This window comes from Eucyclogobius newberryi, unplaced genomic scaffold (genome assembly GCF_026437365.1).
Source record: "Eucyclogobius newberryi isolate DKJ021-1_F unplaced genomic scaffold, fEucNew1.0.hap1 SCAF_3, whole genome shotgun sequence".
Classification (NCBI taxonomy): domain Eukaryota; kingdom Metazoa; phylum Chordata; class Actinopteri; order Gobiiformes; family Gobiidae; genus Eucyclogobius; species Eucyclogobius newberryi.
In genome coordinates, this window is record NW_027315945.1 from 26,119,951 (window position 1) to 26,191,395 (window position 71,445).

Genomic DNA, 71,445 nt, shown 5'->3' on the forward strand with positions numbered 1-71,445 from the left:
TGGATCTTGATCCGAGAGCCGAGGAGGAAAAGGTGGTGTTCCAAAAGGTGGATTGGCCCAGTCCAGGTCCTCCTCATCACTCACACCGCAGTGAAAGTCGCAGAACGGGGCACCTGGGTTCACGCATCTCACTGCCGAGCCATCTTCAGCACACCTGCGGAGATCAACGACAACGCGGGTGTCGGTCCACTCGTGGGTCGGACACAAGGGGCAACCACAGAGGACGTCGTGGGACCTTTTTGCAACGATCTCAAGTTCGAGAAAGTCGGGGTCCGAGCAGGTCGTAAACCTCGAAAGGCACCAGAGCCCACTGATCGAGTGCTCCGAGCACGGGGCACGTTGCCAAAACCCGGCGCGGTTTAAAGCTCCACGTTCTTCTGCATCGTCTGGTAATATCTACACAAATACTGCCTTCATCGTCTTCATGATTCCTGAGGCTCACCCGGCTCCTCCTGGGGGGAGGAGTCCCCCGGAGCGTCAGAGCTCTAAATGGTATCTGACCGACAGAAAGGTCGAGCTCAACATCAGGTTGCTGAACTATAGAATAATGATTTATGCACTGGGTCTGTCAATAGTTCTGGCGTTGGGAATAATATGGTTTATCACTCTGCCTAGCTGGATGTGGCCCCACAGAGAAAACAGAGTAGACCGTAACACTCGTACACTGCACTATGACGACACATCCAAGATCGAGTCTCTCACAGACACTTATAACCATTCCACCGTCTATACACTAAACTATTGGTATCGATACTAAATATGTAGCCGACAGTCACAAGCGGAGAGATTGTTATGTATGTACACACATGCCCATGGCAACCAACTCCCCACACGTGCTCCCTCTCCCTGTGCCTAATTTATCCAACATGTTACCTGGCACTCTAATTTCTAGAGATAATGTTAAACTTCTGAGTAGGATAGTTTGGTCTGCGTGGAGAACGGTAATTCCTCTTCTTCCACGCAAGATTAAGTTCCGACCTCAGATTCACATCAGACCTCCTAAAAATGTAAAACTAGGGCCGCTTTTTGGACCAGTCCACATTCGACCTGGCTCTAAATTTACATGCTTTGCACAGACTATTGCATCCACCTTATCTATCGGTCCAGGATCTGAACTTAAACCACTCCATGTAGGGCAAATCCTTGATTTATATTGTTCCACAGTGTATGTCCCGTGCACTTATCTGGTGAACAACACCCACTTGAGCACCCACCTGAATAATTCTCAGGCGGGCCCCAAAACCACATGTGCACCTTACTACACTGTTCCAGACATTTTAGGGACCGTTCCAAAAGAGGAGTACATGTTTCTTTGTGGATATTACATGTATGAATGTCTTCCGGCGGGATGGGTTGGCCGATGCGCAGCTGTGATTCCTTCAGATCATTCATACATAATATCCAGCATACCACATCACACACCCAGGACACAAAGGGATCTGGCATCTCATGACGCTGTTTGGGGGTCTGACGTGCCAGATGACCATAAAATTTGGACTACGGGGGAAAAGGTCCTATTTGCATTGTTCCCAAGTGTGGGAGTGGGTAAATTGATGTTGCGTATGGAGACTCTTAGCTATAGATTTACTGCTTTTATAAACACAACATTAGCTACTTTCGAGGCAGAGAGAGAGGAGATGCATGCACTTCGCGCAGTAGCACTTCAAAATCGTATTGTGCTGGATCAGATAACGGCCTCCAGTGGGGGGGTGTGCACTTTACTAAAAGGGAGCTGCTGTACCTACATTCCTGCTAATGATGAGGATGGGGGTGCGATCCAACAGGGTCTCGCAAATTTGACCAAACTCCGTAATCTCATGGAATCTGAAACTGTCACTGCCACTCACCCTTTTTCTGTGTTAGGATGGGCTCTTACTTCCTGGCGTGACGTGCTCATAAATTTTGGCATTATTGTAGGGGTAATCTTGATTCTGTTTTCTTGTGTTCTCCCATGTTTGTTCAAAGCGATTGGTAAAATGGTTTCTGCTCAATGTGTGTCTGTTCAGGTTCCAGGGCCAGATAGAGACGCGTCTAAGCAAGACACAGGCTACATTAGCGATTCAGATGATGATTCAATCATCAAGGGAATGAGACCTTAAGCCAGTAACGGCATAAACAAGAGCAGAGGCAAATAAAACTTTAACAGTTTTATTTCTTTTAAACTGTTTTTAAAATCACAGATTCAAAGGGAAATTGTAATGACTTAAATTAAGACAAGAGATAGACTGAAATCTTTATTTTGATGAAATTAATCAAGCATTTTTTTTTTCTTCCAGAAGTCGGCATCAGCCTGTCCGTCCTGAGCCCCATTCACAGGGGAATTCCTCCAGGTTTCTACTTTTATCCCAAAGTTGTTTTGTGGTTTTCTCCTACTCAGGTTTTCTACTTTTATCCCAAAGAGGTTTGGTAGTTTTTTCCTGGCCGGTGGAGGGGGTCTCGGGACGGGGGAGCTGGGGTTGACTTTATTAATATTTTTTATTAATAATTTTATCTATTTTTTATTATTATTATTATTTTGATTATTATTTTGATTATTATTTTATTTCTAATTTCAAGGGTTACATTTTATTAATTAGTGTTTTTAATCATTAAATTGGTCATTTTTATTAATATTTTTTTTTGATAATTTATCTAATTATTGTTATTATTCATTTTTTGTTGTGTTATTAATTATTAATTAATATTTTCTCTGATTGGTAATTGATTGATGATATGATATTAAACAGGGGTTTAAGATAATCAAAAGAGTGGTATTGTAATGGCAGAAAATGGGTCATGTCATGTCATTCTAATGTTGTTTTAGGCCATGACATGTCACGGAATTAATATCTTTGTTGTTCTCCTGTGTGCAGATGGGATAAGAATATGAGGTCCTGATTATACTGAATATCTACTGTCCGGCGCCTCTTAATCATCAATTAATTTATCTTAATGCGTCAGGACCGGATTCAGTGTGGAAATGGTCTTTGATTAAACCTCTGAAGAGATGGCTGGAACCGTCACAGACGTGATAATCTGGTCTATCTCTTTTTGAGCTGATTTGGGTTGTGATTATGTTATGTTTGTTACCACCTATAAAAGGTGTACTTTGTAAATTGTAAAGTTAGGTAGGGACAGAACGAACTTGTCTTAGGGAGAGAGAGGGTGTTTATCCACTGTGCACGTGAATAAACTTCCACCTTTTGAGAGAGACCGAGAGACTCTGTTTCTGCTTCAAGTTATTGCCTGGTTACTCTTTACTTGATCATTGTTTACAGGAAATTGCCGTAACAGTCCGCACGGGAGAGTGCGCATGCGCACTTCCGCCTGAGTTCTCAAATCGCCAAATAATCGTCTATTGCATCTTAAAGCTCTTTGCTGGACACATCCCCCTTCGGCGTTGGACATTTGTTACTGCGCAGTCTGGGCCAGACTGGACCGTGTAGACTTGCATATGCTCAGCTCAGACAGAAACGTCTATTTGGGAAACTGGATAATTCCCCATGTGGGGACTTGTGGCTGATTATTTAATTTCATGTCAATAGATGTGGAAAGTTATGGCAAATCTGTATTATGTCTCACACACAAAATGTATTTTATTGTGAAAGGGTGAAGGAAGTAGTAGAGGGGTGAGGGTATTTAACCTAATTCTTGTTGCACAGGTGTGGTTGATTGATGGAAGTAAATAAAGAAGAGAATAACACGTACATTTTGTCTGCTTATTCAGTACTTAAAAAAAAAAAAGTGGCGGTGCCAGTTCAATCCAAAATGGCTGAATTCCTGTGCGTCATACAACGATGCTGCCTGTTTGTGCATTACTCGTCACAGGGAGTTCTATCGCGAGTTCCAAATTTCATGATGTGCCTAGGCCAAAGTTGATGTGTCTCATTTCCTTGCTTTTTTGCTATAGCTATAGCTGTTGAGTCAGGTCACGTCGGACAATCTTGCGAGCTGAATATTCTAAAAATAATTGCCTCTATAACCCCCTTTGGAACTTTTTGTAGATATTCAGGAAGTCAAAAATGCGATAACTGAACAAAAAAAAAGAAAAAAAAAAGAAACCGACGAACAAAAATGGGGACATATTATGTAAAATTGACTTTTTATTTATTAGACAGGAAATGTAGCATGAAATGGGGGATGAGAGAGTAAATCGTCGGAGTCGGGATTCGAAGACACTACGTCCGGCTGCATTTGGAGCCTGGCATATGTGTGCTGTGCCTTAACCACTCTACCACCGGACAGCGCGCCGTATATGATTTCACTTGCCTGTTCAGCCAGTCAGTTGGTAATGTAGTATGTCAAAACATGTTTGGACTGGCTGCTTGGGCAATTATTACAACGTATTATAAGCACTTTTTCCTCTTGTTTAACTTGAAGGACTGAATTTCCTGAATTTCCACTCTCATGTCAAAACTTGGGTCATTTCTTAGAGATAAGAAAGTGGATTTTGAATAGCTTATTTAGTATTTGAGAAGAACAGATCTTACCCAAAACATATAAAAGCATATAAAACAACAAATCCTTCTGTCTAATTAGTCAAATTCTCATACAGTACAAGACTGAAAAGTTTGGAGTGTGTCTGATGGTTTGGTCCAAACCAAGTGTCATTATTTAAGGTGTAAAATGATGTACAATCAATGGCTAAATATTTTGATGCAGATTGGACAATGTATCTGGAGAGCGCAAAAAAAAAAAGGATTTGCCTGTAGTGTGTCGCCTCAAACCAGGGCCTGGTCTGAAGTTGATAAAAGTTCCCATCAGAGAAAACTGCCGATGTATAGACCTGTAGACCCATCTCCAACATGCAGCTGTGTATTCTGATCATCGGACTTGTGCTTTTTCCACAAGGTAGAGCATTTATAATTGTGCAGTTATGTATTGTATAAATTGCTTAATCCATAAACTTGTACAAATACCAGGGCATAAAAAGAATAGAATTAGTCAGAAGTAAAAATGTCTCCTATGACTTGGTTTAGTCCTAGTGTAAGACTCGTTCTTGTGTGTACTTGAGGGTGTGAAAGAATTGCCAGGAGAAGGACAGCTCCTCAGGAAAGCTTTTACTTCGGCTCCGATCTTCATCCTGCTCTTTTAACAAAACCATCTCAACCCACGTGACCTCCTCACAGCAATATTATTACGCCCCACAAATAGTTCAATCATATACAAAAATATAAATCGTGTTGCACTAGTTTAGAACTGAATCCTGATTATAATTATTTTTGTTCAGTCCTGGTATTATTCTAGATTAGTGTTAAGAAAATTACATTGTTTACCATTTCAGAACAGGATTAAAAATTGTTTTGGTTGAGTTTAGTCCTGGCTTTATTTTGGCTTCATCCTGGTTTGAAAACGGTGTATTCCTGAATCGTGAAAGTCTTGATTTAGTTCTGATATTATACATAATTAATCAAATTTATTTTATGTTGACTCATTTATAACTGGATCTAAATTGTGTAATTTTTTATTTTTTTTTAACCTCCTGTTTGTTTCTCAGTTGCATTGAGGATTTCTCCTCGTGTTTTGAAATACAATGTCCGGCTGAAAAGAATCAATGTGGAAACATAAGACTGATCACATATTATGGTGAGGGAGTTTATTGTTTAAGTTTGTTGTTAACTAAAAACGGAACGTGTGATATTCAAACTTGTTTTACAGAAAATTCAATGATTTCGGATTTGAAAACTAAATCCTGTGCAGCTACTCAGGACTGTCTCCAAGGCTCTCTAAATGTTGGGGTGACAAAATTTATTTTTACCAGCGAGTGCTGCAGTTCAGATCTCTGCAACAAGAAAAATGCTCCAGGTAAATGCTCTTAATGTTTAAATGAGTTGAATTTTATTAATCAGCAAAGGTGTATATATTACTCAAATCCCATGGTAAAATCCCATTGTATGCAATTAAATGTTCAATGTATTTATTTTTTAAATGTCATTATCTTTGATTGTGGAATAAAGATCCTCCCAAAACTAAGCCCAATGGAAAGAAATGTTACAGCTGTGATGGAAATGAAGACTGCAGAGGAACTGTGAACTGTGAAGGGGACGAGAACCAGTGCATCAAAGCATCAGGTAAAAGCTCAGTCCTTGGGTTTCAGATTGGTGAGAAATTAGGACCTTTGACATTTTATATATCACAATTTTGAATGGGAAACATTTCTCAAAATGTTGCATACAGAGAAGCTGCAACGCATGATTATTCATCAAAGTCAGTCATTTTCAGTACAAGTTACTTACTGTACTGGACATTTATTATATTTATTGATGAATCAGGAGAACTTCATGTTTTTCAATCTAGTCTCTAATCTTATTAAAATAACAAAAAGTCTTTAAAAAGTTATTTTTATTATTATAATAATAATATTTATTATTACTATTATTATAAGTAGTAATCAATAATTAGGCAAAAAAAATATTTAATTATTATTAATACAGATTGAAATATGTTTCATTCAATTATATTTCTAGTAACAGCAGGTGGGATAACACAAACCCTGAAGGGCTGTGCAACCAGGAACATTTGTTCAGCCACTTGGAGCATCCCCGGCGTCAACAGCAAAATCAACTGCTGCGAGGGAAACTACTGCAATGGTGTTAATGGTGTAAGAGCTAGCCTCTTGGTACTAGCCACAATGCTAATGTCACACTTTTTTCTCTCCAAATAATCAATTCAACATTGTGTTGTGATATGTTTTGTCATTTTGTTCACTGCAGCTATAGCACCTTCATGGTTAGATTGTATAAATGTTATAATTATGTTCTTAAAAGAAAGCAACTATCTTATAATGCAGCAAATAAATGATACTGTTCATATAAACTTCAATGTAGGCTATTTCACAAGAGCTGAATAAAGTTTCTTTCTGCGAAACAAAGAGTTGCCTGCGGTTATTATGGCTGCTGTATAATGAGGCCTTTTCACCCAAGAATCCTGCAATAAATAACATTATGACCAAACATTTTTCTACTATAGAGTATCAACACATAATACTTACAGAGTGGAAACTGTTTCTCAGTTGATCTCTCTCAGGGCATGAGCACCTCTGCAGACACTGGTTCAAAAATATAATTATATATATATACCTTAGTAATGCTGGGTTGGACCAGGCAAAAGGTTGCCTTCAGAACTGTGGCATAGATTCAACAAGGTACTGGAAACATTCCTCAGAGAGTTTGGTCCATATTGACATGACGCATCAGCAGTTGCTGCAGATTTGTCGGCTGCACATCCATGATGCAAATCTCCCATTCCACCACATCCCAAAGGTGCGCCTCTATTGGACTGAGATCTGGTGACTGTGGAGGCCATTTGAGTGATTGTCATGTTCAAGAAACCAGTCTGAGATGATTCACGCTTTATAACATATAAAGTTATCCTGCTGGAAGTAGCCATCAGAAGATGGGTCACTGTGGTCATAAAGGGATGGACATGTCAGCAACAATACTCAGATAGGCTGTGGCATTGACACAATGCTCAATTGGTACTAAGGGGCCCAAAGTGTGCCAAGAAAATATCCCCCACACCATTGCACTACCACCACCAGCCTGAACCGTTGATACAAGGCAGGATGGATCCATGCTTTCATGTAGTTTACGCCAAATTCTGACCCATCCGAATGTCACAGCAGAAATCGAGACTCATCAGACCAGGCAACCTTTTTCCAATCTTCTATTGTCCAATTTTGGTGATCCTGTGTGAATTGTAGCCTCAGTTTCCTGTTCTTAGCTGACAGGAGTGGCCCCCGGTGTGGTCTTCTGCTGCTGTAGCTCGTCCGCCTCAAAGTAGGACGTGTTGTGCGTTCAGAGATGGTCCTCTGCAAACCTCGGTTGTAACGAGTGGTTATTTGAGTTACTGTTGTCTTTCTATCAGCTCGAACCAGTCCGGCCATTCTCCTCTGACCTCTGGCATCAACAAGGCATTTGCGCCCACAGAACTGCCGCTCACTGGATATTTTCTCTTTTTCAGACCATTCTCTGTAAACCCTAGAGATGGTTGTGCGTGAAAATCCCAGTAGATCAGCAGTTTCTGAAATACACAGACCAGCCCATTTGGCACCAACAACCATGCCACGTTCAAAGTCACTTAATTCACCATCATATATATATATATATATTATATATATATTATATATATATATATATATATATATATATATATATATATATATATATATATATATAAATAAATATATATATATATAAATATTCACTGAAATAATACAACACGTCATGGAGTTAAAGCTGACTTTTTGATGTCCTTACATTGCCAGTTATCTTAAAATAAATGTGACTCTGTAAACACTGTTATTTTTCACCTACTTATTTGATTTCCTGTTTTGCCATGCTGCACGACCGTCTCCTCTTCTGCAATACATTTTTATTTTTCCATTGTACACTTTGGATGTTATTTTTAAAGAAGATTTAAGGTCTGTACCTGGACAATCTTTGCCAAAATGACCTCCTATATGGAATAAAAACCACATTGCAACAACTATAGAATGTAATACAAACACTATATAGGTTGTTTGTTGTACCGTTTTTCAGGCCTTGGAGGTCTCTCACCGGTTACTTTGTTCCTAGAATAAAAAATAACAATTATATTGTTATTATAAAATCCAACAATTGAGCTATACTGTATGGTTTGGGAAATTACACTGTACCTGTTGTTTAGTCTGTCAAACAGTGACCTCCTGTGTACAACAAATTCAACAATTAGATAAATTGAACATTCTTTAAAAAATAAATAAATATATAATTTGTTTTAATATATATATATATATATATACATACATACATACATACATACGTATTTAAAAGTGACAGTCGTTTACTCACAGGGGCAGAGACTACATTTGAGGTTTTATTACCCATTTCATAATAAAGTGTGCTGTGTTTAAACAGCAAAGCACACGCTTGTTTTCTACATGAATGTCATGGATTTACTTCCATGGAATTTGTGCTGAGATTTAGCAAACATGTCAGTTATGTTCTAACTTCTAAGAGCAAAATAATATGTCTGTTTGCCGTAACCCGACCGAGCCGTCAAAATTATAGTCGACTGAAAAAAAAATTATCAGCATTTTGTCAAAATTATGCCAAATTCTTTTATTTTTCTTATATTTCGCAGACTCACCGACCGTTTTTTCAAAAAAGCGCTGTGTTGAATAATTTTGTATTCCTGGAACTCGCTAAAAATATTACGAAGCCGAAAAAGAAATGAAAATGAAACTTAACACGAGCGGAGAACGTTCAAGTCATTGTCTGTTGAAGCCTGACCCCTGGCGGTCACTGCGTGTCACTGGCAGAATAGAAAAAAACGGGATTTGACAGTGGCTGAAATATGCAGAATTTGTCATATATGATGACCAAGACGTCGACGATTTTACGACATGAAAATGGCCAAAAAACTAAATAATTTGTCCTGTACAAAAATAGTTTATTGGGTGGACTTATTCATTTTTTTGTTTTGTACATTTACGGTAGCATCTCTTTTGATAAATGATAATAGGCAAATTATCATTAAATTCATAGGCAAATTATCATTAAATTCTATATACAAATTTGGATTTTTTTATGCTTTAAAGTAAAATAAATAAATAATTTACCTACCTACCTACCCACTTGAAAAATGGTGGGTCGGGTTACAGCAAACAGACAATTTATTTGGGGCAGCCTAAGGTTTAAACTTATGCAAAAGAAAACGACTTTTGGTTCTAGCTTTAAAAAATAATGTGAAAAGAGGAACTTTTGTGTTACAGAGCAAAATGTAAATCTGTCAATAACATATTCCAGCTTTTCTCTGTTAAATGTACATAATATATCAATGTTCTAATGAGTATCTTTCTCATCTTCTCCAGAGTGCTGACCAGTGAGTTTGCTCTCTGACCAGAGCTCTACAGATCACTACAGATCACTTCAGGTCACTGCAGGTCACTACAGGTCACTACAGGTCACTGCAGGTCACTACAGGTCACTGCAGGTCACTGCCGGTCACTACAGGTCACTACAGGTCACTGCAGACCTAATCACTGCAGACACAGAGTCATCTCAAGTAAACTCCTGACGACTCCAAAGCAAAAGGTATTTTAATAATAACTTGTGCCTCGACTAAAAGTAAACAGTGAGTAGAATCAGTACTTTGAATTTATAAAATGTCTGTTTTGTTATGACCAAAAAAACTAAATGATAATTGTTCTTCAAAAGAGACACTGCTGTGTCACATGTGTCTGTAAAGCAGCTTCAGGACAAACATATGAAGTGTGTGTTATATGACTTTTATAATCTAAAGCTGTGACATGTTCTGTTTCTCTCTCAGTCAATCGATGGAGCTGAACGGAGGAGTTTACAGAAGTTGTCCTTTTCACCAGAAGACTGCGTAGCCATGGAAACGTCTTGTTAAATACTGAGATATTCAGTATTTAACGCAATAATGGCACATTCATGTGCATATAACTGATGTAAAAGGAGTGTTTAATACTACTAATAATGGTAAAATAATTTGCTTTACGCTAGCTGTTTTTATTTTATCTGTATCTCTATTTTTCCCCTCCATTTCTCATTAAGAAATGAGAGGTTCTGTCTATAGGAGATTTTGTTTATAAGAGTTCTTCTATTAAGATCGATCTATTAAGAGTGTTTTTTAAACTTCCAATAAGTTATCTGTCCTTTTCCTCTGTATATACTGTGTTGCAACCACGAAATTTCCCCATGTGTGGACAATAAAGGAATATCTTATCTTATCCAGTATGTTCTTTTTGACTTATACAGGTTGTTTTATCTTTGTTCATTGTTTTATGTTGCACTGAATCACCAAAGCAAGTTCCACTGTTTGTGAATTCTGTTCTTTGACAATAGCAATAAACCTTTTCTGATTCTAATAATAATGATCTGAGATGGTCTGGAGAGACGGGAGATGGCGGAGGAGAGTGGATCGGGGATGGAAGACGTTCTGGACGGCGTGGAGGAGCAGCCTTTTCTGCCTGCACGTGCCCGGAAACGTAAAAAGTCCCTTAGCTCGTCCGAGGGTTCTGGGAATGAGCAGCAGGATGAGGCTGAAGCTATTGATGTCCGGGGTGAGAGCAGAGACTGTAAGGTGATCATAAAGCTTGCACAGGATAGTGCATCCTTTAAGGAGTGGAATTCAGTGGCATTGTCAAAGAGCCTAACTGTAGCTGTGGGAGTGATCAAGAGTGCGAGTGTCCTTAGAGATGGCTCGCTGCTGGTCGTGTGCAAGGACGCGGCTCAGCAACGGAAGGCGATTGGAACTAAACGTCTGGGTGGAAAGGACATTCTTGTGTCTAATGCTGAAAGAAACACGGTCAGAGGAGTTATCATAGGTGTCCCTACGGCGACGTCTGTGGATGAAGTTAAGGAGAATTTGACGGGAGTTACTGTGGTGGACGCTAGGCGTTTGAAGGTGACCCGGTTTGGGGTAAGATGTGACAGCTTGTCGGTAATGGTAACACTTGAAGGGAGGTGCCTGCCTAGTAAGGTGTTCATTGGGTACATGTGCTATAGCGTCAGGCCATATGTTCCGCCGCCCCTGCGTTGCTTTAAGTGCCAGCGCTTTGGGCATATTGCAGCGGTCTGTAGAGGGAGGCAAAGGTGTGGTAAATGTGCAGGAGATCATGAGTATGGGAAGTGTGACGTGGGTGCAAAACTGAAGTGCTGTAACTGTGGGGAAGAACATAGCTCTGCCTACGGGGGATGCAGGTTTAGCAAAAGAGCTGCTGAGGTGCAGAAAATAAAGGTCTCTCAAGGTATATCCTATGCAGATGCAGTCAAGAAAGTTTCAAGTAACGAGTTTAGAGTAAATACAGAGAGAGGAGCCAGCGCTGCTCCCAGCCAGGGCGAAATGAGAGAGGCCAGCGTGGCTCCCAAGAAGTGTGAAGGTTTCAAGAGTGGAGGTCCCATGTGTGCAGGTTCCAGAATTAATGAGAATACCCTGGTTGTGGATAGAGAGGATTTTGTACTCTTTATGGTGGATGTTGTAAACTGTGCTGCTCAGACTCAAAGCAGAACTGAAAGGATCAGGATCATTGCTAAAGCTGCAGGGAGATTCCTTGGAACAAAGGAGCTTGATTGGGCAGATATAGAAAACAGGCTAAAGGCGCTAAATGGGAGTCGGAGTGATGGGGGTCTGCTTGTGGGGAGTCAGAGTGATCAGAGTGACGAGATGGGGGTGGGGGTGGTCTCCTGTCCTCGCCCAGTCTCGTAGACGCACGGCTACCAAGCGGCGACATCAGTGGACATATTAAAGCCTATAGAATGAAGCCTGAAGAATAAAGCTGTACGGTGGAAGCACCGAACGTCAAAGAAGGAGAGGAAGATGAAGAAGAGTCTCCCTGGAATAAAGCCGGTCACAAAGACATATCATGACCTCATGGGCTTTGTAACACCAAAGCAATGGAAGGAGTACTTTTACGGTCTACGACAGAGTCTGAGGACTACGACGACAGAGTCTGAGGACTACGACAAAGTCTGAGGAATAAAGTCTGGCGGTAATGCAACACTTGGATGCCAACCGCCATAAAACAACAACAACAACAACAACAACAACAATGATGATAATAATGAACACTACACTGACTCCAAAACACCTTAATAAGGGACTCCCACATTGTAGCCTTAAAACTCACTGGAGCTGTAAAACTCAACTCAAACTGTGGCTAAAATCAATTTATCATTTGTAGCTATAATCAGATTTACATTTATTGAACAAGTTCATTCATGTTCATTATTCTTATTAAATACATTAATAAACAAATGTGTTTTGTATTTATTAAAGATTGACATGATACAAAAACGACACAAAAGGAAAGTGAAAATAATTAAATACCGCTTAACTCCATTATGTAACAGGATTGATGATTATATTTTATATTTATTCTCATTTGATAAAAATATACATATTGGCCAAATTATATTATGTAAATTAATAACTGAAAAGTTAACAAAATAAATACCCAAACCAAAAACTACAGAAAATGATGAGGACGTTATTACACCTCTAAATGTAATTCATTGTCATTAAACCGGACTTTTTATCTTAACACTTCTTTATAATTCTCTTCAATATCAGTGCTTTACAAAATGATACATGTATATTTATAGATGGATATAACAATCCATCATTATACATTACGTAAACAGAAATATTCCAAAAGTCCGCGGTGACTGTCCTCAGTCTATCACGCTGCTGTCAGCGTGCTCGCTCCCGACGCCAAAGCCTTATGGCGATGACGTCACAAAAGTGGGAGGTGCTAAACCAGTATTCAGGAAGTAATGCGGAACTAAAAAACTTTTTTGGAGCCATGCACCCAACGAGCACGCTCCAATGGCGGCCATCTTGGCTTCCGGGGGCTTGGTAGCGTGTCGCCTCAAACCAGGGGTTGGTCTGAAGTTGATAAAAGTTCCCATCAGAGGAAACTGCAGATGTATAGACCTGTAGACCCATCTCCAACATGCAGCTGTGTATTCTGATCATCGGACTTGTGCTTTTTCCACAAGGTAGAGCATTTATAATTGTGCAGTTATGTATTGTATAAATTGCTTAATCCACTTGTTTCCTGCTTCCGAAGAGTGCACACGCTTTTTTGCTCGCTCCGCTTGCTATCGCTGCTTTCCTTATTTATTTTGCTTTTTAATCAGTTTTTGTCTTCCAAACATTTTTGCTTTAGACTTTTTCAAGTAAACCAAGGATTTTAAGAACATTTTTCCAGTTTTAACGACATATCTGACGCCAGCGACATGTCCGTGAGAAGAAGGGAGAAAGACTGTGAACACTGTCGGAAATATCAACAAGAAATTAATGAGCTGAAAACACGGATATTTGTTTTGGAATCTGAAAAAGTTCTTCACGATACCATTCCTGTGTCAACCGACGGTAAGAAGAGCACACTTTTTACAAGAAAAACTGCTACTTTCAACCTAAACCGCAGTGACTCTGTGTTGTTTCCAAAACTGTCTAAAAACCAGAAAGACCAGGCTGTTTCTTGGAACAAACTTGGAGCAAAGCCTAAACGATACAAAGATAACGTGAAGTCACCTAAAATACAGCTCACCAACAGATTTTTACCACTTTCAGAGAAGGAATTAAATGAAAAAAGGAAAGATGACGTGGCCAAAATACAGCGAGGAGGATCTGTGCCACAAGCCAAGGTCACGGAGATTGTTTTAGTTGGGGACGGCGCGATAAGTCACGTGACGCATGAAAAGATAAACACACATTCTTTTCCAAGCGCCACTGTTTCTGAGATAACGTCACTCCTTCCAAATATTATGGCTAAGCATGGAGGAGCTAAACAGCTGATTGTGCACGTGGGTGCAGTGGACATGCGGCGGGAACAGACTGAAGTTTTGAAAAAAGACTTCTTGAAGTTATTCGACGTGCTTGATAAAATGGAAATCAAAACATTCATAAGTGGACCTCTTCCAAACATCGACAGGAGGATAAACAAGTTTAGCCGGCTTCTTCAGCTGAACACATGGCTGTCCAAAGAGTGTTCCCCGAGAGGACTACACTATATTGAGAACTTCTATCTATTCTGGAAACGAGAGGACCTGTTTAAGAGAAATGGCCCCCACCTATGCAGAGGTGGAGTGAGGGTGCTGACAGAGAACCTGCTCCACGCTCTGAGGCATTGGACTGGGCCTGGACAGGGTCCTGAGCAGATAGTTAGAGAAGAGAGGAATGAGAGAAGAATTCCTGCTCCATCAGCCAGAGACCGAGCCAATGTTTCAACATCAAAAGCACCACAACCTCAGCCTCCACCAAAGGATTCATCAGCAGCTGCTCCACCACCACCAGCAAAGGATTCAGCTCCAGCTGCTCCACATTCACCTCCACCGCCTCCAGCAAAGGAACAATCTTCAAAGGCCTTGGACCCATCTGTGACAAGCCCAACAACATCCCTGTCATCGCCCCTGCCTTCACACCAGCCCTGGGTTCCCCCTGCAACATCTACTCCCACTAAAGATTCATCATTCTCCTTCTCATCTCCACTCTCACCCATGGGCCTTCCCAGCCATTTTGAAAGTCTGATCAAATCAGGCATTAAGATGGCTCCACTCACGCCCAATATAGCAAGGGCTATGCCGACTACACCAACAAAAGCCCCACCACCCATCCCCCCTCGCCTCTCACCTGGTCCCAAACTCTCCTTGGCTACAAAAGCCCCACCACCCATCCAACCTCGCCTTTCACCTGGTATCTCCCATAGCTAGGATGCACTGGGTCTCAGCGTTGCCGGGACTTATTGTCACATTAAAAATCAAACCAACCCGGGGCCCTATGTAAAAAGAGCCCCCCCTAGTGCTATTTCTGTAGTCACATCATCACACAGATGGAAAAACAAAATGCGAGTCAGGCCCAATCTGAGAAATGTGATTCATATTCCCTGTGAAAAGATAAAGCCCAGTCTCACTGAAACTAGTCTGAAACTTGCTGTTCTAAATGTCAGATCCTTATGTAACAAATCTCTCTTAATTAATAATTGTATTTCTTCTTATAATCTTGATTTTATGTTTTTAACTGAAACATGGCTTGACAAAAACACAGGAAATGTAGTTCTGATAGAATCTGCTCCACCCAACTTTAAGTTTGAATCTGAAACACGAGAAAACAAAAAAGGGGGTGGAGTCTGTGCTGTCTTTAGAGATGAAATAATTACCCGCAGGTTGTCTTTTGGGGTGTTTTCATCATTTGAGTATGTATCCTTTAAAATGGAGCTAAAACGGTCTCCATCCATTCTCTTCATTGTTTTATACAAGCCTCCCCAGCACTGCCAAAGTTTTATTGATGATTTTACTGTGATGCTCTCAGTCATATGCACAGACTTTGATGGTTTGGTCATTACAGGTGATTTCAATGTGCATGCTGTCCTTGAAACCTTCAGTCTTACTCAGCATGTGAGAGGCCCCACCCACAGCAAAGGACACACTCTAGATCTCATAATTACAAAGGGGGTAAATATTTCAAATGTTAATGTGATCGATGTTGCTCTGTCTGATCATTTCTGTGTCTTCTTTGACCTGTCTGTTTCTCCCAAACCTCCGGTTGGTCCTGCAGTTGTTCAGAGGAGATACATAAGTGATGGCACAGGTGCACTGTTTATGGAAATGATAAACTTTGAAAATGTCTCATGTTCTAATGTAAATGATTTGTTGAACTCTGTTACATCTAGTGTTTTGAATGTTCTGGACACCATCGCCCCTATAACGGCTAAGATGGTTAAAAATAAGCAGAAGGCGCCGTGGAGAAATGATGATTCGGTCAGGGCACAGAAAAGGGAGTGCCGCAGGGCCGAACGGAAATGGCGCAAGTCAAAGCTCCAGGTTCAAAAAGAGATTTACAAAGAAAAGCTGAACATGTACAACCTAATCTTATGTAGAACTAGGGAAAGATATTTTTCTGAAATAATTGGAAGCTGCAGTAACAACTCGCGTGTCCTGTTTGCCACAGTAAACAGATTAACAAACCCTCCAGCTCAGCTGCCGTTAGAACTCATTTCCACATCCAAGTGTAATGAGTTTGCATTATTCTTTAATGACAAAGTTCAGGGCATTAAAAATGCTATAAATCCCACAATGCAAAAAATTACCCTAAAACCACCAAGACACTTAGAGCTAACTCACTTTGCACCAGTAACTGACAAAACTGTCCATGAGATCATCACCAGTCTGAGTTCATCTACATGCTGCCTTGATGTGTTACCCACCAAATTTCTAAAGTCTGTGCTGAACAGTTTGTTAGCACCACTCACTCACATAGTTAACATGTCGCTTCAATCTGGAACATTCCCAATGTCTTTGAAAACTGCGGTCATAAAGCCTCTCCTAAAGAAGAGCAGTCTTGATGCCGCAGTACTGAGTCATTACCGGCCCATCTCTAATCTACCATTTTGGGGCAAAGTCCTTGAAAAGGTTGTTTACCAACAGCTCACAGATTTCCTCTTAATAAACAACTCATTTGATGTTTTTCAGTCAGGTTTTAGACCTCATCACAGCACTGAGACTGCTCTTGTCAAGGTGACAAATGACATCCGCCTGAACACTGACACGGGCAAAGCCTCAGTCTTAATTCTGTTAGATCTGAGTGCTGCTTTTGACACTGTCGATCATGGGATCCTCTTACAGAGACTAGAGGACTGGGTGGGCATCACTGGCACTGCCCTAAACTGGTTAAGGTCCTATCTGGAAGACAGGAAGTACTTTGTTGAAATTGGTAGCTGTGTCTCAGACCACATGACCCTGACCTGTGGAGTGCCCCAAGGGTCAGTCCTGGGTCCCCTTCTGTTCAACCTCTACATGCTGCCGTTGGGTCAGTTGATACGCAGTGAAAATGTGTCCTATCACAATTATGCAGACGACACTCAGATCTATGTTTCACTATCGGCAGGTGACTATGGACCAGTAGATTCACTCTGTCACTGCATCCAACAGATCAGTTTGTGGATGCAAAACAACTTCCTCCAGCTGAACTCAGACAAGACTGAAATAATCGTTTTTGGCCCCCAGAAACAAAGAGAAAGTGTTAGCGGTCACCTCCAGAGTCTCGCTCTAAAACCTACAAACCAAATTAGAAATCTGGGGGTAATAATGGACTCAGACTTGAACTTTAATAGCCACGTCAAATCAATAACATCAGCAGCTTTTTACCATCTAAAAAACATTGCCAAAATCAAAAATATAGTGTCAAAACCAGATTTAGAGAGACTTATCCATGCGTTTGTCTCCAGTAGATTAGACTACTGTAACGGCCTGCTCACTGGTCTCTCCAAACGAGCTGTAAAACAGCTGCAGTACATCCAGAACGCTGCTGCTCGGGTCCTGACTAGAACCAGGAAGTATGATCACATTAGTCCTGTTCTCAGGTCTCTGCACTGGCTCCCTGTGGCTCAGAGAATAGACTTTAAAGCAGCTCTGCTTGTGTACAAGTCTCTCCATGGCCTAGCACCAAAGTACATCTTGGATATGTTAGTGCCATATGAACCATCTCGGACTCTGAGGACCTCAGGGACCGGCCTCCTGCGGGTGCCCAGAGTCAGGACAAAACATGGGGAATCTGCGTTTCAGTTTTATGCAGCTAAAATCTGGAACAGTCTTCCTGAAGATGTGAGACAGGCTTCTACTCTGACAAAGTTCAAATCTAAGCTAAAAACAGTTTTGTTTAGCTGCGCATATGACTGAAAGGATTTTTTCTTTGCACTCTTCTCTTTTGTTTGTGATTTTATTAGTTTAGAAAATCAGTTGGATTGATATTTTTTTAATTTAGTTTATTTTATTGTAGTTAATTTTTATCGTTGCACTCTTCTCTTTTGTTTGTGATTTTATTAGTTTAGAAAATCAGTTGGATTGATAATTTTTAATTTAGTTAATTTTATTGTATTTCTGTAATTTCTTTGTGATTTGAATGCATTTTTCCTGTTTGTGAAGCACTTTGAATTGCCTTGTGTATGAAATGTGCTCTACAAATAAACTTGCCTTGCCTTGCCATAAACTTGTACAAATACCAGGGCATAAAAATAATAGAATTAGTCAGAAGTAAAAATGTCTCCTATGACTTGGTTTAGTTCTAGTGTAAGACTCGTTCTATTCGTTTGTCGTGGGTGCAAAAGAATTGCCAGCAGGACAGCTCCTCAGTAAAGCTATGGGCTCCGATCTTCACCCTGCTCTTTTAACAAAACCGAACTCTTGTTTCTTTTTTTCCTCATCTCAACCCACGTGACCTCCTCACAGTAATATTATTCCGCCCCACAAATAGTTCAAAAATATAAATCGTCTTACACTAGTTTAGAACTGAATCCTGATGGCAAGCCGCAAAATAGTCGGGGCCCGGGGCCCGTAAGCAGTCAAATATCCGGCGGGCCTGGGGTTTGAATTAGGAGGGGGCCCGCAGTGCCCCTGTATCTAATTTCCTCGAAAAAAATCAAGATTTAACAAGTAATTTGGTCATATTTGGGGCATTTTCATCACTTAAGTTTCGTTTTGACAGACATGCCCACCGAGTGGTGTCCCTGATCTAATTTCGATGAAAGCAGGCATCTGATTGGCCGCTGCGTTCAGTTGCGTTCGGGTGTACTTGGAAATGCCCAGTCTAATTTTGCCCCAAAAGTTGTTGTTGTTTTATGGCGGTTGGCCTCCAAGTGTTGCAGACTTTATTCTTTCAACTTCATCTCTCAGAGTGTCCTTCTTATTTCATTCATGTGCAATTCATGTGCAATTACTGTGAAATTCATGTGCAATCTATGTGCTGTCGTGACACATATTCATGTGCAATTACTGTCGGGATCACATGCAATGGTATTTATTTATTTCTTTATTTGTCTATGGGAGTTTTTATTTATTTATAGGAGATCTTCTACTGAAAGTGTTTTTCAGACTTCCTATAAGTGATCTGTTCTTCTGTATCTACCTCTGTATCTACCTGCGTTGCACCAATGAAATTTCCCCATGTGGGAGTCTGAGGACTACGAAACGTCTGAGGAATAAAGTCTGGCGGTAATGCAACACTCGGATGCCAACCGCCATAAAACAACAACAACAACAACAACAACAATAAAGGAATATCTTATGTTGTTGTTGTTGTTGTTGTTGTTTTATGGCGGTTGACATCCGAGTGTTGCATTACCGCCAGACTTTATTCCTTAGACTTTGTCGTAGTCCTAAAAGTTCTTCTTCCAGTGCCTTGACTTGTTGTTGTTGTTGTTGTTGTTGTTCTTGTTGTTTTATGGCGGTTGGCATCCAATTGTTGCATTACCGCCAGACTTTACTTCCAGTGCTTATCTTATCTTATCTTCTTTGATGTTCGGCTGCACAGCTTTATTCTGTAGGCTTCATTCTTTAGGCTTTGATACTTCCACTGATGTCGTTGCTTGGTATCTTTCAGAGTCCGACCGGCTTTATTCCAGGGCTGACTCTTATTCATCTTCCTCTCCTTCTTTGATGTTCGGCGCTTCCGCCGCACAGCTTTATTCTTTAGGCTCCATTCTTTAGGCTTTGATATTTCCACTGATGCAGCTGCTTGGTAGCCGTGCATCTCGAGTCTGGCGGGACTGCAACACTTGGATGCCAACCGCCATAAAACAACAACAACAACAACAACATCTACGAGACTGGGCGAGGACAGGAGACCACCCCCACCCCTATTTCTTCACAGCTTTAGGCTTTGATATTTCCACTGATGCAGCTGCTTGGTAGCTGTGCATCTCGAGTCTGGCGGGACTGCAACACTTGGATGCCAACCGCCATAAAACAACAACAACAACAACAACAACATCTACGAGACTGGGCGAGGACAGACCACCCCCACCCCTATTTCATCACTCTGATCACTGTGATTCCCCAAAAGTAGACCCCCATCACTCCGACTCCCATTCAGCGCCTTTAGCCTGTTTTCTATATCTGCCCAATCAAGCTCTTTTGTTCCAAGGAATCTCCCTGCAGCTTTAGCAATGATCCTGATCCTTTCAGTTCTGCTTTGAGTCTGAGCAGCACAGTTTATAACATCCACCATAAAGAGCACAAAATCCTCTCTGTCCACAACCAGGGTATTCTCATTAATTCTGGAACCTGCACACTTGGGACCTCCACACTTGAAACCTTCACACTTCTTGGGAGCCACGCTGGCTTGCCTCACTTCGCTCTGGCTGGGAGCAGCGCTGGCTCCTCTCTCTGTATTTACTCTAAACTCGTTACTTGAAACTTTCTTGACTGCATCCGCATTGGAAATACCTTGAGAGACCTTCATTTTCTGCACCTCTGCAGCTTTTTTGCTAAACTTGCATCCCCCGTAGGCAGAGCTATGTTCTTCCCCACAGTTACAGCACTTCAGTTTTGCTCCTACGTCACACTTCCCATGCTCGTGATCTCCTGCACATTTACCACATCTTTGCTTCCCTCTACAGACCGCTGCAATATGCCCAAAGCGCTGGCACTTAAAGCAACGCAGGGGCGGCGGAACATATGGTCGTACGCCATAGCACATGAACCTAATGAACACCTTACCAGGCAGGCACCTCCCTTCAAGTGTTACCATTACCGACAGGCTGTCACATCTTACCCCAAACCGGGTCACCTTCAACCGCCTAGCGTCCACCACCTTAGCTCCAGTCAAATTCTCCTTTACTTCATCCACAGGCGTCGTCGTAGGGACGCCAACGATAACTCCTCTGACAGTGTTTCTTTCAGCATCAGACACAAGAATGTCCTCTCCACCCAGACGTTTAGTTCCAATCGCCTTCCTTTGCTGAGCCTTGTCCTTGCACACGACCAGCAGCGAGCCATCCCTAAGGACATTCGCACGCTTTATCACTCCCACAGCTACAAGTAGGCTCTTTGACAATGCCACTGGATTCCACTCCTTAAAGGATGCACTATCCTGTGCAAGCTTTATTATCACCTTACACTCTCCGCTCTCACCCCCGATATCAATAGTTTCAGCTTCATCCTGCAGCTCAGTCCCAGAAGCCTCTGGCGAGCTAAGGGACTTTTTACGTTTCCGGGCACCAGCAGCCAGAAAAGGCTGTTCCTCCTCGCCGTCCAGAACGCCACCGACCATCGATCCACTCTCCTCCGCCATCTCCTGTCTCTCCAGACCGTCCACAGCACAGACCCGACTCTTCTTTTTCTTCGTCCTCACCAGGCTGGCTTGGGACCCTGGAGCGTATGCCCCAAACATCCCAGCGCGTGTTAATGGTCCTGCATTTATACAATTCTTCTTCTTCTTTTTCTTCGCCTTCAGCATTAGTTGGTATCCCAATGCCGACTGTCCAGGTAGAAAAGGTTTATGTCTACATATCTAGGATGTCTTCTTCAAAAGTGATATCTAGGTTGGCGGGCGTCAATCTCTACTCCCGGTCTCTACTCAGTCCGCAGTCTTTTTTAAAGTTGTTTGCAACAAAAGCTGTAGTTTTGCACATTAGGGACCAGTGTCGGTGTAATCCCTCATTCGTCCAGGCGTGTTCCATAGTAGAAAAAAGCTTCAGTTGTAGTCATCTGGACTCAGTTTGAAAAAATAGACGTTTCGACTCTCATCCAAGAGTCATTGTCAATAACAGAATTTAGGTCGAGAACTCCGATATTAATACTGTTCTGTGGTAAGACCCGCCCATTGGGAGGAGCCTTCCTGAAGTAGAAAGAGTTGTTTGTTTCAACAGAAACTCCCCCCTTGTATCTACCGAGCTAGCCTATTCAGAATCTTAATGGGCTATTAGAAACCTCTTTGTCTTTGTGAGACCCTGGCTCAACCACCCTGAGTACCTGATTAGCATCTGAATGTCCTTTACCTTTCCAGGGGTTCAGAATCCCATTATAAATAACAGGAAGATGAAACCTAAGCCCTCCATTTCTGTTTAAAGAAGGTCTTTCTTTTTTAACAAAAATAGCTTCCTTGACTCCTCTTTCAAACCATCTTTTCTCCCTGCTTAAAACCTTCACCTCACCGTCTTCAAACGAGTGATTAGAGGCTTCAAGATGGAGATGCACGGCGCTCTGAGGTCCTGAACTAGTATTTCTTCTGTGCTGATAAAGCCTCTTGTGTAGAGGCTGTTTCGTCTCACCTATGTAACGTTCTTTACAACTTTCTTCACTGCATTGGATCGAATAAACTACATTGCTCTGTTTTTGAGTCGGCAACTTGTCCTTTGGGTGAACCAGTTTTTGTCTTAAAGTGTTTCCTGGTTTAAAATAAACAGGGACTTCGTGTTGTCTAAAAATTCTCTGCAGTTTTTCCGACAGGCCAGACACATAAGGGATAGAAACACCCTTCCTTCTCTGTTCAGTTTCCCTTTTGTCCTGCTTCTTGGTTCTCTTCACTCTGTTGAGAGCCCAAGCGGGGTAACCACAGGCTGAGAGGGCATTTCGGACATGTTTTTCCTCTTTCTTCTTGCCCTCTGAGCTGGTGGGCACACCTTGAGCTCTGTGTTGTAAGGTTCTGATCACCCCCAGCTTGTGCTGTAGTGGGTGGTTGGAACCAAAGAGCAGATACTGGTCCGTGTGTGTAGGTTTCCTATATACTTCTATTTGGAGTTTCCCGTCCTCTCCTCTGATCGTGGAACAATCAAGAAAGGCCAAGCGATTCTCCTTAGCGTCTTCTCTTGTAAACCTAATATGTGGGTCCACCGCATTGATGTGATCAGAGAAGGTTTCCAGCTCTTGTTTCTTGATTGTTACAAAAGTATCATCGACATAGCGGAGGGGACCAGTGGCGGCCGGTACATTTTTTTTTAGGTGGGGCTCTTTAAAATTTTGAATTTCGTAGATGTGATTTCCTGCATTCTGGTGCATTTTAGGCATACTTCTCAACCTATTTGTCATCCCAGGGGGGAGATAACGCGTAGTAAAGCGGATGATTACCCCCCAGAGCGACCGCGGTAAAGTGGCCTGCATTTTCGGGCATCGCGCAACGAGAAAATCTGTTGCACGATGTGGCTGTTAATTATGGTAATCATAAAAGCACGGCAGCGGTGTTTGCTAAAACCACACATAACAACTAATTTACCACAACAGTGTGTCATCCCAAACAAAAAATCGGATCAGCCATGCAATAGCGCATAGCGTTGTGTGCTCACATTAAAACTAGCTAACTAGCTCACTAGCCGGCATCACTTTGTTTAATCGGCTGTTACTTCGCTATTAACGGACTAATACCTTTCAAACTCGGTGATTGTATTCACAATTAATGTGTCCTTCATTCTACCAAACATAATGAAACGGCATGTAGTATTGCACCCGTGAGCCAGGCGGGAGTAGAGTTTTGTTCGGTTATCCTTCAACCTACTCTATGACTCTATAAACAATAACATCATGAATCCACATGGCTGAGCACAATACTAGAACTTCATATAAATATCACAATTTCATCGCCACAAAAAAAATATAGCCTATCTGATGGCCTGTGTGCTGTAAGTGAACTGGGTAATCCCTGCGACGAAGACCAACTATCACACGCACTTGTTTTAAACAGCTGTTGTGTTATGTTCACTTTTGGGTTCTAAATCCATTAAGCAAAATCATCAATAGCATGTAATTAACTGGGTGGCACCCCAGCGCCCCCCTATGGACGAGCCGCCACTGTTAGGGACAATGTCAATGTGGAAGTATCCAAGGCCCCCCCCTTTGGAATTGTTAGCATCGGGGCAATGCGTATGTTAGTAGTTTATTTTGTAGGCTGTGATTTTAAATATTCCACAAGATCTCCTTGTGTCAAATGCTGTATACAGTATTTATTTTGTGTCTAAGAAACATTATTATATTGAATTAAACAGTATTGAAAGATCATGATCTCTGATTTATAGGAATTCAGTATTTGTGCTCTTCCTTCATATCAAATAAAAGATAAAAGCACTAAACAAGGTTTAAAACAACACATTTATCTTGTTCTTATGACGCCGCGGTGCCGCGCGCGCTCGTGGGCCCCTGAAATTGCTGGGGGGCCACTAACTTTTTTAGGTAGGGGCCCACCCTGGCCCCTAACTTTGAAAATCTTTTTCTCAGCCTGGATGGTAATTATTTTTGTTCAGTCCTGGTATTATTCTAGATTAGTGTTAAGAAAAATAAGATAAGATAAGATAAGATAATCCTTTATTGTCCCACATGGGGAAATTCCATTGATGCAACGCAGGTAGATACAGAGATAGATACAGAAGAAAAGAACAAATAACTTATAGGAAGTTTGAAAAACACTCCCAGTAGAAGATCTCTTATAAAAATCTTAGGATGTCCGCCGGGATAACGTGACGATCTCCGGGTAAGACGACTGTTCTCCGCAGTTTCATGAGTTCCTCCTTTGTGTAAACGCGGTACGGCGCCGGCCGGGGGGGGCGCAGGGGGGCCGGGGGGGCTCGGAGCCAGGGCACATCGCGATGACACGAAAACACTCAATCCAGCCGAACAAAGTCAAAACAAGTTGAATTAAAGCGATTCCAGTGCGTGTCCCGATCATTCATGAAGTTCCTCTTTTATATAAACGTGTACCGGCGGCATACTGTACGTCAGGACGGCCGGAGGGCGCGGGGGGGCCGGGAGCTAGCTCAGAGCTAGCGCACATCACGACAAAAACACTCAATAATCCAGCCGAACAAAGTCAAAAACAAGTTAAATTAAAGCGATTCCAGCACGTGTTGTTCCCTATTGTACAAGTAAAGTAGAATTTTTTTTTACAAAATACAAAAGATAAAGCACAATAAGTGTGAAAAAAGTGTGAGAAAAGAGCGGAGCATTTACACCGGGCTGCCAGCTGGACCGGCGCCTTTGTGACGAAATAACACTGTGGGCCATTTCAGAACAGGATTTAAAATTGTTTTGGTTGAGTTTAGTCCTGGCTTTATCTTGGCTTAATCCTGGTTTGAAAACGGTGTATTCCTGAATCGTGAAAGTCTTGATTTAGTTCTGATATTATACATAATAAATCAAATTTATTTTATGTTGACTCATTTATAACTGGATTTAAATTGTGTTTTTTTATTTCTGGTTCATACCTCCTGACTGATGTGCTCTCTTCCTGGTTGAGATCTGGGTTTTGACCTGGCTTAGACTTTTTCCTCATGTTTGATGTGTTGCTGATATTTGTTTGTGTTTCAACAGCTCACACTCTGAAGTGTCTCAGTTGCATTGAGGGCTTCTTCTCCTGCCCTGAAATGCAATGTCCGGCTGAAAAGAATCAATGTGGAACAATGAGACTGATCACATATAATGGTGAGGGAGTTTATTGTTTAAGTTTGTTGTTAACTAAAAATGTAACGTGTGAAATTCAAACTTGTTTTACAGGAAATTCAATGATTTCGGATTTGAAAACTAAATCCTGTGCAGCTACTCAGGACTGTCTCCAAGGCTCTCTAAATGTTGGAGTGAGGAAAGTGATTTTTACCAGCGAGTGCTGCAGTTCAAATCTCTGCAACAACAAAAATGCACCAGGTAAATGCTCTTAATGTTTTAAAGAGTTGAATTTTATTAATCAGCAAAGGTGTATATATTACTCAAATCCCATGGTAAAATCCCATTGTATGCAATTCAATTTACAATGTATTTTCTTTTTTAAATTTCATTATCTTTGATTGTGGAATAAAGATCCCCCCAAAACTAAGCCCAATGGAAAGAAATGTTACAGCTGTGATGGAAATGAAGACTGCAGAGGAACTGTGAACTGTGAAGGGGACGAGAACCAGTGCATCAAAGCATCAGGTAAAAGCTCAGTCCTTGGGTTTCAGATTGGTGAGAAATTAGGACCTTTGACATTTTATATATCACAATTTTGAATGGGAAAAAATTCTCAAAATGTTGCATACAGAGAAGCTGCAACGCATGATTATTCATCAAAGTCAGTCATTTTCAGTACAAGTTACTTACTGTACTGGACATTTATTATATTGAATCAGGAGAACTTCATGTTTTTCAATCTACTGTTTATTAAAACCAAAAGCCAATGACTGTCTCTAATCTAATTAATGTAACAAAAAGTCTTTTAAAAAAGACTTTTAATGGAGTAATCAATAATTGGGCAAAAAAATATATAATTATTATTAATACACATTGAAATATGTTTCATTCAATTATATTTCTAGTAACAGCAGGTGGGATAACACAAACCCTGAAGGGCTGTGCAACCAGGAACATTTGTTCAGCCACTTGGAGCATCCCCGGCGTCAACAGCAAAATCAACTGCTGCGAGGGAAACTACTGCAATGGTGTTAATGGTGTAAGAGCTAGCCTCTTGGTACTAGCCACAATGCTAATGTCACACTTTTTTCTCTCCAAATAATCAATTCAACATTGTGTTGTGATATGTTTTGTCATTTTGTTCACTGCAGCTATAGCACCTTCATGGTTAGATTGTATAATGTTATAATTATGTTCTTAAAAGCAAGCAACTATCTTATAATGCAGCAAATAATTTATACTGTTCATATAAACTTCAATGTAGGCTATTTCACAAGAGCTGAATAAAGTTTCTTTCTGCGAAACAAAGAGTTGCCTGCGGTTATTATGGCTGCTGTATAATGAGGCCTTTTCACCCAAGAATCCTGCAATAAAAAACATTATGACCAAACATTTTTATACTATAGAGTATCAACACATAATACTTACAGAGTGGAAACTGTTTCTCAGTTGATCTCTCTCAGGGCATGAGCACCTCTGCAGACACTGGTTCAAAAATATAATTCAATGCAACAAAAGAGATTCTAACACAAGGTCTAAAACAGTGGAAACTCACTTCTGAGGTGAAGGGCAGCGTCGTTTAGGTGTGAGTGGGTTTGGGGCAGGACTGTTTCTACAAAGACGTTTCACATACTTCACTGAAGTAACAACACGTTATGCAGTTAAAGCTGACTTTTTGATGTCCTTACATTGCCAGTTATCTTAAAATAAAATGTGACTCTGTAAACACTGTTATTTTTCACCTACTTATTTGATTTCCTGTTTTGCCATGCTGCACGATCGTCTCCTCTTCTGCAATACATTTTTATTTTTCCATTGTACACTTTGGATGTTATTTTTAAAGAAGATTTAAGGTCTGTACCTGGACAATCTTTGCCAAAATGACCTCCTATATGGAATAAAAACCACATTGCAACAAATATATAATGTAATACAAACACTATATAGGTTGTTTGTTGTACCGTTTTTCAGGCCTTGGAGGTCTCTCACCGGCTTCTTTGTTCCTAGAATAAAAAATAACAATTATATTGTTATTATAAAATCCAACAATTGAGCTATACTGTATGGTTTGGGAAATTACACTGGACCTGTTTAGTCTGTCAAACAGTGACCTCCTGTGTACAACAAATATTTCAAAAATTAAATAAATTGAACATTCTTTGAAATATATATATATGTATTAATTATATATAATATTGCACGGTGGCAAAGGCGGTTAGCGCTCTTGCGTCCCAAGAAGGAGATCATGGGTTCAATTCCTGGACCAGACCAACATCACATGATCCCTCTGGGTGGAGTCTGCATGTTCTCCCTGTGTTACTGTGGGTTCTCTCTGGGTTCTCCGGCTCCTCCCAACGACATGCATGTGTTAGGCAAGATTGGTGACTCTAAATTGGCCCTAGTGACTGAATGTGAGAGTGAATGGTTGTCTGTAATGTCTATGTCTCTGTGTTGGCCCTGCGACGAGTTGGCCACTGCCCAGGATGAACCCTGCCTAAAGCCTGAAGTCACTGGGATAGGCTCTAGTCACCTGCGACCCGGAAAGGGAACAAGCGGGAGAAAATGGATGGATGGACATATATACATATATATATATATATATATATATATATATATATATATATATATATATATATATATATATATATATATATATATATATATATATATATATATATATATATATTACATAAATAGTGCTTTAAACAATACAATTTAAAGGAAACCTGCCTTTTTTCCTGGCGAGGTGAAGGTCGGAGTGATTCATGAGTGAATGGTGAGTGAGTGGTTCTAGTAAACTGTTCAGCACAGACTTTAGAAATCTGGTGGGTAACACATCGAGGCAGCATGTAGATGAACTCAGACTGGTGATGATCTCCTGGACAGTTTTGTCAGTTACTGGTGCAAAGTGAGTTAGCACCTGAACCTTGTTATTAAAGAATAATGACACTCATTACACTTGGATGTGGAAATTATTTCTAACAGCAGCTGAGCTGGAGGGTTTGTTAATCAGTTTACTGTGGCAAACAGGACACGCGAGTTGTTACTGCAGCTTCCAATTATTTCAGATAAATATCTTTCCCTAGTTCTACATAAAATGAGGTTGTACATGTTCAGCTTCTCTTTGTAAATCTCTTTTTGAACCTGGAGCTTTGTCTTGCGCCATTTCCATTCGGCCCTGCGGCACTCCCTTTTCAGTGCCCTGACCGAATCATCATTTCTCAATGGCGCCTTCTGCTTATTTTTAACCATTTTAGCCTTCATAGGGGCAATGGTGTCCAGAACATTCAAAACACTAGATGTAACAGAGTTCAACAAATCATTTACATTGAACATGAGACATTTTCAAAGTTTATCATTTCCATAAACAGTGCACCTGTGCCATCACTTATGTGTCTCCTCTGAACAACTGCAGGACCAGCCGGTGGTTTGGGAAAAACAGACAGGTCAAAGAAGATACAGAAATGATCAGACAGAGCAACATCGATCACATTAACATTTGAAATATTTACCCCCTTTGTAATTATGAGATCTAGAGTGTGCCCTCTGCTGTGGGTGGGGCCTCTCACATGCTGAGTAAGACTGAAGATTTCAAGAACAGCATCAAGCTCTTTAGCGTTTCTGTCACAAATATTATCAACATGCACGTTGAAATCACCTGTAATGACCAAACCATCAAAGTCTGTGCATATGACTGAAAGAATCTCAGTAAAATCATCAATAAAACTTTGGCAGTGCTGCGGAGGCTTGTATAAAACAATGAAGAGAATGGATAGAGACGGTTTTAGCTCCATTTTAAAGGATACATATTCAAATGATGAAAACACCCCAAAAGACAACCTGCGGGTAATTATTTCATTTCTAAAGACAGCACAGACTCCACCCCCTTTATTGTTTTCTTGTGTTTCAGATTCAAACTTAAAGTTAGGTGGAGCAGATTCTATCAGAACTACATTTCCTGTGTTTTTGTCAAGCCATGTTTCAGTTAAAAACATAAAATCAAGATTATCAGAAGAAATACAATTATTAATTAAGAGTGATTTGTTACATAAGGATCTGACATTTAGCACAGCAAGTTTCAGACTAGTTTCAGTGGGACTGGGTCTTATCTTTTATCAGGGAATATGAATCAAATTTCCCAGATTGGACCTGACTCGCATTTTGTTTTTCCATCTGTATGATGAGACTACACCGCACCACACATTACGGTGCGGGTGGAGGCCTGCTGACCTCGACTGGGGATGTCGTCGGACGGTGGAAGGAATACTTTGAGGATCTCCTTAATCCCTCAGTCACGTCTTCCGAAGAGGGAGGAGAGACCGGGGACTCAGAGGCTGGCTCATCCATCACCCAAGCTGAAGTCACTGAGGTTGTTCGCAAACTCCTCGGTGGCAGGGCTCCGGGGGTGGATGAGATCCGCCCTGAGTATCTGGATGTTGTAGGACTGTCTTGGCTGACACGTCTCTGCAACATCGCGTGGCGGTCGGGGACAGTGCCTCTGGACTGGCAGACCGGGGTGGTGGTCCCTCTGTTCAAGAAGGGGGACCGGAGGGTTTGTTCCAACTACAGAGGGATCACACTCCTCAGCCTCCTGGGTAAGGTCTATTCCAAGGTACTGGAGAGGAGAATCGAACCTCGGATTCAGGAGGAGCAGAGTGGTTTTCGTCCCGGTCGTGGAACACTGGACCAGCTCTATACCCTCCATCGAGGGCTCATGGGAGTTTGCCCAACCAGTCCACATGTGCTTTGTGGATCTGGAGAAGGATTTCGACCGTGTCCCTCGGGGTGTCCTATTTATTGATGAATCAGGAGAACTTCGTATTTTCAATCTACTGTTTATTAAAACCAAAAGCCAATAACTGTCTCTAATCTTATTAATATAACAACAAGTCTTTAAAAATTTGATTTTTTTAGAAATGGAGTAATCAATAATTAGGCAAAGAAAATGTTATTATTAATACACATTGAAATATGTTTCATTCAATTATATTTCTAGTACCAACAGGTGGGAAAACACAAACCCTGAAGGGCTGTGCAACCAGGAACATTTGTTCAGCCACTTGGAGCATCCCCGGCGTCAGCAGCAAAATCAACTGCTGCGAGGGAAACTACTGCAATGGTGTTAATGGTGTTAGAACTAGCCTCTTGGTACTAGCCACAATGCTAATGTCACACTTTTTTTCTCTCCAAATAATGATATGTTCTGTCATTTTGTTCACTGCAGCTATAGCACCTTCATGGTTAGATTGTATAAATGTTATAATTATGTTCTTAAAAGCAAGCAACTATCTTATAATGCAGCAAATAAATGATACTGTTCATATAAACTTCAATGTAGGCTATTTCACAAGAGCTGAATAAAGTTTCTTTCTGCGTAACAAAGAGTTGCAATTTCCCAGCAGATGCACACACGCCTGCGGTTATTTTGGCTCTTTTGCAATGGGGCCTTTTCACCTAAGAATCCTGCAATAAAAAAACATTATTACCAAACATTTTTATACTATAGAGTATCAACACATAATACTTACAGAGTGGAAACTGTTTCTCAGTTGATCTCTCTCAGGGCATGAGCACCTCTGCAGACACTGGTTCAAAAATATAATTCAATGCAACAAAAGAGATTCTAACACAAGGTCTAAAACAGTGGAAACTCACTTCTGAGGTGAAGGGCAGCGTCGTTTAGGTGTGAGTGGGTTTGGGGCAGGACTGTTTCTACAAAAACATTTCACATACTTCACTGGCTACTCACAAAAAGTTTTTATTTATGAGCTTTATCGCTGGCTGCTGGGGGTTGTTCTGTTTGTGTGTCTATCTGTGTATCATATATATATATATATATATATATATATATTCACTGAAGTAACACCACACATTATGCAGTTAAAGCTGACTTTTTGATGTCCTTACATTGCCAGTTATCTTAAAATAAATGTGACACTGTTATTTTTCACCTACTTATTTGATTTCCTGTTTTGCCATGCTGCACGACCGTCTCCTCTTCTGCAATACATTTTTATTTTTCCATTGTACACTTTAGATGTTATTTTTAAAGAAGATTTAAGGTCTGTACCTGGACAATCTTTGCCAAAATGACCTCCTATATGGAATAAAAACCACATTGCAACAAATATAGAATGTAATACAAACACTATATAGGTTGTTTGTTGTACCGTTTTTCAGGCCTTGGAGGTCTCTCACCGGCTTCTTTGTTCCTAGATTAAAAAAATAACAATTATATTGTTATTATAAAATCCAACAATTGAGCTATACTGTATGGTTTGGGAAATTACACTGTACCTGTTGTTTAGTCTGTCAAACAGTGACCTCCTGTGTACAACAAATATTTCAACACTTAAATAAATTGAACAATCTTTAAAAAAATAATAATAAATGTAATATATTCCATAAATAGTGCTTTAAATATTACAATTGAAAGGAAACCTGCCTTTTTTCCGGGCGAGGTGGAGGTCGGAGTGATTCATCAATTTTTCTCCTGTAGAGCATAAAGATAAAGTGTAGAGCATAATGCTTTAAAGCAGATTGCTATATTCAAAATATATTGACCTCTTTTTGCAAATGATCACTCCAACCACCACTGCAACTATTATGGCTATAAAGACAGGAGGAGCAACAATTGGAACAGACCTTCTCATCAGGTGAATCAAAGAGCCTGGAAACAAAACTATATTAGACTTTTGTTGTGTTGAATAAATATTTTTGAATAACCTTTAACGTTGAAGTGGCTTGTGTTGGATTCTTGCTTGTTCCGCCAGAAGTTAGCTATGCATGTCACACTTTTTGGCCCATCTTCTGCAGGTACAGTGAAGGAGATGTTGGAGGTGGTTTCCCAGACAACTGCTGTCAGAGATTTATGTGTAACTTCATTGGTCAGAGTTGCAATGCTCCACTTAAACTCCGGGGGGCGTGTTGGACATGTGTGAGTCACTGAGCAAGAAACTGTCACAACAGATCCAGCAGCAGCTTCTGGTAAAATCTTTGTCATCACAGGTTTATCAGGGGATGCTGTGAAAATTGAAAAGAAGAAATAACAAAAACATTATTATTAAGTAAAATTTTACTTACATTTACTTTGTGGTCCCAAAGTTCTCCATAAGGACTAAACACACAGTACGGTGGAGTTGAGTTTAGGTGTTCAGTCCCACTTTATATGAATGTGGTGGGTGCAATGTGGCTGGATGGCTCAGATCTGTCTCTCTGCTCCAGGACAGCTCCGGCTAGAAGTCGCTGGCGTCACTAGGTGTGGAGTCATTGAATAATGCTATATAAATCAAATATTATGTGCGTGGGAAATGATGAGAATGCAACAAAACTATAAAATTACATATTGCTATTAAGTGTGTAACTGACTGACAATATTTTGTATCCATTCATACCACTCATGAGCACAAATGCACAGCTGTTATTGAATCGGTATGTTGTGCTTCCTTTTTCAGCCTTGAAGCAAAAAGGTCCATTGTCAAAGGGCTTGATGTCATCGATCTCCAGGGAGCAGTCTCCTTTGTGCAGGTCGCCCAAGATGCGAGTGCGGTCCTTGAAATGATCCACTATTTGGCTTCGGCCATTATGGTACACAACGTCCCCGGACTGTTTGGTCCAGATTCCTCGTGTGAGAAGTAAATCCTGGGGGGTTTGGTAGCTGCAGGGGATGACCACACAAGATCGGGACAGGGCATTCACTCTGAATGGGACAATGGCTGGCAGAACTGGAAACATGCAGTACAAGTATTTTACATTTTTACAATTTAGAAACCTAGAAAGCTTCAAACCCTGATAAAGGAGATCCCCGCACACGTGTAACTTGTACTAATGTACTTTCTAAAAAATGGTTTCTTTCTAATGAAGGTGCACTGTGCAATGTATCTGAAAGAAGGTACGCTAACTGTCTCCAGGCAGTTACAGGTCAATTCTGTGGAGAAGCAGGGCCGGCCCAAGCCTTCAGGGGGCCCTAAGCGAAAACATTTTTGGGGGCCCCTCACCACGTCATCAGAATCAGTTTTATTGCCATTGTCAGTGAACAATTCACATATGGGAACTTTCTTCAACGCAAACAAAGTTCACCAAAACTCCAGGGCATCTGTTTGCCAGTTAGTTTATTCTCAACACCTCACAAGCTCAAATATTGCTAACTTAAATCCCACAATGCAACTTGGTATTCCGCTGACATCACCCCTACTCCCTGTACAAATAACACACGTCCCAGATATGTTTTTGGGCGTATTTGTGGGCGTTAAGGGTCGACAGCCACATTAGCACATTAGCAGTTTAAACTAATGAACAGGGGGGTCTGGGGGCTCTCCCCCAGAAATTTTCAGACCTTTTTTGGGTATTCTGGTGCTTTTTAATGTGGTCCAGCCGGCTAAAGTAAGAGTAAAATGTTGAGGTTGTAATGCTATAAAATGATGATGTGATGAAACTGCGCCAGGAGAAAATGATTAAAGCCAGTTATTAATACATTAGTGTACTTAATTACTCAATACAATATTGGCTATGAAAAATAATTATGGTCAAATTGATTCATTTTAACTGAAAATGTAAAAGTAATAGTTATCCTTACTAATTTATCTTTTACTGCTCCCAACTGTTCCTTCTTGCTAAAGTGACAAAACAAGTTATATTAAATTAAACAAATCGCATAAGCATTGCTTGATTAACAATTAACACTGATAAAACAGTGCAAACATGTTATTCCCAGAGAATGAACAGAACGAGAAGTGAAGGTCCAAGCTTAGCTATAGTGAAGAGACTGCATTTCTGCAGCTTTGCCACTTTTGTATAAAAATATATAGTATTATTCTATAACAGACGCAATCATAATATGTCTGGTTATTTTTCACTATCAATTTATTATAATTTATAACAAATAGTCTAATGATGCTTTTTAAACAAATTGAAATGTTTTATTGCTCTATTAAAAGTTAATTACAATATAAATGTTTGTTCTGATCAGAACATCACACACTGGACTCCTGCATGAAACAATGCTGCGATGTGATTGGCTGATGGACCTTACGTGCATAAACCTTTACGTTCCTCTTATTGCAAGTTAAGAAGTCAAAGTAAAACGGACATCACGAGTCACGATTGATCTCACACATGGTGATGTGAGAGAGAGGGACGCAAACTCAAACCGCTCATCTCTGACTGAGGCTGCACAGGGGCCCGGGACAGGGGCCCGGGACAGGGGCCGCACACTGTTCACTCCAAAGTCTCACGTCAGAGGTTCTGGACGAGACGGCGCTCGTCCGGACCGGATCTCCGCCTCTTAGTGACCCGGGCATAGACGCCACCTCCGCAGCTAACACGGGCTGGTGTAAATGTGAAGCTTATTATCTTTCATTCAGACATATTATTGTGTGCGGGGCAGAGCTCTCGTCGCCTCCAGCCTGAGCGAACTAATGTGACAGAATCGTGTTGTTTCACACAGCAGCATTAACCGTCTCTTTGTAAGATAAGTTCAATACCTGAGAGTGTTGTTGAGTTTGCAGTTTCTTTACATCGTCAAGAAGTTTCTTCTTTCGTTTTTCGGCATCGGGGGGATATATTCCTCTGGACATGAGGACCACGCAGGGACCACGTTGTGTTGTGTTTATGTTTTGCTCTCGAGCTCCTCGCGCACAATGAAGTTGCCCAATCAGCGCAGGTTTGGTGTCTCGGTTGCCAGATTGTCATTACAAATAAATGCGGTTTGTGCGTTATATGTTACCGCTGTGTGCGCTGCCGCGCCAGCAGCGCTACTACACTAGTGGCGCACGCTGCGCTTGCGCTTCTCATAAGACGGGTTGCCAGATTGGGGGCCCTATTAACGCCTCGGGGCCCTACGCGGCTGCTTAGTTCGCTTATAGGCTGGGCCGGCCCTGTGGAGAAGCACCCCACTCACAGTAAGATTGCATGTTCTTTTAGGTAATTTTGAGACATAAAAAAACAATGACAGAAATGCTAGATTTGATACACTTTGTCAAAGGCGATATATTTTAAGTAATAACATCTTCATTGAAACAAGATAATGTCAAACTCTACACCAGAAATGTTTGATCATTTGTATTTTACCAACATGTTTTTAATATCTTGTAATTTATAGCATGAAAAAACTTACTGTCATCTTCAATAAGGCTCTCAGGTTTCTCATATCCTTTAAAAATGTCAAAAGTTAGTTAGTTAATTCCAAGTGAATGGATTTAGATTTTTTCTCAAAGCTTCACTTACTTGTAATTTGAAGGGCTACTGAATCTGCCGTCTCACCGTTTTTAAAGTGCGCAGTGCAGGTCAACACTTTATGTTCATCGTTCAGAGAGCCGATGAAGGTCATGTTTGAAACTGTTTGATAAGTATCTTTGGAGATTTGTTTTGTGTCTGTTTCACTCTGCATATCGGCAAAGTTCCACACAATATTTGGAGTATTTTTCTTGCACTTGTATGTAACTGAACACGCAACATACTTGGCTATTCCTTCCGTGAGATTCATTGGCTTCTCAATCATTGTAATGTCTTCATATGGACCTGCCCAGACAGATGGAAAGATTCAGTTGTAGTTTACAATGGAACACTCATGAGGGATTACATATCATCAATCTAATCTATTCTGTTTTACTGCACATTTTATTTATTATTATCATCAGACAAAAATATCATGTATGATGTTTTTAAAAATATCACACATTGATATAAAAAACAAGAATCATTGGAAATATATTCTGAAATAAATACGCTACTGGTCTGAGAGCTGAATTCAAACTTTAAGGAGGAAATTGCTTCTGCATTGAGGTTTCGGTGTTATAAATGGGCCAATCACAGCATAATACATTAACCAGTGAATACAAATAACACAACGTAAAACAATAAATATAAAATATAGCCGCAAGCGGCAATAATCGGCCCTCGCCACGCCGCCGCCACACCGCCGCCACGCCGCAAGAGGAGGGGGCCCTAACGCGCCCCAATTGTCCTTTTATTACGCCTACTGCTGAATCTGTGACGCTGTCACATCTTCTCCCCTTTGTTTTACCATCAAAAAGCTATTTTATTTTGAATTCTTGGCAAAATGTGCGGCTTTGCCGCACAGACACTGTGACTCTTTGAATAAAAATGTGAATAACTTTTGACGGTTCACCCCTGAAGATGAGTCTCACCAAATTTCAGGTTAATAGGGCTAACGCCCTGGGAGGAGTTTGTGAAAGTCTAAAGTGTAAACATGTTCTGGCGATTTCCCCATTGGAATAACATGGGAGGTTTTGGTCATCCCTACGGCAACACCATAACAATTATGACATGGGTCTCATTGACTTTTTTGATGGGGATGCCAAAATTGAGTTGTGTGTCAAATTTCATAACATTTCGCAAAACTAAACATTTAACCTCCATATAAAATCTGTAGGGGGCGCTGTGGCTCCAAATTCATTTATTTCACTTCAAGTACGTTTAGCGCAAAGAGTTTAACAACTGATTCTAATTTGACGCAATTCGGACTTTATCTGCGCAAACAGCAGATCGCGCTTTCCTACCTCATGGTGTGGGTCCCTGGTCACTGACGGGTACTTTCGTTAATTTTGAGTGGGCTCCGCCCACTTTGTGTTTTTGGCCCTCTATACAGTAATAATGTTCAATTTTTGCATTACATGCTTATATGCACGGAACATGCAAGAGATGGGGAACGTATTCGTGAGCTACTTAGGGCAAATGAGTGCTTTATGTGGGGATGATGACCGCGAAGTGCTCGTTTAGTGCGCACTTTTGCACGGGCTTTGCCCGGTAATGTTCCATTTTCCTACTACTAATTAGTATGCACGGGGCGTGCGTGAGTGAAGGAGTGCGTTAGTGAGTGTTTGGAAGTGGGCGAGCGCTTCGCACTCGATTTCGTGCACTACGTGCGCACTTTCGCAGCCGTGCTTTGCACGGCCTTACGAGATTAATAGGCCTCTCGCCAGCTTGTGGCGCTCGGGCCTAATAATGAATAATACATTTATAAAACCAATAATAATTTGTACATTTAAATTGAGATTTCTGAAGATACTCACATTCAATATTTAAACCAATCTCACTTGTGGCTTTCTGACCCCCTGGGTAAGACACTGTGCACTCCACTCTCTGATCATCTTCTGACACAGTCCAAACTCGTTCGACTCTTTGCTCCCAAACCCCTTCAGACAACATGGTCTGCCGAGTATCATCCTCTCCACTGACCCCAGAGAGAGCCAGGTTTGGAGGGGCAGAGATGCAGGAGTGCTGTACACTGCAGGACACTCTGCTCTGCACTCCAACCCTCAGGATGCCAATGATGCTCAGCTCGGGTTCTTTAGCATGATCTGCAAAAATAATGTGTATAGAGAGAGTATAGAGGATTGTGTCGTTATAAGTCATAGAGGTTTCAGTTAGCATAAGATGCTAAAATAACATTCATATTATTCTGACATTACAGTTTCAATGAGTAATAATAATCTGTAGTGATCCAGCAGTTTATTGGGCTGTTTTACTGCTTTTTAAGTTTTCATATTGTTGGAACACAAACAAAGGTGTTTTTTTTTTTTTACACTGGACCCCCAAGCACTGTCTGATCAAATTGTGATGATGATGATGATGATGATGAGTAATTTTGTTCATTATAATGTAGTGCAAGTCACTGTGAAGAGGTAAATTTCCATCATGGCAGATGGGGTTTAGTTACTTTTTAAAGGCTTTATAAAGTAGTGTATGATTTGTAATCAAACAAAATAGTTATATATTGGATGTAAGACTATTGTGATATCTTTGAATTCTTTGGTCACCCACACTTAGCATGAAATTTAATTGTATATATAATAGTGACATGAATATTTCTAACCTGAAACAATGATCTGAGTGGTTTTGTCGTAAAACGAGTGCCCCACGGTGTGGTAGGAGGTTATTGGGTTCTTGTCCACCCACGGGTACACTCTGTCCTGGCTGTGTGACGTTTCTAATCTGTCGATTTTCATGCTACAGTTTCCATCATTCACTGAACCAATCAAACTGGTTCTGCTGTTGTATTTTCTGTCCACTTCTTGTTTTGGGCCATAAACAGGTAGATATTTGTTGCTGTGATACAAATACCACAATACTTTTGGGTCAGCGGGCCGGGACTGAGTGTACGTGAAAGTGCAGGGGATAACAACACAGGAGCCTGCCATCCCTGTGACGCTGTTGGGAGCGCTGAATGACCATCCACGGGACATCATGTTTCCTTTAAGAAAGAAAATACAGCATGACATGTCAGTAATTATGATACAAATCTGTGTTATTCTCCCTTAGGATGTGTGAGGACTAGGGCCTATGGGAGATTTACTGTTTTTGAAAGATACTACCAAATTCACAATTCTCAGGTTGAACTTTATTATTATTTATTAGGGACTAACTCCACTAACCTGGGAGCTGAATAAAGGCACCACTTTCTATATTAGGTTTTCGGAAAGAACAATGTCACTTGGTAAGTACACTTACAAAGAACTTTTTTACAGTTCTTGTTTCATGAAAAAGACCATAGACCACGAATATATTAACCACAATCCAGGTCAACAAATCTGACAGAATTGTGACCCGTTCTCCAGCTCAGTTTTATACTCTACATTCTGTTGTGACGTCCCGTGAACCCAACCTATTCCCAAAATATCAACCAATTACATTATATTAGGATTATAATAAGGCACAGGCACAGCTTACTTTTAATACGCAGTTGGATACTTGCTTCCTGAATCTGAGCCCCTGCAAAGTTTGCATAGCATGTGAGATATTTCCCATGATCCTCAGAAGCAGATATGAATTTCACTGTGGATATGGTTTTCCACCGAGCCTTCCCACTGCTGCTTGTGTGGGTGGATGCCTCCATGTTCCCATAATTCCACGTCAGAGTGGGTATATTTTGAGCGCAGGTGTATGAGGCCGTGCATGTGACTTTAGTGGAAACTCCTTCAAGAAACTCTTCAGTTGTAGGTGTGATCGACAAAGTTGCGATAGAGCCTGGAATACAACAAGTATACAGTGATAAACAACAAGTAAATAGTAAAGTCAAAGTTTCTTTACAACAAATAGGTGTATTCAACCTATTAAGAACAAACATGGCACCACTGACCTCTCAACCACCACCAAAAACGTCCCCTTCTTACCCGTGGGATGTGACATGTAGTAGACCAGACTTATGCAGTGTCAGTATGAATAGCCTATACCAGCCCTCCTTGTGTTGTACCATTGTATGTATTGACAAAAAAATTACTGGAAGCTTATACTGTACTGTAACATATTGAATTAGAATGACTTTGCTATGCAGATTGATTTCTCCTTGGCTATTATTCTTTCAGGGAAAATGCATGAATAACCAGGTGGTTAGCAGTAGCCTTGTAATACTGTAATATTCCATCAGAGGGCACTTGTGAGTGCACCTTCCTGTTCCATTTAAAGTTAATGTACAAGTGGCGAGCTGTGCAGGCCAGAGTCTCAGGTCTGGGCTGATGGCTCAGGGTGCATGTTTATACTGGAGCGTGTAATAGTGAAGGCTCAAGTTGCCTGAGCAATGCTTTCTTGAACGTTAAATTAGCCACTGCTGCCCTGTTTGCCCTCAGTTAAGTGTCTTGAACTAGACTGCTAGTATGGTACGCATAGTTTTGGTGTACCATTAGATATTAGTCCTTTAGTGAAGTGTATGCTGCTGTATTGGTCTTACCGCTCAGGGGACTACACATACATTAACACAATTAACACTTACACTTCGCATTGAGCGTTTGTCTTGTCGTCTCAGTAACGCCCCCGAAGTGTTTAACTACACACTCCACGGTCTGTTGATCTCTCTCCACAAACATGACGGTGGTGAGGGTCATTCTGGAGCTGCCATCAGTCAGACTGCTGTGGTGGACAGAGTGCTCTTTCAGTGGGATGTTGAGGCTCAGAGCAGGAGGGTTTAATCTGCATGTGTGGTCGACGATGCACTGCACTGTCACGAATTGGCCCACCGTCTTATCCCCTGTAACCCTCAGGTTTGGCTTCTGTGGTTTGTCTTAAAATGTAAGAAGGAGAGTAGAAATTATAATTGACTACTGCTTAAACTTAAATGTGCAATTATTTGATTATTCATGTCAGGCAATTTTATTTTTTTTTAGCCATGATCACCCCAGAGTAGAAACAACATATGATATACAACTTTGGTCCTTAATTATGCAACTATGATTCAGGTGAGGGTCAGGTGAGCAGGCTGGGCCCCCCTTATGGACCGTAGAGCTACAACAAGTGCAGTTTTTGTTGGTGGAGATCCAGTTATGTTCAGAAAAAACTGTGTAAGTTTCAATTTAAACTGTGTCTTTAATTCAGTTGTATCATCTTGATTTTGTTTTTAGAAAAACAAAACGTTTCGACTCTCATCCAAGAGTCTGTCTCAATCTGCGAATCGAGTCTGTGTCAACTCAGGTTTTTTTTTATCCTACTGTGTAAGCCCTGCCCACTGGGCAGGACCTCCTGATAAAGGGAGTTTTTGGTTTCACTTGGGACTACTTTTCTTTGTTTTCTAACAGCCCTGTAGTGGGCTATCTACATCCTATTGTAACCTAACTTACACTTCCTCCTCACTGAGTACCTGTTTTCCATCAAAATGCCCCGGGCGTCTCCAGCTCCAGGGTTTCAAAACACTATTATATACAACCGGAAGGTTGAATCTTGAACCTCCATTTCGGTTTAAAGAAGGATTCTCTGTTTTTAACAAAGATTGTCCTCTTAACTTCTCTTTCAAACCATCTTTTCTCCCTGCTTAGAATCTTCCCCTCGCTGTCTTTAATTGAGTGCTTTGTGGTAGAAAACAAAGAAGAGTAGTCTCAAGTGAAACCAAAAAACTCAGGAGGTCCTGCCCGGTGGGCAGAGCTTACACAGAGCAGGATTCGCAGACTGAGAATGACTCTTGGATGAGAGTTGAAACGTTTTGTCCAGATGATATGCTGAATTTCTTCTACAGTGGAACACTTCTGGTCAAATGAGGGATTACAGCATTTCTGTGTTTTTAAGTGAAACTATAGTAGGTTACGTGGTTCATTGCTGTATAGTGCGGTTCATTCCCCACACATTTGTATTAAATTATGAATCACCAAGACAATATTTTTCCAATAGAAACTGTGTCATCATTAGCAAAGAGGACCCTGAAGCGACACGAGAAACTAACCGCTCTGCAAGACCAAAACATAATATAACTTACCTGTGACCTCGATAGTGACAGTTGTATCATAAAACTTATAGGTGCCTTTGCCCACATTCTCAGGGTCGACCCAGGGGTAGAGTTTCTGTTTGTGGTGAGACCAGGTGACTGGGTAGATCTGCAGGGTGCAGTGCCTTCCATAAGTGGAGACATACGTCTTCCCTTTAAAGATACTAATCACACTATCAGGGTACCAGTCGTCATAGACCAGAGGATATCCTCGGCTCACAAACTGGTACCACACCACGCGGTCTGGTTTGACAGGGGGATACTGGTGGTAGTCAAAACTGCAGGGGATCACCAGGCAAGAGCCCCTAAGTGCAACAATGTGATGAGGTATTTTCACATACCAAGCCAAACAACAGATGCAGAAACATCCTGGAATGAGAGGGTTAGGATGGGATCATTTGGACAGAGAGCTCCGTGTTCAAAGTGTTAGAAGTGGCCTACCTGTAAAACAAAGTCTCAGGAGGAAGTGAGGTCCAGACATCACTGGTGTGATTAGGCCTGCAGTTATACCTCCAAGTGACTACAACAACAAAGGCAATTCATCAGGTCAATTACAAAGGGATGGCAGATTATAAATAACTGTCACAGATGTCACAAAATGATTTGAAATGAAATGAAGTTCCAAAGTGTGATTTACTCCAAAATATCCAAGTAAAAAAAAAAACTACCCAAAGTCTGGGTGCTGTTTAAAGGTATTTGTCTGTAGAGTATTAAAAAAAAAAAGTAATACCGAAAAGAAAAGGCATCGAAACCTGGAACCAATATAATATTTTTCTGTTACTAACAAATCTTGATGCCTGTGGGTCCGGGGAGAGCAGTACGCAAAAGTCAGTATATAGGCAGTGTCAAGACAAGTAAAATTGATTTAAATGGAATCGAATTTATAAATACTTTTTTTAATTTATGAATCAATGTCCTGTGACCATAACAACGGCCATTGGACTACAGATGAAAAATAGCCTTTTGGCTATTTCTGGTATAATTACAGACATAATTAATATGCACTGTCCCTGAAATAAATAAATACATCTTCTATCTAGATCCTTTGTTCCTTGTTGAAACTCCCCTGCATGAACTGGAGACTTACCCGGCTGCCCTTGTCTAAAAATGCGGCCCCGACAAAAATATCACATGATAAAATGATTACTAACAAGAATTGATCAGAAAAAAGGAACAGCAACTGACTGGGGACTACTGCAGTAGACAATATGAAAGAAACTTCACAAGAATTTCACATTGGTTTTCTTTCATGGTATAAAAATGTGACAAAGCACTGATTATCAAATAGTCAAATTGAAATTTTAAAGTTATTTTATAATACACATGTACATGAAAACAATTATAGCAAAGAACATTAACATAACATGTTAATGTTATGTTAACAGCTAAATGTATGAATCAAATAAACCTTACCTGTTGACTAAAATCTGCCAAAGTCTGTGACAATTGTGTTCACAATTGTGTTCACAAAGCATGATTCCTGCTTTCTATTTATTACCTAGTGTGTGACACTCCCCTCACAGTAGTTTTCCATATCAGGTCAAACCACTACAACATTATTACTAGTAATTTAGTCAGTTTTAGTTTATTAATTAAAAAAATTGTGGATGTTTTGTTAATCATCAATGCATATTAAATTTCTTTAAAAGTATTAGAAAACCCGCCGTCAGTATATTCTCAAAGACACATCATAATTGATAAAAATAGACCATTGTCCTGAAAAATAATGTAGTATTATAGTAGTATCAAGTCATTAATAAGAGACACATCAAAAGGAATAATCATTAGAGACTACAGCACATTGTGTACCCTACTGAGAAGGTAATTGGCTGCAGACTTCCATTTCTGCAGGACCTGTACGTCTCCAGGACTCTGGGACAAGCACGACGGCTCACAGCCGAACCTTCTCACCCCTGACATGGAGTCTATTTTGATCTAATTAGTATATGTAATCTGTTTTTTAATGCATGCCTTATTTGAAATAGCTGTTTTTTTTTATTATTGTCCATTGTTGTATGTTGAACACAATTAAAGACACCAAAACAAGTTCCTAGTCTGTGAATTTTGTTCACTGACAATTTTAATAAACAGTTTTCTGATTCTGTTTCATTAGATGGAAAAATAGTCTTTGAAAGTAATGTCACAGTTGTTTTGAGATCTGCAAAGAACATAATTAGTTGCAAGAGATAATCATATCATATCATGATTGGACTTCTATCCAATGCTAAGTGTCATTTTGCTTGCTTTATTTGAAAGATTATGTCACAAAATTAAAATAGTTACACTCAGCTTAAATAGAGCAGTAAAACATATATACTTAAATAGAACTTCTGCACAAATAGTATTTTAACCTGTTAAGAAGCACCTATTTTCACCCATCCTCGCTTAGGTTCTGCTTCTGTGCATATAATTGTGCAACTATGCACACATGTACCTAAAGTACCAATTGTAATAAAGACAAACACATTTCTTCAAACATGCCCAATACATTGTAACAGTTTCAACAAATTCTTCCTAAAAATTATGAAATGGGATTGTCTGGGTATTTAGTGGTCCATTGACTCAAACAGCATAAAGAGAGATTTTGTCTGAGCCTCCTGATGAACTGAAGACATATTAGGGAACAGAAACATTTGTTTCACAGCAAATATCTGTATTTTTAGACCCTGAATGGAAAAAACTAACTAAACTAATTTGATCATTTACAATATGCCTGATAATTATCTCTAGAGGAAGACCAGACTTCAATGATTATTTTTGTGCAATGTTTAATTTTATAACAGCTTTGTTCGAAATTCTGAAGCAGGTTGAAAATCACAAAACTGCCACAAAACAAATTCATGGGTTTTAGGCAAACGTTTCCTTCCTGATTTGAAGGATTTTGTGACCTCATGCAATAGATACTGTATATAATTTCGATTTGAATTGTGCTATTGCTATAACAAGGCCAAATCCTTCTCAGGAAGGAATCCTTTTGCCAGAATCCCATGAAAGGGCTCTGTGCACAGCTCCGTTGCGCTACTTCCGTTTGACTAGCTTGTTCGTGAATCCCCTTCGCCCTAAATACCCCTTAATAGACTCATGTTATATCCTTATGGCCTTCCATGGAACCATAATAAAATAATCAATATTTAAAGATTACGAGTCATGGGAGAATTATCACAGACAGTGTGCTCCTGGTCCTGTCCTGCCCTTGTCCGGCCTGCAGCATAAGGTGGAAGGTGATTCATGGACAACCTAGTCAGGGCTGACTGACAGAGAAATCTCTCTGGGGGGAAATCACAAGGCGGAGGACTCTGTTTCTACATCAACAACGCCTGGTCTTCAGATGTGACTGTGATCGTGAGTTTGCCTCATTCATTCTGGCCGCTGTTTGCATTCACCGAGCGCGAACGTGCAGAAGGCGCTCGTGGACCAAGTTCTGAATGTGGAGCGGACCTTCCCGGACTCCTTGTATATTATCCTGGCCAATTTTAAAAGGGGAATCTCAGCCACGAACTACCAAAGAACAGACAGTTACACAATACAGTGATCCAGCGTATTCGGGCCAAAATACGCTGGATCACCAGGTGTTTGATGGCCCTAAACAAGATTTTTGTTGTGGCCCACCATTTGGCAAACACTGCTTAGATACTAGAGATAAAAAAGGGAAAAAAATTGACTCCAGAGCTCCAGGAAGATAAGCCATTTATTCATCAGCATTTACGTGTTTGTTAAATTCTGGTATATGTGGTTATAAAGGATTATAAATCATGAGTGTCATTTCCGGTATTCTGGTGTGTTTTAGATGTAATATTTCAATCCATTATTTGAATAGGATACCCAACATTTTACAGGCCTACATTTTAATTACTTATTCTTGCAGCTCGTGTGGAACATGCTTACATGGATAGATTTTGACAGTACATCTTAAATAGAGTGTATGTTAGTCTGTGCAGCAGCACTCTAGGCACTGGCCACCTTCACGCTCCGCTTTCCTCAGAACCATTGCAAACTCTCCTGTCAGGACGTCTGAACTTATGTTTATTTGAACTTATAACAGACAGATAGGTACATGTCATTTTACTTGGTTTATTTTATGTTAAAAACAAATGTTACACACAGAACCTTTTTATTTGTTGAACTTCTCCAGAACATTGATGACACATTTTCACCATCTGCCCCAAACTTCTCAGAAATAAAAAGAGAAGTAAAACTTTAGGCAAATGAAATAAATGGAACCAGATTGGGGCAGTATGCGTTGGTATCATTTGCATTCAATGACAAAAATAAGCATTCACTTTTTAGAAAAATTCTATAAATGGTACTTAACAGATAAACGTATTACCTTTGAGACTGGACAGTCGGTTGAACAAACGGAAATGGAAAAAGTAAGCATACAAAATAAAAAACTATTACTTAAGAATGTAAGTGCCATGACATTATTACTTAAGAAATTTTATTTTTATTTTGTTGTACAGTGAAACAACATTCATGGCTGAATTTGCTTGACTCGTTGCCTAATGATAACGTTGTTTAAGCTTTCTATATTGTAAATTTAGGGCTTCTTTACTAAAATATACAATAACCGTCTACTTATATTTTTTCACCATTATAAAACACAGTATCCAAACATGGCTGCCAAATCTGCAGCCACAGTGACATAATGATAATGTGACTGTAGTTATCCTAGCTACAATCACAACATTAATATGCAAGCTTTTCTGCAGCTCTCTCAATGCTATGTTACCAGTACATTACAAAAGTTTGAATTAGACCATTTTTGGTGAGAGGTTGGTATAAATTATTTTGTGGACTTCTCTAGTCTGTTTAGATTGGTATTAGACCTTTCCTGACTAAAATAATACTTATGTGTGTATTTTCTTCTGTTTGTATGAACACACTAAATTAAATACATTTTACACAAGATTTTAGAATATGTAAAATGTATGTGTTAATTAATTGATGAACACTTATTTGACATTGAGGGTCATTGTGGAGAGAGATAGTCAAACTATTACCATCCATAGACAACTTGTTTATTAGTTGACACATGTATATTTTTGCTATTTTTTAAAACATTTAATTTAATCTGGTTGATTAATCATACAATCTAAACACACAAGAATTGATGGTTTATGAATATTATACATTTAAGCATAAGCAACCAGCATAGTTTCAAAAACACGTGATAATTGATCAAAATGGAGCTGACTAAATGTACTTAAGAGCTAAAAAGATACAAAAAATTCCATAAACCGGATTACTGTTGTGCTAAAAATGTGAGGAAATGTTTCCTGAAAAGGTTTTTTTTGTGTCTTTGGTTTGTAAAAGAGCCATTTTCTGAATATTGAATAATTTATCAGATATGGACAAACCAGAGAAGTGACTATTGGAAAGATGCAGATTTTCAATATCAATAAGGTTCACGATAATTAAACAACATAATAAAGGTAGTATATTGGTTAATGATATAGCAATGTTTTTCCCAACTTGTGGAAAATGTACAAAACATTCTTCAGCCTTTGATTCAGAGGTTCCCATAGACTTTCAAATCAGCAGTATTCATGTAGTCGTCCCCATCGTCCTGCAAATTAATGTAGTATTATAGTAGTAACTCATTGATAAGAGACACATCGAAACAAATAATCATTAGAATTATACCTGTGAGAAGGAGCATGCTTTCGGCTGGCTATTTCCCATCCGTGGCCAGAAACAGAATACAGACAGTTGTTACAGTAAAATATATATATATATATATATATATATATATATATATATATATATATATGACAAAACCTGGTGTGTGTATATATATATATATATATATATATATATACACACACACACCTACACACACACACTTATATATGTATAATATTATGTACATATACAAAGATATATAGATATGATGTTGTTGTTATTATCATTCTTCGTTTTTGTTGTACCTTTTTGGGGATGGTAAGCGGGGTTTTGAAAGTTTACAGTTGTTTTGAGGGCTGCAGAAAACATAAAACATCAGTTGTAAGACATGTTTTTTAATAATGGCATTTGTATCCAAAAGCACATGATTGATTTGTTTATTTGAACGTTTATGTAAAAAAAATCAATGCTTCACATAAGTTTTTAAATGTGTTTTTTTAACTTCTCACAATTATCACAATTATTATCACAATTTTTCACAAACTGCTCCCAACTTCACATAAATAAAAAGAGAAGTAAAACTTGAGGCAAATTAAATACATGTAACTTCTGCATGAATAGGTCAGGGCAGCATACGTCATGGCAAAACTCTATAAAATAAATGTTTTTACTTTTCAGAATAATACACATTGCTATTGTCTTGCCTGTGTCCAGAAGGAATTTGTCTTGGGCTGCGGATCCTGCGGAAAAGATTTTACATTAAAATGACTCACATTACGCTACATTAAACTTGTTCAAGTGGACAGTTGACAGATAAACGTATTACCTTCGAGACATCCTGGAGAGCCGATTGAAAAAACTTATTGGGAAAAAAAAATATACAAAATTTTATATGAAAATAAAAAAAAAACTCCATTTTACTACTTTTTATAGATTACTTACGTGCCATCTTGACGTTGTAGGTCTTCAATACGTCTCCTAAACCAAAAAGAACATTCTATAATTGCATGTAACCACCAGGAAACTCTTAAATCTCCTTGCTTAAGAATTTTTATACATATTTTTTTTGTATAGTAGAGACACAAATATTTTTGTCATTTCTTATTTTGGCTGTACCTTAATTTTAAACTTTGTTCAAACCTTTTATATTATTAGTTAAGAGCCTTGACTTACTTGTATTTTTTCACCATTAAGAAACATAATCCTCCAAAAATGGCTGATAAACCTACAGCCACAGCGACAGGAATGATAATGTGGTTGTAGTTTTCCACACCTGCAATCACAATATTTAATAACATTACGAGGCACAGTGTCCCTTTAAACATTATTTACAACTGTCTCAACAAGTGTGAATGGACTTAAATGTTTTTTATCACAAGCTGCAGATTTGTGGTCTAGTTTTATAGGATTGGATATTGTGAATAACCAATTTGGACGGTTATGTGTGTAATTCCTTCTGGTTATATGAAAATACCTCAAAAGAAAGGTTTTTACGACAAATGAGAAAATGTAAAAATGTTTAGTCTTGTATTAATGTTACGTTTGACATAGAGGGTCATTTTGGACCTCGATGTCATCTCTCCGTTGAATTTAGCCGTGCAGGTAACTTCCTTGTGGTCGTCTTTTTCTGCAGGGACGAAAGTCAGGACTGAGCTGACTTCCCACAATCCTTGGTGTATTTCCCTGTGGCTCTCAGTGATGTCGTCTGCTGACCCCCTGCTCCATGTGAGCTGAGGTCTGGAGGTGGGACAGGTGTGAGTGACGGAGCAGGTGACGGTGAAGGGGCGACCTTCCACAGGATCTTTGTGTGTCAGTGATGGGTCCTTTGGCTTGGCTTCAGAAAGAGACAGTTTTTAACAAAGTAAAGGATCAATAATGCAGTAAAAGGGTCACATTTAGTTTAACAAAAGTATTCTGGCATGTTGTATTTAATTGAGATTGTGCATGGTAACTGACGATTTGTTTTCTTAATGTAGACGCTATAGTCAATAGTATCATTGCAAATTATTACTGTAGCTACAATGTACAACTGCAAGACTATATTTTACAATTAATCATAATCCCTAAAATAAAAATATACTGTATCCATTTATAAAGCCAATGATGCTGTTGTTGCAACAGTGTTGTTATCTACTGTATTGTCACTGTGACTCAAGTTTTATTCTTACTGCTCAATATACTGTTAAGTTATATTTCTCCCATGTTGGTTGACTTACGCAGCATGTGCATCGTCACACAGTCGTCCTCAAAAGAGTACTTGTCTTCAGTTTCGGTGTCAGTCTCGGTTCGGGCCAGTTCAATGCGGAAACAGAAGGGCCCATTGTCGTGGCTTTTGATGTCAGTAATTTCTAACGAGCAGTTGCCTTTGCCCAGCTCTCCCAAGAGGCGGGTGCGGCCCCTGAAGCTCTCCAGGACCCTGGTGTTGTCCTCAAAATAGATGAGCTGGTCCTTCTCTTTGGTGCGATGCCATTTGCCCCTGAGTCTGGCAGTGGGCAGGTTTTCCTTTGGGTGGCTGAAGAAGCAGGGCACTACCACACAAGAGCTGACCAAAGCGTCCATCTGTTTTGCCACAGTGGCTTTCCACTCCACACCATAGACAGGAGCACTCAAAACTGTCGGGGAGAAATTAGAGAAATGCATTGATGAATAATATATTTATTATTTTTTGTAGTTTAATGTTACTACAAATCACTTGTCCCGAAAACTGGAGCGACCGGGCGGCCCCAAACTTTGGAACGCTCTTCCTCGCCACATAAAGACTGCACCTTCAGTTGATGCTTTTAAGTCTCATTCAAAAACACACTTTTATTCACTGGCTGGTTTTAACATATTTTACTTGTGCTTGTTTTGTACTCTGTGCAGCACTTAGGAGACTTTGTGTGTGTAAACTGTGCTATACAAATAAAGTTGATTGAATACATTTTATTCCTCAGAAATACTTTGAAAACCCCTATTTTTAACAAAAACATTGTAGAGTTGCCTCTCCACAGATCTGACCTGTAAATTGGCCTAATGGTCTCCTGTTTGGCTCCATGGAGCTATATTTGTTTAATGCCATACTGTGAAACATTCCAGGCAAAAGCAGAAAGAGAAAAGCAGGTGGCGGAAGTTCAGAAAAAAAGTCCCTATTCTATTAAATTTGTTTGTTGATTTAGAGCATTTTTTATAATAATAATTGTATTTATATAGAACATTTCATCTGGTAAACATAGGCTCAATGTGCTTGTGCAATAGAAGACTAAATAGGCCTACATTTCCAGAAAAGGATAAACTAATGCAATAATTTAATGTATATAAATTATAAATAGTGTCACCAGTTTTTTTATGGGAGTTGGCAGAGAATTCCAGAGAAATGGGTCGTTGTACACATTTATATATTAACATTTTGTCTAGTCTAATATGTTTTAGACTAGAATATTTAACCTAAATGTTAATACGTTTATTTAAATTCATTGTGTCATTTATTGATGATTTTGACAACTTGAAATACACTTGTGATGTAGATATTACTGTGTCTTAATTGCTGTGTTGTAATCTTTTAAATTCTTAATTCGCAGAGAAAAAATAACACATGATAAAGCCTTTTTTTTGCTGGACGGCAAACCCTGTTTAAAATAGATATATACCAATCCAATACCAGCTGCACTGATCGTGTATTCAATGTAAATCACTTACCTCCAATGAGAAGACAAAGTTTGAGAAGGACGTCTCCAATCATTTTTCTTTTCATGGCCCCAAAATACTAAAGAAATACACAAGGTTTTGCAATCACATGTGACACATTATCTATTTATCAAAGAAAAATATACTGCAGCTATAAAATGTCATTAGCTTCTTACTGCTTGAAGAGACTGATGAAGAAGTGAGAAATGAGTTGCTGCTTGACTGAACATAAATGTACAAAGGATGAGGGAGGCGTATCTGATGAAGACACACGCTTCACAATAACAGCCTAAATATGACTGTAGAAAAAAAGTTTCAGTTTTAGTCATCCGGACACTATTTTAGAAAAACAAGACATTTCGACTCTCATCCGAGAGTCTCTCAATCTGCACATTTGGTCAGAGAACTCCTGATAATACTGTCCTGTTTTTGTTTTTGTTTACACTGTGAATTTCACCTGAAACTTAGCATGTTTTCTGATTTCTGAAATGTTGCATGTTTATCAGAATATTTCAGATTTTATTTGAATTGTTTGTGTAGTATTACAAAAGGAAAACACATAACATAAATTCACATTCACTTTTTGCATTATTATTTTTGCGATTCCTGTTATGGATTATTTTTGTAACCTCCTGAATGAGAACATTTAGGTTTCTCATTTGTTAGTTTTGGAATGTGTTTGTCACCGTAGTGTTTGTAAAAGTAGTGTTTTATTTCTTTGCTCTGTATTGTAATTATTTGTGTTTGTGCTCCATACCATAGATGTGGTCGAGACCTTTAGATAAGTAAAGAAAGAAATGCTGCTATGAAGAGGTGGTGTCAGCAGCAGAAAATCAATTATGCAGTTTTTAACAGGAAGATATTGGCTTCTGTTAAGTTGTAAGTTTTGTAAAGAACCAAAAAATCTACGTAATACAAATAAAATACATTCTTTAACACCATCTCTCTCCTCTGTACAAGATGTTTGCTGTGTGTTCCCCAGTCCCTACTATCCATCCATCCATTTTCTACCGCTTGTTCCCTTTCGGGGTCGCGGGTGACTGGAGCCTATCCCAGTGACTTCAGGCCTTAGGCGGGGTTCACCCTGGATATTGGCCAACTCGTCGCAGGGCCAACACAGAGACATAGACATTACAGACAACCATTCACTCTCACATTCATTCACTAGGGCCAATTTAGAGTCACCAATCTTACCTAACACATGCATGTGTTTGTACGGTGGGAGGAGCCGGAGAACCCAGAGAGAACCCACGGTAACACGGGGAGAACATGCAGACTCCACCCAGAGGGATCATGTGATGTTGGTCTGGTCCGGGAATCGAACTCATGATCTCCTTCTTGGGACGCAAGAGCGCTAACCGCCTTTGCCTTAATTCAATATTTTTGAATTAGTAAAACATGTATTTTTACTGAAACATTTATTTTATTATATTTTGATAAAGTCTGGACAGACCAAGTATGCACCTTCATTTATTTACATGAGGACAGACATTTTTTTTATTAATTTACTCTATAAACTAGTTGTGAAAGTGTATTTTGAATCAAGCAAACGTTGGATATTTAAGGTGGCCACTATCAAACAAGTGGTAGCAGGCCGGGCCGCGATCATTGCTGAAACATATTCTCATCATTATAAGTACTTTTCTATAGAATGTAACCCTATTTAATCTATAATTATTGTACATTATTTTCATGTACCGGTTATTTTTCTCAAGGACACAAGTGCTGACAGATGCCCAGGTCTTTTCTAAACTAAAGTGTGTGCTCTTGCTGTTTTTAATTAAATGTTGAAGGAACGCTGTTTTTAGTAAGTGACTTTCTTAACATAAAATCAATGTAATGTAATTAACTATTGATTGTCATCAATAGTTTGATTAACTGTTTAATTAAATTTTGACTAATACTACTCATGTTCTTTAATGCACTCTTCAAAACAGGTATAAGACAATTGCTTTAATGACACCATTAGTGAAGCGTTCTGGATATTTTTGGATAAAAGGGGAGAATTCTGAGCTCCAAAGACCTACCTCAAACCAACAGGTAAGAAGATACAATACATTTCTTTATTTGTTCTTGTATTGTCATGGTATTTTCAAAACAAGTCCTAATAATCTAATGTTGTTTTGTATGGGTAACGCTATGTCTGGTGCTCTTATGACTCCGCGCTCCGGGAGACTCTCAGGATCACCAGAGGAGGACACGGTGAAGTTGGAGGATGTGTTGAGCCAGTTTGAAGAGGAGCACTGGAGAGTCCAAAACAAGCACAGGTTTATTGTGAAAAAAGTTCATGTTCCTCAATTGATCAGTTATGTTTATTACCTCGCCTTCTCCAACCCAGATTTTGATGGGGAACAATAACTGGACATGTTACAATGGTTAGAGCACTGGCAGCTGAGTTTGGAGTTGGGCAGCCTTTCCTTTGAGTGGCTGACTCGTTTTATTGTTCATATAATAATAGGTAGTTGGATTGTCCTAATTGGAAAATAGTCACATCTCTTCAATGTCCATAATAATGTTTTTAGTGTTGATGAAACTTCCTTCAAATGTTTACCACTGAATAGACAAATTCTATTCCAGAAGAGGAAGTGACCCTCGCACACACACAGACCTATTTAACGGAAAGATGCTGTGATAATTAATCTCATAATTGGTTTCATTTGAAAATAGTTCCTCTTGCAAGTTTCGAGAGGAGGAGGAAACGAGAGAATTACTCGACATATATATATTATACACACACACACACACACACACAGCGCGCATACACACACACACACCCACACACAGCGCACACACACACACACACACCCACACACAGCGCACACCTTGCACACACATATACACACACACACACACACACACACACACAACATACACACACACACACACAACATACACACACACACACACAACATACACACACACACACAACATACACACACACACACACACACAACATACACACACACACAACACACACACACAGACCTATTTAACGGAAAGATGCTGTGATAATTAATCTCATAATTGGTTTCATTTGAAAATAGTTCCTCTTGCAAGTTTCGAGAGGAGGAGGAAACGAGAGAATTACTCGACATATATATATTATACACACACACACACACACACAGCGCAAATACACACACACACACCCACACACAGCGCACACCTTGCACACACATATATACACACACACACACACACACAACATACACACACACACAACATACACACACACACACACACACACAACATACACACACACACACAACATACACACACACACACACACACACAACATACACACACACACACACACACACACACACACAGCGCACATACACACACACACAGCGCACATACACACACACACACACACAAGATACACACACACACAAACGCACACACACAGCGCACATACACACACACACACACAAAACATTTAGCTTCTGGGGGTACAACCCTTCAACTATACTTTTATCACATAATAGAGATAATGTTCTTGGCAGTGTAGTTGAGACCTTCCTCCACGCACTGCAGCACCCGGTCCCACAGAGGCTGTAGGACGGGGCAATCCCACAATGTGTGAAGCAAGGGTCCCTCTGCTGCAACATTTATTGTGATCTATAGGGCCTATTTTTCCTAAAACACCTGAAGAAATGACCTCCCAATCAGAATTGAAGCTGTTCTTGAATCCTTTGAAGTATAAACAATTGGCTGGAGCTTTTGTGAACTAGCGACTATGTTGTGTTGGACTCAGATGTCTGGTTTAGTCTAATTATAAGTAGAAACAAGCTCTGTACAGAGACATAGTTTAAATTCTGCCCAGATTTTCTTTGTTAAATATATGAATGAGTAGCATTTGTTGGGGTTTTGACGATTCTGTTTTAAAAGCTAATGGCAAATATGAGTCTTTTTTTTGTGAGGGTTTGGAGAACCTTGATGCTTCCCAGAATTATTGACTTGACTGGAGATAAGTGGGTTACAGCTTTATCTTTATGTACAGCTTACTCTGAGTATTTGTGAGTGATTCATGCATGTTTGATAGTCATGTATTATTCTGCATTCAAGGTTTTAGTGACTGCTCACAGCCTTTTACTTACCATTTTGAAAATAAATAATATTAGGTATCTATTATTGGGTCGGTTTGGATAAGTTTTGTATAGTTTACAATGAATAAAAATCATGACCTATAATATATTGTAATTTCTAAGACACAAAATATGTCTTCTGTCAACTATCAACTTTATCAGCCAAAAGAAGAAGCGAGAGCACAGGAATGGTAAAGATATGTAGTCTTAGTTTAAAAGCGTTTTCAAATCACTGGTTTTCTTAGAATGATTAATTTTGAGATTAACAGGATGAAGCAGTGATTGAGCAGAGAGGCAGTTTGTACATGTCTGCAACTGTTTTATATTTTATATTATAATATTTAATCCATCTTAATTACCCCTCACTTTATTTTGTATGTATGATTTATGATGATTTATGAATTGTTTTATGTTAAAATTTGAAAAACCAAAAATGCAATGTGTGGCTGAAAGAATGAGCTCTAATAAAAGCAGAATGGAAACTTGACCTCACACTAAAGGGAAATAACTGTGCCCTGTACAGAGGTGGAAATATTTGCATGGTGCTCTTCCACAGGACAAGATGAGTGTCTCCAAGTGCACCGTTTGGTTTGTGATTTTGTATTTATATGGTGAGTTTTAACATTTTTGTTAAGAATCACAATTAATAATATAGACTATTATTAAGTGTTGTCTTTTTTGTTTCAGTTTGTCAATGTGTTGCTGAATCTTCCTGGACAGTGGACATCCCCTCCACAGTGAAGGCTCTGGTGGGCTCATGTGTGGTCATCCCCTGCACCTTTGACTACCCTCCTCCAAATGAAGAGGTCATACAGTTTACTGGCATTTGGATTGATGAAAGCAGCCACGTCATTTATCATCCAGAGGAGAGGAAAGCACTGGTTCAATATCGAAACAGGACAAAGTTACTTGGAGACCTCCGCCACAAAGACTGCTCACTCAAGATTTATCCTGTTCAAAAAAAAGACAAAGGATCATACCATTTTAGGATAGAGATCGCAGAATATAATAATTATTCCTACAGAGAAAAGGCTGTTTCCATTATAACCTCTAGTAAGTTACATTTTACCCCTACTGGTTATAATATATGCAAAAATGTAATTTCTGAATCTTTAAATACTTAGAAATTGTATTTTACTAAACGCAAATACAATGTTTACTTTACTACAATCAGAAATGTAAAGCAAAAAGTGTAAAAGTACTGTACTGAAGTTAAAATACTTTTGTAAACTACATTTGAGAGCAGGTATCTGTAAAGTAAGAAATACCTTTCATATGTTTTGAGGGGTTATTTTAGTATATTCATGATGACATTCTGCATAAAGGTTTTGTGTTCAAACAAAAAAAATACATAAAATACATAAAATTCACTGAAATAAAAAAAATGAATCAGGTTTGCTAATGTAGAAAAATCAGCACAATTCTGTATAAATAATGTAGCGCTTTAACACTTTTTAAAATGGTTTTCTTTTTAGTTTTAGTTTTAAATGTTATTGTTGTGATGCAGAAGTTCCAGAGCCTGTTGTGCTTTCCGTGAAAGAGGAAGTGCTACTGGCTGATTCAGTGTCAGCGCTGTGCTCAGTGTCTCACACATGCCCCGACTCTCCGCCGCACTTCACATGGACTCACACAGGACAAGTGCAGGTCCAGCACCAGGAGATAGGAGACGCTCTGTGGAGAACAACCTCAACACTCACTTTTCAGCCTAAACCCAGCGACAACAACAAGCCTCTACAGTGCATAGTGACACACGGAGGAGGGATGCAACAGAGTGCAGGCACGGTCCTGTCAGTCAAATGTAAGAGACTTGGATTATACAACACCACATACATTGTGTAGTTCTACATAATTGGGATGACAATTTAAACATACTTATACAAAAGTTTCTTATGAACAAACCTTTGTTTTGATCATTCCTTGACAGTTTTGGCTGCAATCTGCAGTCTTTCTCAGAAGTATCATGTGATGTGTCTGGTCAACTGGTTTGAACAGTTTTTGGCACAGTCTGCGGTCGGATATTATTTTTCACATTCATTTTTGTGTTCTTTTTTCAGTGAATGAAACGTTATGCCTGTTTATGTTTATGAATGTAGGAAGTGCTAAAATCTGTTAAAATTAGCTGACCAGACACATCACTGCAACATCACATGACACTTCTGAAGAAGGCAGCCGAGTGCAGCCAAAACTGTCAATGTATGAAAACAAAGCTCTGCTCAGAAGACACTTTTGCATAATTATTACTGTGGGCACTTACCTCTTGTTTGTTTAATATTTTGTTGTTGTCTATAATAGTATTCTTAAAGATGCCACCGCTCCATTAGTGTTCCCCAGGACAGCTAGTGTAAAGAGGCAGTGACGTAATCATTTATAACTTTGGACTAGTTCGATGCCCGGATAGAAGTATGGCTTTTATAAGATCTCTTTAGACATAAACAGGGCATAAAAAATAGGCCCCGGGGCTGAGACTCTGTTTTTAGGAAAAAAACGAAAAGTTTTTTGTCAATCTACGAATTGAGTCCGAGAACTCGGATATTTATCCTACTCTGAGTAGGACCTAAGATATTTGCCACAAGATATAATAAATGCAATACAATGATTATTGAAAATAATTAAATTCAAATTGCAACAAAACTTTGAAAGTTTGACATTATTATAACGCGTACTTAGCCAAGAGGAAAAGGCTATGGGAAGTCACTCAAAACAACGAGGAGTGACACACAGTTTCTGAATGATGACTCTGTCAGGCCTCTGGGCTATAGCCCAGGCAAGCCCTTGTGTTAAAGTTGTTCTGGACCTCAAATAAGCATATAATACAAAGCTTTAAAGCTTTCAGAATCAGAATCGGAAACAGATTTTCAGGTTTGGGGTTTGATAAAGTAAATATTTTTAACACTTGCTTGTTTTACTCCAGATGCCCCAGAGATTCGAAATGCATCATCTTGTTACTATGAGGGTCATCGTGTCAGGTGCATGTGTATCGCTGAGTCCAACCCTCCCTGTGATGTCCTGCTGCTGCTCTCAGACCGAGTGCTGCCCAACATCAGGACGGAGCAGTACGGCCTGCTCACTGTTGTGACTGTGCAAACGGACATGGGGTTCTTCAGTTCTGTGAAATGCACCGCCAATAACACTCTGGGCAACACTGAGCTACTGTTGTCTTTACCTCACAGTAAGTTCAGCTTCTTTATGTGTAAAGCACAACAAATACATGTTTCAAGACAAGAGAACCTTTATTTGTCCGACAATGGGGAAATTCCAGTGTTGCTACACAGATTAGGTACAGAAACACAGATTATAAAAGAAAGAGGAATTATAAAAAACTTCTTTAAAATTATACTTGAATCTGTATAAATATTTTTTTAAATCTAGTTAAAAATAAAATAAAAATCACACACTCAGTTTTACAGTAAGTGCCTGTTATATGTGGTTCTGTTTTTTACATTACAGGCAACATTTATATCTACATTGGTGTTGGCACTGGAGCAGCCGTTCTGATTTTAATAATACTCCTCATAGTCGTGGCAAGAAAATGGTGGGTAACAGTCACAGGTATTTGAATGTCATACAAATTATTAAATAAAATAATACATATTACATATACACAATATATATTGTAAATCAAAGTAACAATAATAACTGAGTTTGAATAATATTTCATATTATGACAGTAAATTGTGCTTGTTTTTCAGTTCTCAGAAAAGACACGACACCGAATCTAAGCTTCATAAACACAACCATGATACAGGACTGAGAACAGCACACTACACTGCACCACAGAGGTAGAAAGCATCAATTTATTCTCAATTTTGTGGATCAAAATATGTGACTTGGTTTTGCCACTGTCCCACAAACAGAAAGGAACTTGCTGATGTTGATTATTCTGGCTCCTATTGCAGTGATCACACATACGGTAACGCAGAGGTATGCAAGTGTCATTTTGTAATCACGCTGGTCAAACACACATCAATTCACTTTTATATTCTCCACAGAGCTTCGATCCAGATGACGATGATGCCACGTATGCTAATATTTAGCTTCATTAAATTATATTTTCCTAATGTGTGTATAATGTCTTGTAATAATAAGATGTTTGGAAAAAAGACGCTTATGATGATTAAAACAAGTGAGTGTAAAGCTCACTAGCAGTACCAGATTGTGTGTAGTAAAGGATTGTCGGTGTAATCCCTCATTCGTCCAGGCGTGTTCCATAGTAGAAAAAGCTTCAGTTGTAGTCATCTGGACTCAGTTTGAAAAAATAGACGTTTCGACTCTCATCCAAGAGTCATTGTCAATAACAGAATTTAGGTCGAGAACTCCGATATTAATACTGTTCTGTGGTAAGACCCGCCCATTGGGAGGAGCCTTCATGAAGTAGAAAGAGTTGTTTGTTTCAACAGAAACTCCCCCTTGTATCTACCGAGCTAGCCTATTCAGAATCTTAATGGGCTATTAGAAACCTCTTTGTCTTTGTGAGACCCTGGCTCGACCACCCTGAGTACCTGATTAGCATCTGAATGTCCTTTACCTTTCCAGGGGTTCAGAATCCCATTATAAATAACAGGAAGATGAAACCTAAGCCCTCCATTTCTGTTTAAAGAAGGTCTTTCTTTTTTAACAAAAATAGCTTCCTTAACTCCTCTTTGAAAGAGGAGTCAAGGAAGCTATTTTTGTTAAAAAAGTCTTACCACAGAACAGTATTAATATCGGAGTTCTCGACCTAAATTCTTTTATTGACAATGACTCTTGGATGAGAGTCGAAACGTCTATTTTTTCAAACTGAGTCCAGATGACTACAACTGAAGCTTTTTCTACTATGTAGTAAAGGATTGTTTCAGTAACGAAACCACCACAAGAGGGAGCTATTTCCCTCCGTTTATTTCAAACAGACCAAATGATTTTCTCAATAGTGCATTATAAACATCCATATCTCCATCCAAGAAGATGTTATTACTTTACCTGAAATGTTCCACAGTATCACAAAGCCTGTGCCAAGTTACAGGTCGGATCTGTGGAGAGGAAAGCCCATTCACACTATGAATGCATCAAAGTATCACACCAGCGTGTATAAACAAGATAGATACATTTAATGCCAAATTGTGGAGCATTCCAAGCATAGCAATAACACCATCACTAAAATATTGTTATTTTGTTTATTTATTTATTTATTTATTTTTTTGTTTGTTTGTTTGTGGTTAAATGATGAAACTCCATCACATTTGTGCAACTATATGCAAACTGTAATATAATCAAAAACATTAAAAAGTGAGAAAATGTTAAGACATATTTTAGGCCATTTCTTAATTGTTTTTATAGAACATGTGACATTTCTTATCAAAGGTGATATGTTGAAGAATGTGGTGTTGTGTGGGAACAGTAGTCACATGAGGAGGAGCTCATGAGTCATAATCCCCTCAGCTCACTCCCTCAGTATGCAGCTGACTTCTCCTGCATCTTTTCTCTTGGATACAAGATTTATGAGAAAAGTAAAATAAGAACTTTGTGCAGATTGGCAGCCATGCTTTGTCACTGTGGCCACAGTATGTCTCACTATCTTCAGCTGTGGGGTGAAAGGATAGAGCAAAGCACTTTGAGTGTCCTGAAAGACTATATATAAATCCAGTGCACAATTTATATTTTTATTATTGATCTCACCGAGAGGAAATACACAAATTTGCTCTTAAAGTACCTCACTACTTGCTCTTTAAGTGAAGCAATGTGAGAAAAATGTGAAAGTCCAATTCAATTTATGTGAAACTAAACATATAAACCATGCAGAAACATAGAAATATTTACACAATAATGTGTAAATGGATAAAGTTTATTTGAAAGACCAAGTGTCTTAGTTGACTGTACTGTTAAAGGCAGACAGTGATATAGTTAAAGCCTTATTCATTCACAAACAACAACAAGAGAAACACTCATACTGCTATTTGTGTCATTACACCATACAAAATATAATCAGAAACCTACTTATAAAGAAGCCAAGAGGAGAGTAATTTTACTTATTACATATAGTACGTGACCTCTATTGATAAATATCACTCTTTCTAAGACAAATGTGTATATTTTTAAAATAATGTAATAATAATAATAATAATAAAAAACCTAGTTTTGATCAATTGTCTTGCAATACTCAATGATTCCAAACAGAAAGTTGTTGATTTTTGCTGTGTTGTCAAAGAATATAGTTCTCTGTGTGCAGAAGTGAAAAGGCATTCTGATGAGAGATATTATTTGGTGCATATGAATTATGACTCAGCACTTTTTGTACTTTGTGGTTCCTGAATAATGGTGTTGTGTTTAAATTATAACACTTTATCCATTTTCAATAAGTTACCATTTGTACCAGGGGGTGAATCCAAAAGTGTTAAAAGTGTGGCATTATTGTAATTTTACACATTTCAACATTTTAAAGCTTTAAGTAAAACTATTTACTGTCTTCACATATTAGCATAAATATTATCTTCCATTTCTGAAGTAGCGCTGGGCTGGTACGACTGTGAACACAAACACAAGGTTATTAATCGTAGCAGTGGTAAAAATAAATGTGTATGTTAATAACATTTACAGCTGTCAAAATAAGAGGAACAAAGCGCAGTGCCAGTATGTGTCGTGAGAGAGAAGCAGAGACAGAGTTAGCAGCGGCATAATCTTAAATATACGAAGTACAATCATGTGTTTTGAAATCTGCTCTGAATATATAGTTGATCAAGTTGAACCATTCTGTGTGTACCTGTAGGTTGTTGTACACTGGTTCATCTTCAATGGCCTTCACTTCTTGAGGATCATGAGGGAAGCTTTTGGTCAAATCAATCAATTCACAAAACAAACAGATAAAAAAACACATTATGAAATAAAACAAAAAGAAATAGTTAAAATAAATTAAACTGAATCCTTCCATTTGATGCGTAATGTAGATCAGTGGAGTGAATCACCTTTTGGTTTTATTCTCTGATCGGCTAAAGTTTGCGTAGTATTCAGATGTAGTTCTGTTTAAAGACCGTGACCTGAGGAATACAAAATATATGCAAATGGTTATTGTTTGTATATCAAAAAAAGACCAACTTAAACCACTCTCAGTAACACTTTATAAATAAGAGCAAATCTACTTTCTGCCAAATGAAGGAAGGTGTTGTTAAAACTTAAAACAAAATACGACTTTGTCATTTAGATTTGTCATACGTTTGAATCATCTTCCTCTCCAGTTATAGTTGGGTATGAGACACAAAAACACATTCAAAATCACCTGCCATGTTTTCTGTAGACGAGAAAAACTATAAACGCAATTATTCCCACGGTGAACGCTGAGGCAATGGGAACAGAGATGACGAGATGCAACGGGAAGACTGAACTTTGTGTTGGAGCCACTGTAAATGAAAGACATACGGTAACTCGCATAAATCTGAAACGGACAATTACCGTCAAACAAATACTTTCAACTTAGTCGAGTGATTGAGTTAGAGAAATGAATGCCGTACTGCTTGTGGCATGTGGCACCTCTTCTGTGAGCTCTAATGCTGAAAATAAAGGAAGTCACATACAACAGAATATAACAGAAAAGGTCTTGTTTCAGTGATAGTTTTACATTGTTTTTTACATGATTTCAAAGGCCATACCTGGAGGAGCTGTCACTGCTTTTCTTGTTGCACCTGCTAATACCCATCAAAGCATTACCATACAAATATACAATGACTGCTGACCAATGAATCCTTACCAGTCACTTTAATAGACACAGTGTATGCGTAGAAACTGTAGTAATCCCCCGCATAGACTCTCACGTAGAGGTCGGATTCATCATGCGTTATGTTCTTAATCTGAAGAGAGCAGCTCCCATCATGCACATCACCAACCAGCGAGGTCCTTCCCCTGTACGCTGGAAGGATTTGAGAAGAATCTGGATGAAAAACGAATGGGATATTTGCCTCTCTCTGTTTGCTTCGGCCTTTTTGTACATCCTTCTTCCAGAAAACGTTTGCATCATTTGAGCGCTCAGGTGGATGGGTAAATCTGCACGGGATGAGAACATCTGAACCAAGGGGTGCATCAATGTGTCTCGTGACATTAACATCCCAGCCATTGCCTTTGGGGGGAAAAAATTACAAAATAGAAATATTTCAAATTTAAATTGACTACAACATATTAAGAATATACAAATAAAGCTTACCATTTGCACCAGATCCCATAGTAAGTGTGAAAATAAATGTAATCCATAAGTGCAGTGTTATCGTAGAAAAAGCCATTTCAGCTTTGACCATTTACATGCAAATATGTTGAATTTGATCTAATAGCTATGTTTTTTCATGGGTGTGTTTTCCTGTTACTCAAGAGTGTGACAGGAAGTCGATACTAAGGTGTAAGGTCTGTATGTCACTTAAACATTTATCCACATTACAAAATGAAGTCCTGGCCTATTTCTAAATAATTGTATAAAAAGCATAAATTGCACATTTCCAATGCCTTTTGGAACGCATTGGGCCAAGTGTTCAGTCATATATGAAGTTACAGTTTAAGTCATACACAGCACATGAATGAATAGACTGAATATTGTAATGTATTTTTGTACTTGATAGTAATTCTGCTAAGACTAGTGCAGTGAATTATTATTAATGCACGCACATAGTGCACACTACCCATCGTTCTTTAACTTTACAGACAGATCCAAATCAGGTCTATAACAGGACTACTATGGGGCTAAATAGTGCTAAACCAAGTCTTAATCAGGAATACACTAATACCTCAGTAGTTTTACCAAGAAATGACTTAAGGAAGTGAAAAATGCAAGGCAAGGCAAGTTTATTTGTAGAGCACATTTCATACACAAGGCAATTCAAAGTGCTTCACACAGCAGGAAAAATGCATTCAAATCACAAAGAAATTACAGAAACAGAAATACAATAAAATTAACTTAATAAAAATTAAATAAAAAACACCTAGCCACAAAGGGTAACGTGTTTTCGGAGTCCAACTCCTTTTTAAATCGTGTTAAATCAGTCCAACTGATTGTAGTACTTTTACACATCTAACGTGCAGATAACATTTAGTAGAAATGACAAAAACAAAAGAACTGAAGAAGTGACCGCGTACCACATAAAGGACCTCGAACACCACAGTTTGAGAAACACTTTCACGTCCATATAGCATAGTATTTAGTTAGTTAGTTAGTTAGTTAGTTAGTCAGTCAGTCAGTCAGTCAGTTAGTTAGTTAGTTAGTTAGTTAATACACACAGTAATAGTCCTCTGAAATAAAATGTAAAATAATTGTTAGGAGAAGCGGAGTACCAGCATAAAGCCACCAGATGGAGGAAGTGCGCGTGCATCTTCCCAGAGCTCCACCTGGAATGTGGAGCCTAAACTCGGATCCCAAGGTGCGGTCATATGATCCCAGCTGCTCCACTGGCGCTCATCTGAGACGGAGCAGGTTACTTCAGTCCAGTCTAATCTGCTCATTTTATCACTTTCTGTCGTGAGAATGTATGCCTCGGGATCATGCTTAGGATAGGGAGGAGGATGTTGGTTTGTGGCCCGCTCATCCGCACGGTCGGTACCTGTCCGAGCGCACATGGACCGTTCAGGCGCAGGTGTAGAAGAGGCCGCAGCAGGAGTGGCGCCACTGGAGCAGACGTCAGTGGCGGCGCTGCACCGTCCGGCCCTGGCCGCAGCACGAATCACTTTACCTGGAGTCATGGACGCAGAGGGCAGAGTGGACGAGTCCAGGCTGAGGATGCATGTTTTCAAAAACGGTACTTGTAATAAACTCGTTTAAGTGTAGGCCTATCTTTATTGTGAGCCTATAATTGGGTGAAGATGAACTTTGAACCCAAATACTAGTGATACCAACCAGAACTTATTTTGTGTATATGACATGTTTTATGTTTTATGTTTTTCACTTGGTTTGGTGGGATTGTACCTGTGGTAAATAGTCCAGTTTCTGTCAACACAGAAAGTTCAATCTAAAATTATTGGACAATTTGTTCAATTTAATTTAAACATTCCTTTAACAACACAAAAGTGTGTGTGTGTGTGTGTGTGTGTGTGTACTATATATATAGTTATATTAATTATATTATGTATATGTATATTGATTAACTATGTTCAAGTTTTTTTTTAACTTCATAACTGCTTATTGTTATTAACATGTGCAGAAGGAGCAGGTCAAATGATGGCCGAGTTACAGTGGCACTATTCATTAACTACAACTTTACCCAGACACATCACATCATTGTAGTTGTTTTTTTTTATTGAATTGAAGTAGGTTACAATAATATCACATGAGACTCAAAAAACCCTCTAGCTAAAAGCATGATACCCAAATGCTCGGATAATAATAATCCTTTGGTCAAAAAATATTTAGATCTCACTTACTTTCTGGCCTTAAGGTATATTATATCCTATAATCAGCAGAACACCTCTTGATCAAGTTTACTGATGAATTTATTAATTTCCCTGTGTCTTAATAATACCAAAACAACCCCAATAGGTGAGTGTCTTTTTCTCCTTTTTGCCCAGGGGGTGTACTACCTCATGAGAGAAGCCTTGTGTGGCGCTTTTTGTTTGGGATGTACCCCTGCAGCTCCACTGCTCTGGAGCGCCCCCTGCTGCTGGAGCAGTTGGTCGTCCGATACCAGGTTATGAAAGGAAAGTGGCAGCGTTTACTTCCCTCAACAGTGAAAATGCACATCAATGGCACAGATGGTAAATGGCATTGTCCATCAGGTTATCAAAGACCACACATGTAATTGATGCCTCATGAGTTCTTGTCTTTGTAATTACAGTGGAATTAATCATGGCTATTGAATACTTCAACCAAAGACAGCTTCAGGTCAAACAACAGTCTCAGGAGTACAGCCTCGAGGTCAGAGAAAAGCTGGCCTTCTTAGAGCTCCAAGCACAGGTATAATGGCAGTGGCTCAGTGGTTAGAGTATTCACCCATCCACCTTGAAGTTTGACAGTTCAGACAATGAGCATCAAAAGATGAATTCTATATTATTAAACTCGTTAGTGGTCTCGGATCAGTGTCAATCATGCAAAAGACTGGGGGGGGGGAAATTGTAAAGTATAGTAGCCATGCTATTAGTTACACTATTAGTGCCTCTATTTCCTGCCTTTTGGGATTTTATCTGTTGTTAAATCAGAGTAAGATATATATCTACTTTTGATGATTTAATTTCCTTTACCTTACTCGTTTAGTAGGAATTTTCAGGCAAGAGTCAAATGCAGTCATTTACCTTTGGTGTGGTTTTTGTGTTTACTAAGATTCCTGATACTATGTGACTGATTTTTACAAGTTGTATTTGCTTTGTTTATTGGGCAGATCTTGTTTGAGCGAGTTACACTAGACCAAAAGGAGCTGCAAGAAGCTATACGAATAATAGACAAAGACGTGCCACGAACAAACAGAAACTTGAGCTATTACAAGTGAGTTTTGTGACAGCCATTCAGAGGTTTTTAATAATATCTCACAATGCTTCTTACCTTTCCTAAGGTTAATAATACTGTTACTTATAATGCCAGTGTTTTTGGTTACATATATACATAATAATGCAGGATGCAGAGTAGTTAGCACCATGAAGGAGGTGCATGTGTTTTATGTCTGTGAGGCATAACTTTCCTTGAGTTACTGAACTTTGTGCTGTTCATTTGTCCATTTAATTGCAAACTAAGTAATCTAACTCATTTGATTACCATTACGTGTATTTAGAATCAGGCAGCTGATACATACTTATACTTATAGAACTTAAGTGGTCAATTTGAAAACATGATTCATAAGATATTTTCACTAATACTAAATGAACACAATTTCCTGTCTGCCTGATCAGAAAGGGATATTATTATTCATGCTGAGAGGAACTTTTGCTGTATTTATGTTTTATTATTTGTCTGTGCAGAGGAGAAGGATCAGGCAATCTCTTAGTCTTAAGAGACATCCTCATCACTTATGCTGCTTTTCATCCAGGTAAAACTCACATGTCCTGTCTTTTGTTCAAAACAAATACATCTATATAACAATTTCTCACACAGAAGTGAGTTATGCACAAGGCATGAATGACCTGTGCAGCCGCTTCCTGGAGGTCCTGGACTCAGAAGTGGACACTTTCTGGAGTTTTTCCTGTTACATGGAGAAGTTTTCAAAAGACTTCAGAGCTGACGGGTTACACAGAAAAATAGGTAATAACATTAGAGCAAAAGGTTCAGTACATTGACTGTGATAAATATGTGAACAGAGGAAAGGATATGTGTCCTCTAGTGGTGAACAAAGCAAACAAACAAACAAACAAACAAACATGTTCAGCATGCATTATATATATATATATATATATATATATACACATACATATACAATCATATATATATATATACAATCATATATATATATACAATCATATATATATATATATATATATATATACAATTATATATATATATATATACAATCATATATATATATATATATATATATATATATATATATATATATATATATATATATATATATATATATATATATATATACAATTATATATATATACAATTATATATATACACATATATATATTTTTTGTGTCAAGAATCTGATGCAAAACTACCGGTACTTCTAAACTGTTATGTTTGGTGTTTAAGAACTGGAAGCAGCTCTGTTAAAAGAGCTGGATCCACAGCTCTATGACCACCTTGTGACGGACAACATGGAGAGCTTCACCTTTTGCCACAGGTATTTTCAGTGCAATATTTGTGAATAATGAACAGAAATGAAATGATTGGGGCTGTGCCATTGCTCTGTGTAAGATGGCTGCTGCTGGGCTTCCAAAGGGAGTTTGAACACAGCCAGGCTCTGCGTTTGTTCGAGATCCTGAGCTGTGATCACCTGGAGCTTATTTCTCAACAAGTTGAGCGCGCACGCTATCAGGAGAGATTGGCACAAAAGAGAACCTCAGGTGAATTCTCACTTCATTCAGTTCAGTATGCAAGTTACATTTGACAACTGTTATTATTGAGTGAGTTTGCTAAAGTTGGGTTTATTGATGTGAGATCAAATTCTATTGGCCTGGAGCGTTAAACTCACATTGGGATATGAACAATATTTCATTTTGTTGTATGTCAGGTTTACTGGTTAAATTGAGGGCTATGAAATTGAATATGAATGTTCATTAATGTATTTTATATATGTAAATCATTGTGTAAACAATATCACTAACAGTCAGTTTCATGAAAGGAACAAATACATTTTCGTGGGGGAAAAAAGTTACTAGTAGAAGACCATTTCAGTATCAATTCCAATTGCATCCAAGTCATCACAGATATACAATGCACACTGTAGTGTTTCCCATTTGAAGAGGTGATATGGTGTCTCAGGACTATACATTGGCATAACAAATTCACACTTTGCTGCTATAAGGGCCCATATTATAAACAAAAGTGGAGTATACAAAGTAATAGTCACCCCTAGGTGTATGTCATTGGTATACCACAGGATACAACATTGTCCCCATAAGTTAGGCAGGTCATAGCATAGATTTTAGTCCTCACAATGTGAAAACTATATTGTGTTTTGTCCTGGTGTTTAGACAGTGGCACCCAAACACATCTGCAAAGAATCAACCCAGACTTCACGTTTGAGCTGTTCATCTGTGCCGCCATCCTTCTGGAAAACAGAAGGTTTCTTTTAAGGTGTCAAACTGATGTCCAGCTAATACAGTTTGCAAACAGGTACTGTATGACTCTATCCAGCTGTTATATCTGTGTACCATGCCTATCATTAATAATGGGACTGCCCAAATCTATATGATTGGGGTCCGTTTCTAAAATTATTACCACCTTAGCATAATTAGCAAAGGGCACCGCGCATTGTGTAACTAATATTTTTCTCTTTGCAGCCTTCAAGGAACTCTGGACCTAAATAGCACTCTGAAGAAAACAGAGCAGCTTTTCTTCGACTACTGCAAGTGCCACTCCTGGGATTACCTGAGAAGACACTGCCATCAACCCAGCGACAGAGACCTTTTCTATCTGCTACGTAATTTCTTTGTATTAAAATGAAATCTGCACTTTTTTAAATCCAGGGACATACAAGGCTGCTGAGGAAAAAAATATTTTTATTTATTTTTAATAGTGGAATTTTTTTGTGAAATGTTGTCTTATTGACAATCTATACTTTAGTGTGATGCAATAAACCGCACTGTTTAATTTCAGATGTAAACTTTTTTCTACCCTTGTTCTCATAGGGGTCACAGGTGACTGGAGCCTATGTTTACACATTCATCGTTGTCCATAAAAACAATCACATTTTCAGGTTGAGGTTGAAAAAAAGGCAAGGTAGCGGAGCATACTTGTCCCATCCCCCATGATCTTTAAAACTAACTAAGTTAAAGTTAGTTTTAAAGGCAGAGCAGATATGGGCCTAAAATGCAGCTTTCCTTTTACCTACTGCTGGGAGACTTCTGCTGCGCACCCTTGACGGGCAGCGGCTTGTTCAGCTAGCTACACACACATGGGACCCCAGCTTCCAGAACGAGTTCCCCGTGGAGGGTCGTGGGGCGTGAGCCTCGCCACGGCACTAGAGTAACATAGTGGCGGTAGAATTAAAAGATTGAAGTGGAAAATGCAGAAACTACCTGAGGACAGGAGAACAGGGCGTCAACAACAGCACAATCTGAGGCGGAAGTGGGAGAAGCAGAGGAACAAGTGGTAGGGGGGTTTTTATACAGGGGAGTGACACCTGCTGGCCAATTTGATTAAAAACCATCCACACCATCACATTCTTTTTGGTGATGGTTTTATGGCGGTTGGTATACAAGTGTTACATAACCGCCATCCACTGTAGTTGTACGACTTTATTCTTCAGAAACACAGGAGTTTGAAGCCCAAGAGATCCAAGCACATGAGGTGCTTGGATCCTCCTCTTCCCTGGTGCTCCACGGCGGCCGGCATCCAAGTGCCACACCACTGCCACCCACAGTAGTATAACCCACCACAGTAGTGTAACCCACCACACTAGTGTAACCCACCACAGTAGTGTAACCCACCACACTAGTGTAACCCACCACAGTAGTATAACCCACCACAGTAGTGTAACCCACCACACTAGTGTAACCCACCACAGTAGTGTAACCCACCACAGTAGTGTAACCCACCACACTAGTGTAACCCACCACAGTAGTGTAACCCACCACAGTAGTGTAACCCACCACACTAGTGTAACCCACCACAGTAGTGTAACCCACCACACTAGTGTAACCCACCACACTAGTGTAACCCACCACAGTAGTGTAACCCACCACACTAGTGTAACCCACCACAGTAGTGTAACCCACCACAGTAGTGTAACCCACCACACTAGTGTAACCCACCACAGTAGTGTAACCCACCACACTAGTGTAACCCACCACAGTAGTGTAACCCACCACACTAGTGTAACCCACCACACTAGTGTAACCCACCACAGTAGTGTAACCCACCACACTAGTGTAACCCACCACAGTAGTGTAACCCACCACAGTAGTGTAACCCACCACACTAGTGTAACCCACCACAGTAGTGTAACCCACCACACTAGTGTAACCCACCACACTAGTGTAACCCACCACAGTAGTGTAACCCACCACACTAGTGTAACCCACCACACTAGTGTAACCCACCACACTAGTGTAACCCACCACACTAGTGTAACCCACCACAGTAGTGTAACCCACCACACTAGTGTAACCCACCACACTAGTGTAACCCACCACAGTAACCCACCACAGTAGTGTAACCCACCACAGTAGTGTAACCCACCACACTAGTGTAACCCACCACAGTAGTGTAACCCACCACACTAGTGTAACCCACCACAGTAGTGTAACCCACCACACTAGTGTAACCCACCACACTAGTGTAACCCACCACAGTAGTGTAACCCACCACACTAGTGTAACCCACCACACTAGTGTAACCCACCACAGTAACCCACCATGGGACGATAAAGTCTGGCGGTAATGTAACACTTGGATACCAGCCGCCATAAAACACCATAGAAGAAGTATATGAGAAAAGAATGCGTGTGCATTCAATTCCTTTCCGCTTTGATCCTATGGGCTTTGAAGATAATTAAACATAAACGCAGAAATACAATTAAAATATATATATATATATATACGGTATAGCGTAAAACACATAATTTGAAGACATACAACTACAGTAGGTGTCTGTAAATGCACCTTTTCAGTTGGCTGCCAACCGCCATTAAAAAGTAACACA

At 39.4% G+C, this 71,445-nt stretch overlaps 6 protein-coding genes across 6 annotated transcripts in view; 4 read left to right on the top strand and 2 right to left on the bottom strand.

Annotated features, from left to right (window-relative positions):
• Positions 1 to 6,850, top strand: part of LOC140374023 (urokinase plasminogen activator surface receptor-like) — an 18,846-nt gene extending 11,996 nt beyond the window's left edge. Inside the window, exon 5 of the mRNA XM_072460785.1 lies at positions 6,447 to 6,850. Within this exon, the coding sequence (XP_072316886.1) occupies positions 6,447 to 6,643 (197 nt within the window). The 3' untranslated portion in view covers positions 6,644 to 6,850. The remainder of the gene's footprint in view (positions 1 to 6,446) is intronic.
• A 6,559-nt stretch (positions 6,851 to 13,409) lies between these two features.
• Positions 13,410 to 26,869, top strand: LOC140374024 (urokinase plasminogen activator surface receptor-like). The gene is made up of 5 exons (XM_072460787.1): positions 13,410 to 13,484; positions 25,560 to 25,670; positions 25,743 to 25,889; positions 26,043 to 26,156; positions 26,537 to 26,869. Exons 1-5 carry the CDS (start codon positions 13,439 to 13,441, stop codon positions 26,731 to 26,733), a joined length of 615 nt encoding a protein of 204 aa, XP_072316888.1. The 5' UTR covers positions 13,410 to 13,438; the 3' UTR covers positions 26,734 to 26,869.
• A 701-nt stretch (positions 26,870 to 27,570) lies between these two features.
• On the bottom strand, positions 27,571 to 43,283 carry LOC140374537 (uncharacterized). The gene is made up of 15 exons (XM_072461475.1): positions 43,252 to 43,283; positions 42,280 to 42,358; positions 41,830 to 42,207; positions 40,360 to 40,647; positions 39,321 to 39,617; positions 38,467 to 38,844; positions 37,664 to 37,951; positions 35,856 to 36,149; positions 35,746 to 35,781; positions 33,026 to 33,355; positions 32,358 to 32,654; positions 32,196 to 32,301; positions 32,077 to 32,124; positions 27,719 to 27,745; positions 27,571 to 27,634 (listed from the first exon to the last, which is right to left on the bottom strand). Exons 2-15 carry the CDS (start codon positions 42,317 to 42,319, stop codon positions 27,571 to 27,573), a joined length of 2,871 nt encoding a protein of 956 aa, XP_072317576.1. The 5' UTR covers positions 42,320 to 42,358; positions 43,252 to 43,283.
• A 4,999-nt stretch (positions 43,284 to 48,282) lies between these two features.
• On the bottom strand, positions 48,283 to 51,288 carry LOC140374441 (myelin-associated glycoprotein-like). Its single transcript, XM_072461334.1, has 6 exons — positions 51,136 to 51,288; positions 49,677 to 50,072; positions 49,001 to 49,294; positions 48,634 to 48,733; positions 48,403 to 48,438; positions 48,283 to 48,319 (listed from the first exon to the last, which is right to left on the bottom strand). Exons 1-6 carry the CDS (start codon positions 51,188 to 51,190, stop codon positions 48,283 to 48,285), a joined length of 918 nt encoding a protein of 305 aa, XP_072317435.1. The 5' UTR covers positions 51,191 to 51,288.
• A 4,454-nt stretch (positions 51,289 to 55,742) lies between these two features.
• LOC140374538 (sialic acid-binding Ig-like lectin 13) lies at positions 55,743 to 59,245 on the top strand. Its single transcript, XM_072461476.1, has 8 exons — positions 55,743 to 55,822; positions 55,899 to 56,264; positions 56,719 to 57,009; positions 58,123 to 58,380; positions 58,659 to 58,743; positions 58,901 to 58,990; positions 59,066 to 59,132; positions 59,201 to 59,245. The coding sequence occupies exons 1-8, from the start codon at positions 55,774 to 55,776 to the stop codon at positions 59,243 to 59,245; spliced, it is 1,251 nt and encodes a 416-aa protein (XP_072317577.1). The 5' UTR covers positions 55,743 to 55,773.
• Positions 59,246 to 64,676: 5,431 nt separating this feature from the next.
• LOC140373885 (TBC1 domain family member 15) lies at positions 64,677 to 69,316 on the top strand. Its single transcript, XM_072460588.1, has 10 exons — positions 64,677 to 64,951; positions 65,718 to 65,903; positions 65,984 to 66,102; positions 66,524 to 66,627; positions 67,098 to 67,165; positions 67,231 to 67,377; positions 67,831 to 67,921; positions 67,996 to 68,144; positions 68,775 to 68,916; positions 69,084 to 69,316. The coding sequence occupies exons 1-10, from the start codon at positions 64,771 to 64,773 to the stop codon at positions 69,244 to 69,246; spliced, it is 1,350 nt and encodes a 449-aa protein (XP_072316689.1). The 5' UTR covers positions 64,677 to 64,770; the 3' UTR covers positions 69,247 to 69,316.
• The last annotated feature ends 2,129 nt before the right edge of the window (positions 69,317 to 71,445 follow it).

Excerpts from the sequence above, each read along its gene's own strand:
- LOC140374024 (XM_072460787.1), top strand. The coding sequence starts at position 13,439 with ATGCAGCTGTGTATTCTGATCATCGGACTTGTGCTTTTTCCACAAG. Across the intron at positions 25,671-25,742 it reads GAGACTGATCACATATAATG|GAAATTCAATGATTTCGGAT; the intron begins GTGAGGGAGTTT and ends CTTGTTTTACAG. Across the intron at positions 25,890-26,042 it reads CAACAACAAAAATGCACCAG|ATCCCCCCAAAACTAAGCCC; the intron begins GTAAATGCTCTT and ends TGTGGAATAAAG.
- LOC140374537 (XM_072461475.1), bottom strand. The coding sequence starts at position 42,319 with ATGTCTGGACCTCACTTCCTCCTGAGACTTTGTTTTACAG. Across the intron at positions 42,208-42,279 it reads CCTGAGACTTTGTTTTACAG|GATGTTTCTGCATCTGTTGT; the intron begins GTAGGCCACTTC and ends CTCTCATTCCAG. Across the intron at positions 39,618-40,359 it reads ACAAACGCTCAATGCGAAGT|GCTCTATCGCAACTTTGTCG; the intron begins GTAAGTGTTAAT and ends GTTGTATTCCAG.
- LOC140374441 (XM_072461334.1), bottom strand. The coding sequence starts at position 51,190 with ATGAAAAGAAAAATGATTGGAGACGTCCTTCTCAAACTTTGTCTTCTC. Across the intron at positions 49,295-49,676 it reads TGTGACGATGCACATGCTGC|CCAAGCCAAAGGACCCATCA; the intron begins GTAAGTCAACCA and ends CTCTTTCTGAAG. Across the intron at positions 48,734-49,000 it reads AATGACCCTCTATGTCAAAC|GTGTGGAAAACTACAACCAC; the intron begins GTAACATTAATA and ends TTGTGATTGCAG.
- LOC140374538 (XM_072461476.1), top strand. The coding sequence starts at position 55,774 with ATGAGTGTCTCCAAGTGCACCGTTTGGTTTGTGATTTTGTATTTATAT. Across the intron at positions 56,265-56,718 it reads TGTTTCCATTATAACCTCTA|AAGTTCCAGAGCCTGTTGTG; the intron begins GTAAGTTACATT and ends GTTGTGATGCAG. Across the intron at positions 58,381-58,658 it reads ACTGTTGTCTTTACCTCACA|GCAACATTTATATCTACATT; the intron begins GTAAGTTCAGCT and ends TTTACATTACAG.
- LOC140373885 (XM_072460588.1), top strand. The coding sequence starts at position 64,771 with ATGGACCGTTCAGGCGCAGGTGTAGAAGAGGCCGCAGCAGGAGTGGCG. Across the intron at positions 64,952-65,717 it reads GATGCATGTTTTCAAAAACG|GGGGTGTACTACCTCATGAG; the intron begins GTACTTGTAATA and ends CTTTTTGCCCAG. Across the intron at positions 65,904-65,983 it reads GCACATCAATGGCACAGATG|TGGAATTAATCATGGCTATT; the intron begins GTAAATGGCATT and ends TTGTAATTACAG.